The sequence below is a fragment of the Acomys minous genome (genome assembly GCF_964271855.1).
Source record: "Acomys minous genome assembly, chromosome: 7".
In the NCBI taxonomy this organism is placed as follows: Eukaryota; Metazoa; Chordata; class Mammalia; order Rodentia; family Muridae; genus Acomys; species Acomys minous.
In genome coordinates this window covers 47,646,690-47,701,471 of record NC_140488.1, presented here as the reverse complement: position 1 = coordinate 47,701,471, position 54,782 = coordinate 47,646,690, and the positions used below count along the sequence as shown (strand labels likewise).

The 54,782-nt window shown below is 43.5% G+C and overlaps 1 protein-coding gene and 1 pseudogene across 2 annotated transcripts; both read right to left on the bottom strand.

The window, feature by feature from the left end:
• Positions 1 to 218: 218 nt before the first annotated feature.
• Positions 219 to 7,798, bottom strand: ESX1 (ESX homeobox 1; the record flags this gene model as incomplete). Its single annotated transcript, XM_084788580.1, has 7 exons — positions 7,615 to 7,798; positions 7,315 to 7,440; positions 6,752 to 6,877; positions 6,059 to 6,184; positions 5,334 to 5,685; positions 4,181 to 4,226; positions 219 to 1,862 (listed from the first exon to the last, which is right to left on the bottom strand). The coding sequence occupies exons 1-7, from the start codon at positions 7,697 to 7,699 to the stop codon at positions 219 to 221; spliced, it is 2,505 nt and encodes an 834-aa protein (XP_084644706.1). The 5' UTR covers positions 7,700 to 7,798.
• An 8,023-nt stretch (positions 7,799 to 15,821) lies between these two features.
• On the bottom strand, positions 15,822 to 28,758 carry LOC311601162 (translationally-controlled tumor protein-like; annotated as a pseudogene). The gene is made up of 5 exons: positions 28,699 to 28,758; positions 27,767 to 27,808; positions 16,413 to 16,673; positions 16,087 to 16,244; positions 15,822 to 15,929 (listed from the first exon to the last, which is right to left on the bottom strand). The product of its transcript is annotated as a translationally-controlled tumor protein-like (transcript).
• Between the last annotated feature and the right edge of the window lie 26,024 nt (positions 28,759 to 54,782).

Genomic DNA, 54,782 nt, shown 5'->3' with positions numbered 1-54,782 from the left:
AGCAACTTCCATCCATATCCTTAACCCAGTATGACTCTGAAAGCCAATATGCTGCTAATCAAAGCTTTTACTGAAAACAAACTCCTAATTTTAAACAATGAAGACACTAACTTTGTACATAATTTTGTTTAACAGCTGTTTAATAAGTACATCTTAATAATGTCTATGAACAACATAAATCTGATTCAAAAAATGTTTTGGGAAAACTGACATAGATTTCAGTATGAAGGACCTGCAAAATTGCCATGGCTATTAGGGTCATATCTCATAGCTGCATTGCCATTGCCATTGGGGCCATATATAGCTGCATTGCCATTGCCATTAGGGGCATATCTAGCTGCATTGCCATTGCCATTGGGGGCATATCCCATATCTGCATTGCCATCGCCGTTGGCGGCATATCTAACTGCATTGTCATTGCCATTGGGGGCATATCCCATAGCTGCATTGCCATCGCCGTTGGGGTCATATCTAACTGCATTGCCATCGCCGTTGGGGGCATATCCCATAGCTGCATTGTCATTGGGGTCATATCTAACTGCATTGTCATTGCCATTGGGGGCATATCCCACAGCTGCATTGCCATTTAAGGCATATCTAGCTGCATTGTCATTGCCATTGGGGGCATATCCCATAGCTGCATTGCCATTGCCATTGGGGGCATATCCCATAGCTGCATTGTCACTGCCATTGGGGGCATATCCCATAGCTGCATTGTCATTTAAGGCATATCTAGCTGCATTGTCATTGTCATTGGGGGCATATCCCATAGCTGCATTGCCATTGGGGGCATATCCCATAGCTGCATTGCCATTGCCATTTAAGGCATATCTAGCTACATTGTCATTGCCATTGGGGGCATATCCCATAGCTGCATTGTCATTTAAGGCATATCTAGCTGCACTGTCATTGCCATTGGGGGCATATCCCATAGCTGCATTGCCATTGCCATTGGGGGCATATCCCATAGCTGCATTGCCATTGCCATTGGGGGCATATCCCATAGCTGCATTGCCATTGCCATTTAAGGCATATCCCATAGCTGCATTGCCATTGTCATTTAAGGAATATCTAGCTGCATTGACATTGGCATTGGGGGCATATCCCATAGCTGCATTGACATTGGCATTGGGGACATATCCCATAGCTGCATTGCCATTGGGGGCATATCCCATAGCTGCATTGCCATTGCCATTGGGAGCATATTTAGCTGCATTGCCATTGACATTGAGGGCATATCCCATATCTGCATTGCCATTGCCATTGGGGGCATATCTAGCTGCATTGCCATTGCCATTGCCATTGCCATTGGGGGCATATCTAGCTGCATTGTCATTGTCATTGCCATTGGGGGCATATCTAGCTGCATTGTCATTGTCATTGCCATTGGGGGCATATCCCATAGCTGCATTGCCATTGCCATTGGGGGCATATCCCATAGCTGCATTGGGCATTTGACCATCAAGTGGCACAGGTGGCCAGGGAAATAGGGGTGGAAGGGGTAGCTCAGGTAGTACAGGCATTCTGAATTGTGGAGGGGGCATGGGTAGAAGAGGGTGCATGGGTAGAAGAGGGGGCATGGGTAGAAGAGGGTGCATGGGTGGAAGTGGGTGCAGGGGTGGAAGAGGGTGCATGGGTGGAAGATGGTGCATGAGTGGAAGGCGGTGCATTTGAGCATGCATGGGAGGCGGAGGCGGCACCACAGGGTAACATTTCCAAACAACCTCCACAATAGGAATGGGACCACAATGCGGATCCATGAATACACGCACAGGGGGGCCCATGGGGCCTGGATTCATGTTTCTGTTTGCTTCTGCCTGCTGATGTCGTCTCCACTTGGCCCTTCTGTTTTGAAACCAAATCTAAAAAGTAAAAAAAAGATTTGTTTAGGATACTGGATAATGAATGTCATAATAAAAAAACTACATGCCAACAGCAAACTAAGCCTGGTGTAGAACTTGAAATATTGCTGTATTTCTCTCCTCCACCTTTAATATTTTAAAACTAATTTCTGGGCTTTGGATGCAGATGAGCTGTACCAGGTCCTTGCTGGTAATGCAAGGTAAAGAAGTGTTGAACTAGTTATCCAGCTATTCATTTCCCCTCTGTACTAGGAATACTGTCACTCTATGGTGGGGAAAACCAACCCTGTAAAAAAAAAAGTGTTGTCTGGGTCAAACCATATTGAGAACCACTCTGTATTTAAAGGAAACTCTTATCTTCAATCAGAATATGTTGGTCTTTTAGACATATGTTCTCCAAGGATGTTCAAGGGTTCATTTGTCCTCTTGAAAATGAACCAGGTGTTGGTAAGTCAAGGGAGTCCTACCATACAGTCCTAGAAGTTTTGTGACTTGTCAGGCTGTAGCCTGCTGAAGCCCGGGGGTGGGGCATCACTTTACTATTTTAAGACTCAGTCATTTCCTCAAGTTCTTGCTACTTTTACAATTCTGTACTGGAGTCAGTGCTGCGCAGTGTGGCAGGGCACCCCAGGCTCTGCAATCCCACTTCTTAGCAAAAAAATATTCCAATATCAAGCAGGAAGCACCAAATCCACATTTTAAGAAAGTGTTAAACCACAATGTGGAATGGGGGGGGGTGTGTGTGATCACAAAAAAATGGTTGTCCCCAAGTACTTAGCACTTGCTAACTATTTTAAGGTACAATCAAGGTTCAATCTTAATTTTTATTCTTAGCAAACTAGATTACAGTTTCCAATGATTTAATTCTTTTGACATCTCTGAACCAGCAATTTTTACTTGAAGCAAAAAGCCTCTCCCTGTCCAAATCTGCTTCTTTGCCTCATCTCAGGATTGAGAATCTTTATGCAATATAAAGCCTGTTTTGGAGAGAGACAAACGTACCAACATCAGATCTTCCTAACCACAACCAAGAGCAATGGATAGAACATTTTGTTGTGAGGACATATTAAGCCAGTATTACCAATTCTGTTTTTCTAAAATCAAGTCTATTTTATTGTAAAACAGAGAGGAAGAAAGACAGAAAACATGGAAGGGGAAGGAAGGTAGGAAGGAAGAAAGAGAGAGAAAGGAAGTGTGCATTCTGTTTCCTGGGGAAACTCAAGCTGTGGAGGATCAGAGAGTTCAGAACATTTTCTTGCGTTTTGGGTTGCCTACCCTTTAATGGCTAGGTCACCTCTCCTGCCCTGATGTAGCTTAATGAACTGGGGTGGGGTGGGGGGGCTCTACTTTTCTGAGGAATAGGGGAGGAGAGATGGAGTGCCAGGGGACTATGACTTGGATGTAAAGTGAATTAATAGTTAAATTAATAAAAAAGAAAAAAGGGGGAGCATGCAGAAACAAACAACAAAAAGGACGTCTCTTTCCTTATTTGTAATTTTTTGGTACTTCTACAGAAATATGAGAGGCTAAGAAAACAAGTCCTGGAAGCTCGTGTGTGTGTGTGTGTGTGTGTGTGTGTGTGTGTGTGTGTGTGTGTGTGTGTGTGATGTTACTAAGACCTTAAGAAATCCAAATAGCCACATGCTTACTTCAGTGTCATTTCTAGAACCCCGGACCATGTGATCAATTAGATTACCATTAAATATAATAAACATCACAGTAAAATAAAACAAACACACATCATTTGAACTTACTGTTAATAGCTTTTCTGGCAACTTAGAAAATAGAATTTGCTCTTTAAACTTGGACAATTTTTTTCTGAACAGAGAAGTTACTTGAACTTTATTTGTAGTTTCACAAAGTTGAAGCTGTATAGTATGTGCAAAAATGCCTATGCCAGACCACATATTTATAACTTTTCTATCCTTCAAAGGTCAGTGAAACACACACACACACACACACACACACACCAGATATAAAATTCATTTGCCCCCAAACACACCAATGTAAGAAGCTCAGGCCTGGTCGTGGTGCATGCATGTCTGCCTTTAATGCCAGCACTCTCAGGAGGTAGAGGTAAGAGGTAGAAGGATCTCTGAGTTTGAAGCCAGTCTGTTCTACATAAGTGAGACCAGGACAGCCAGTACTACACAGAGAAACCCTGTCTCAGAAACAAAACAAAACAAAACAAAAACCAAAAAACCCAACAACAACAACAAAACCCCAAAAACCCAAACAAACAAACCAGGTCAAAAGTAACCTAAAACGTGTTTTAGAATACTCACCCCCACTTAATTGTTTTTCAAAAATGTACTAACCTGCACTCTGTTTTCAGGCAAATCCAGGCGTCTGGCAAGTTCCATTCTGATGGGAGAAAAAAGAAACTGGTTAGTATATGAAGTTGTGGCTAAAATGAAAGCTATGGATATATATTAATCTAACCCCACACCCCAGTGCAGTTTTCTATAATACAGAGAGACTTGATTTACATAATGGCTTCCTGTTCACAAGTTATTTGTTCAATTTAAAATTAAAAAGGGAGGCGGGGAATAGATATGAAAATGTCTGGTAGCTAGCTAGCTAAATATGACTACCTTTTTTTGTGAAGCAGAAGAGAATTTTTTTCATGAGAGACTGCTCTGTACAAAAAACAAAACGCAGCACCCCTGTTTTGCTGTTGAGAACTCAGGACTTTATGCTTCCTAGGCAAAAGCTGTAACACTGAGCTAATCCCCCAACTCCAAAGTGGCGTTTTGAACCTAAATATTTCTGTTTACTCTAAGATAGTGAGGTAAACTCTCAAAGAAGGAAGTAAAAAACTGCTTAGGCCCAAGTGTGCCCAGTGGAAATTATTCTTTTTTGTTCCCAAGCTGAAGCCTGAGTTCGGGCAAAGTCAGAGTGGGGCTCTCTATCTTCATTGCCTGCACCAACCAATCCTGGTCTCTCATTTCACCCGGGCTAGAATGGGTAGGCTCTTCCCCAACAGCTTTGGAAACACAGCGCAACCCAGAGTTAGGAAATTTCAGCACTTTGCAGGGCGGGGTGAGAGAAGAGCGCCCAACTTAGTGTAGCGCGGAGCCTTATTTGGATGCTTATCTTGCACTCAAACTCAAAAAATTTTAAATGTTCACTAAATGCAAAAAAGCACTATTTTACTATAATATTAAAAAATTCCAAACAACAACAAAAACCTGACCCCAACCACAAAAAACTCATGCTGAGCACACTACCAACATTTTAAGTGACGCGAGCTCCTACTCCTTCACGAGCTCCTCGACAGTCCTGTCCCTCTCCCACGCAGGTCCGTCAGTTCAGGCTGGTGCTTCCCTGCCTTGCCTCAAGCCTCCAGATTTAAGATAGACCCCCGGGACTTGGCGCCCCTTAGCTTCTCCTGACTTTGGAGAGCTACCACCCAGCAAAGTTCCGAGCTTGCCTATGGAACCAGCACTACCTCCGGAAAACTCCGCTTACCGTGCAAACACGTCCGGGTACCGGCTTCTCTGGAAATACTCCTCCAGCTCCTGCCGCTGATTAGGGGTGAAGAAAACGCGGTTGCCGCGGCGCGGCGCCGGCAGCAGGGGTTGCGGCGGGGGCTGCGGCGGGGGCTGCGGCGGGGACTGCAGCGTCGTGAGGATGGCATCCGCCTCCCCGAACTGAGCGCTGGGCTCCTGGGCTACTCCAAACTCTAGGTTTTCGCCCCTCTCCCCGGCTTCTGGTGCTTCCGCAACAGGGGCAGCTGCTTCTCCACTCTCGGGCTGTAAATTCTTGTTTTCCTGGTAGTTGTCTTCTTCTGGAACCGTCGAGGCCTCGCTGAGCTGAGAGTCTGGGGAAAAGAAAAAACACGCTCACGTGTACGCACAGAGAGGGAGAAGGAGGAGGGAGGGAGGGAGGGACAGGGAGGGAGAGAGGAGGAGAAAGGGAGGGAGGGAGGAGAGAGGGAGAGGGAAAAAACCAAAACAACAAACAAACAAAAACCAGTGCCTTGGCGCCCAAGGACCGCGCGGGAAAGGGAAGGTGAGGGGCTCGGTCTAGAGGGGTGGCGCGGTGACTGTCCTAGTCGCGCTTCGTCCCCCCCCCCGCCCCCCGCCGCCACTTCCCTACCCCGCTGCGCACACTATGGAAACATAAAGATGAGCCCGAATTTAAATTGCCCTCTAGAAATTTCCAGTGGTATCTATCCCTGCCTAGGCACTGACTTTCCATCTCCATTTCGTCCTCCTCTTTGCTGGCTCCAAAGTCAGGAGAGTATGTAAGTTCAAAATCTGGGTTTTCCTCGTAGTCGGCTCCCTCCAAAAGCGACGAGCTCAAGATAGGCTGTGGGTCTGGAGAAGGAAGAAAGCAGAAAGTAAAAGCCGGGCGTTGGAGCCCAGGATGTTAGGGTGGGACGAATGGGGCGAGTGGGGGTTGATTTAAAGGGGGGAGGAAGGGGTACAGAGGGGGGGGAGAGAGAGAGAGAGAGAGAGAGAGAGAGAGAGACAGAGAGAGAGAGAGAGAGAGAGACAGAGAGAGAGAAAGAAGAGAAGAGAAGAAGGGAGGGAGGAGGGAGAGAGAGGGGGGGAGGGAGGGGGGAGGGAGGGAGGGGGGAGGGAGGGGGAGGGGGGAGGGAGGGGGAGGGGGAGGGAGGGGGGAGGGAGGGGGAGGGGGAAGGGAGGGGGAGGGGGAGGGAGGAGGAAGGGAGGGAGACCAGCACGTTGGCGGCCAAGAACCGCGCGGGAAAGGGAAAGTGAGGGGCTCCCTCTAGACCGGTGGCTGGGTGACTCGTGCGCTTCCCCCTCCCGCCGCCACTCCTCTCCCGCAGCTGCGCACACGAGGGGGATGTAGAGCTGAGCCCGAATTTAAATTGCCCTCTAGAAATTCCCAGTGGTAGCTATCCCTGCCCAGGCACTGACTTTCCATCTCCATTTCTTCCTCTTCCAAGCTGGCTCCAAAGTCTGGAGGGTAAGTAAATTCAAAATCTGCATTTTCCTGGTAGTCGGCTCCCTCCAAAAGCGACGAGCTCAAGTTAGGCTGTGGGTCTGGAGAAGGAAGAAAGCAGAAAGTAAAAGCCGGGCGTTAGAGCCTAGGACGTTAGGGTGGGACGAATGGGGGTGGGAAGGGGGTACAGAGGGGAGGGAGGGAGAGAGAGAGAGAGAGAGAGAGAGAGAGAGAGAGAGAGAGAGAGAGAGAGAGAGAGAGAGAGAGAGAGAGAGAGAGAGAGAGAGAGAGAGAGAGAGCGAGCGAGCGAGCGAGCGAGCGCGAGCGCGAGAGCGCAGGCGCGAGCGCGAGCGCAGCGCGCTGGCGCCCAAGAATCGCACGGCGAGGGGCTCCGTCTAGACTGGTAGCTCGGCGATTGCACTAGTCCGCGCGCTCCGCCCCCCTCCCTCCCTCCCGCCGCCACCCCTCTCCCGCTGCAGCGAATTTAAATTGCCCTCTATGATTTCGCAGTGGTATCTATCCCTGCCCAGGCACTAACTTTGCATCTCTAATTTTTCCTCCTCCTCCTTGCTGACTCCGACGTTGGGGGAGTAAGGTTCACATTCTGCGTTTTCCTGGTAGTTGGCTCCCTCCAAAAGCGACGAGCTCAAGTTAGGCTGTGGGTCTAGAGAAAAAGCCGAGCCCAGGATTTTAGGGTGGGGCGAATGAGGGGTTGCTTTAAAGGAGCGGCAGAGACCGCGAAAGTTCTAGAGCTTTGCGGCACAAAGTTTACGCGCCGCGCGCAAAAAAAGTTTCTTTCCCGAGTTCGCCATTAATCTGCCCAAACCAAGACACTAACCCTCAGCTGGTTCCTCCTTCTCTGGTTTTTCAAAGTTGTTGAGTTCACTGCAGTAGCTGCAGTCGCATTTGTTGTGAGGTTTCATGGCTGGAGCGCTGTTGTAGAGTTGCAAACTCTTAGGGATTCCTAGTCGTCTGGGAGAAGCGATGGAGGTGGATGGAGGCTTAGAGGTGTTGCCTGCAAAGCCTCCTGGACCGGAGTGGCGCTTCTCCAGGAGTCGCACCGCCTTTTATAGTGCTGGTCCCCGCGCCCCCTCCCGCGTGGGGTAGGGATCCGGCTTGACGTAGTACGCTCGGCTGGACTCCACCTGTCAGAATTAAGGAATGTAGCAATTCGGAGTGGGTGGGACTTGTGTGTGTGGGGGGTGCGCTGCTTGTGTTTGTTAATGCCGGTCGGACTCTGAGCTCACCACGTGGCGAAGGTGGCTTCCATTTGTTGCAAACTAACTGTACCCGGGCTCCTCAGTTGCAGGAGGGGGCTACACAGGGTTTTGAATCCCAATTTAGCGGCTGTGAGCTCCCACCAGCTAGCGAAACCCCAAGCATTTACCCAATGTCTCTAACTCCATTTTAAAGCATGCACTGGCTCCTTGCCATTTTACTCCCCACCCCACAGGAAAAATACGTGGACTCAGGATTGTGAACGGGCACTCTAACAAAAGGGTTAATTCCCCCCCCCCCCCTTTGAGCACTGGATCCATCTTTCTAAGGACTTGCTAGGGCCTTTTGGTTTTATATTCTCTTACCTAGAATCTGTGAATTGGACCAACGAAGTTTAGGCAAGCTCCTGCTTCAGGGCGCTCCCCGCCACCCCCCAGGCAGGGTTTCTTTGTGTAGCCCTGGTTGTCCAGGAACTTGCAATGTAGACCAGGCTGGCCTGGAACTCAGAGATCCACCTGCCCCTGCCTCAAGAGTGCTGGGAATCACCCCCGCCTGCCTTTTCTGGCTTATAAATTGCTTTTTAAATTGGCGCTCACGAAGCTTTCCCAGAGCGCAGCCAGTTGACTTTGCAGAGGAGCTTGCTGCTTATTCCGGGGTGCCAGGGTGCCATTGGTGCAAGTAGGTCAGAGACACCTTGCAAGAAACCCTTTGTGCCTCTGGTAATTTTTGTTTGGTTGTTTTGTTTTTTTCCCCCCGAATTGTAGGGGCACCAGAGTTCTATAAAGGTATCCGAAGATGTCCAAGAACGCTTAAGCTTACGTTTCCTAGGGCCCGCCCTTTGGTTCCTGGCGCTTTGGCGCCTTTGCGGAGCTAGGTTGCTTGTGCGGAGCGCAAACTTGCTCTGCACTGAGGGAAAAAAACCGCGCCCAATTTCGGGGCATTTAAACTCTAAAGGCGGGAGAGTGCTTTGCCCTTCCCGCCCCTTTTCCTGGGACTATACCCCCGCCCTCTTTTTCCGTCTAGACTTTAGCGAGTCAAATTTAAAAGGGCTGTATACTTTTCCAAAAGGTGTTCGCAAGTACCTCGCTGTGTGTTAATATCCTTAATATTAAAATGCTTGTAATTGTGACCTTGTGTTTGGCACCACGCGGTTTATCCTACCGTTAAAGGCACTTTGTTGGCATTCTCTCTCTCTCTCTCTCTCTCTCTCTCTCTCTCTCTCTCTCTCTCTCTCTCTCTCTCTCTCTCTCTCTCCATAGAAGGCAGCCCTTCTTTCACAGGACGCCAGGCAACTGCAGTTTCACTACAAAATCCGTGCACTTTTTACTTTATTATTTATGTCTTAATTCAAATCGTAAATAAGGATATTCCAGGGAGAAATGTGTGTGTGTGTGTGTGCGCGCGCGCGCCAGGGTGTGTGTGTGTGTGTGTGTGGTAGGGTGGGGGTGGGCGGGCGGGGAAGTTGGAGGGAGAGATGTATTTTGGAGGAAGGATCTAAGGCTCTGCTTCTCTTGAGTCTAGGCCCCTTCCCGTTGCACCATAGCTTTACCCACTTCACTTCAAACAGGAGGAGGGGTAGCATCCAGTAGTGCTGGGTTTCTAAGCTACCACTTCCATTTGCTCAGCACCTAGGGGAGAAATTAATATCTCAGGCTCTGAATGCACTGCCCCCACCCCCACCCCCACCCCGACCCCCGTGGGTCACTTTCACTGGCTTTAGTTACCTTTGGTCACCTCCAGCAGGGACATATTTTATTGAAACACTTAAAACAATTCATAGATGGAATTTGTGTGTGTGTGTGTGTGTGTGTGTGTGTGTGTGTGTGTGTTACTCAGGGTATTATTTGTGAGGACACATTACAGAGCTGCTGGCCACACAACCTAGGAAGTAAATTCCTTTCTTGTGGGACATGTCTCTGTATGGTACCTGCCTACTGAACAAGTCTTAGTAGTGCTTTTATCAGGCTAACTGTTCTGAAAGCTCAGTGTTCATGCTAAGTAATCCTTATTATACTAAATAATCCCAGTGAGCACAGACAGTGCTGTTGGCAGTTCTCATACCCCAAACAGAATCCCTAAAATAGATTTTTAAGGTAAAAACCTTTTTTAAAATGACAAATATAGCCATTACATTTTATAGATTATATACACAAATGAAATTTAGCTATAAATTTCCCCTGACATTTAGATAATTGGATCTAAAGAAGCCAATGCACAAGTTTTTTGAGTTGGTGTGGTGTGGTAGTCTGTGATTCTAATATTTGAGAGGCCTCATAACATAAGCATTCTTGGGGGCATTAAATATTTCTTTAAGCATACTCTGCCGCATGTTTAAAAGCGAACAAATAAACAATCAAACGAAAGGCCCGCTGATTTTTGTTTTGTTTTGTATCTGTGCAGCCCGGAATGTCTTGCAGTTTCTATTACAAACTTGAGCTCAACTCAGGGGAAGCTCGCTGAACCTAGATTGTTTTGGTTTTGTTTGTTTTTTTCTAGACAGGGTTTCTCTGTATAACAGCCTGCCTGTCCTGGGCTCGGTTTTGTAGACCAGGCTGGCCTCAAATTCACAGAGATCCAATTGCCTCTGCTTCTCAAGTACTGGGATTACAGGCTTGTGCCACCGCTCCTGGCACCTTGATTTTTTTTTTAAAACTGCCCCTCGCGGCTCACCGCTCGCCTGACTCTGCCGCCTGCCGCCAGCCCGATGCCCGGCCACTGCTTGCCAGCCGCTGCCCGCCCGCCTCCACCGGCCGCCCGCCACTTGCCCGCCCGCAGCTCGCCACCAGCCAGGACGGCCGCGCTCTGTTCGCCGCTCGCCGCCCCCCCCCCCCATGCCCGCCCGCTGTTCGCCGCCCGCCATTCACCGCCCGCCGCCAGGTGCCGCCCGCCGAGCGCCTCCCGCCCGGATGCCCGCCCGCTTTTCGCCTGTTGCGGTTCACCGCCCGCCGCCCGCCCAGCGCCGCCTGCCCGCTTTTCGCCTGTTGCGGTTCACCGCCCGCCGCCCGCCCAGCGCCGCCCGCCCGGATGCCCGCCCGCTTTTCGCGGGTCGCGGTTCACCGCCCGCCGCCACGTGCCACGTGCCGCCCACCCCCCGCCCCGCGCCGCGCGCCCCTCCGCCCCACGCCGCGCGCCCCTCCGCCCCACGCCGCGCGCTGCCTGCCGCCCGGCGCTTGCGCACTGCCCGCCTGCAGCCCTTTCCCGCTCAAAGAGTGCTGGTGGTGAAGCACCTGCGAGCAATACAGCCCCCATTAGTTAAGTGTGGAGCAAGAGGGGTGGGTGTATCTTCACTGAGCCTCAGGCAGCAAGGCAGCGTGGCAAGAAATATTAGCAACTCTCTGGGCTGCCAAACCTCGGCAGGTTTCCTAGCCCAGTTTCTTTCTTGTGGGCTACTGTGTGTTAACATCTAGGTTTATATAGGAATTAAAAGAACTTTGTCTTTTTCTTTTACATTTCAATGGTTCCTTCTGTCCTTACTAATGTTGGATCCTTTCTAAATATTATTATTTTTTAAATTGAGCTGGGGTCTCATTCTGTGGGCCAGGATGACTTGGAATTCACTATGTAGATCCACATCTCAATTTGGGACAATCCTTTTTATCTCAGGCCACTGAGTGCTGGAATTACAGATAGGTCCCACCACACTTGGCAGAAAAATATTTTTGTTGTTAAGAAAGGAACCCAGGCTGTCACCCTGTTCAGGAACTCACACTCAACTCCTAGGGGCCGAAATTGTAGGCAAGAGCCAAACTGAGACTTCCACTTTTCAAATTTGTCTTAAATTAGCTTACAAGAGACTGGTTTTCATTTAGGAATTTTCATATGTGCCTTTGGTTTTTGTTGTCCCCCTTCTCTTCTTTTTAAAAAAAGATGAAAAGTTTTAAAAAATTTATTAATTTATTAAGATTACATCTCAATTGTTATCCCCTCACTTGTATCCTCCTGTTCCTCCCTCCCTCCCTCCCTCTTTCACCCTTTTCCCCTCTCCTAGGTCTGTGACAGAAGGGGGCTCCCTCCCCCACTATATGGTTATAGCCTATCAAGTCTCATCCAGATAGCCTGCCTATTTTTTCTCTGAGTGCCACCAGGCCTCCCCACCAAGGGGAAGTGGTCAAGTATGGGGCACCAGAGTTCATGTCAGAGTCAGTCCCTGCTCTCCACACAATGGAGAATGCGCTGCCCTTTGGCTAGATCAGAAAAGGGGTTCGATGTTTACTGCATGTATTGTCCTTACTTGGTGCAGATCCGCCAGCCATAATGTTCTTTTTGTAGGTTTCTAGGACCCTATGGATCCTTCTATTTCCTCATTCTCCCATGCTTCTCTCACCTAGAGTCCCAATAGGATGTCCTCCCCTCTGTCCCACTTTCCTGGTAAGTGAAGACTTTCATGGGACATATCCCTTGGGCTAGTGTGCAATTATAAGTGAGTATATACCGTTTGTCTTTTTTTGCTTCTGGGTGAACTCACTCATTATGACCATTTCTAGCTCAATCCATTTATCCACAAACTTCGGGAATTCCTCGTTTTTAATAGCTGAGTAGTATTCATAGTGTATATGTACCAGTTTATTTATCCATTCTTCAACTGAGGGACACTTAGGCTGTCTCCAGGTTCTGGCTATTATGAATAAGGCAGCTATGAACATGGTTGAGCATATGTCCTTGTTGTGTGCTGGAGCATCTTCTGGGTATATTCCAAGGAGTGGAATGGCTGGGTCTTGAGGAAGCCCTATTCCCAGTTTTCTGAGAAAGCGCCAGATAGATTTCCAAAGTGGCTGTACTAGTTTGCATTCCCACCAGCAATGAAAGAGTGTTCCTCTCTCCCCACATCCTCGCCAGCATGTGGTGTCGCTTGAGTTTTTTTTTTTATTACACTCTCCCTCTCTTTAAGATCCTTATTTTTTCCTTATGCTATTTCTAGTTTTAGCTGCATGAGAATTTTAAAAACTTGGTTTTAGATATTTAGTACCGAAGGTGGACTCTTAAGGTAAGGTTTTCAAAAGTCCAAAGAATGTAAATACATCTCATTATTTTTAAATACAAAAAGGTGAAAAATTAAATCTTAATTTTATTTTATGCGCATGGGTGTTCTGCCTGCCTGCCTGTATGTATGTATGTATCTACACCACTTACATGCCTCATGTCCACAAAGATCAAAAGATGCCAAGTGAATGCTGGGAATCCAACCCAGGCACTGGGAAGCCTGCTCTTAACCACTGGGGCATTTCTCCTGAACTAAGAAAGCAACTGCCTGTTGAGGTTGCTGAGATGGAGGCTAAGAAATCCTTTTCTATGACATTGTGGAGGGGAAAACCAGTAATTCACACTAGTTTTGTTGTCACTATTCACACTGTAAAAATTACAACTGAAGAGTATGACAAGCACTGTTGGATGGAAGTAGCATTCAGTTTGTATGTGGAAAATGCACTGCATAAGAAAAAGGATGGACACCTAGATTCAGGCATAGATTTCCACTGAAAATTATGGATAAGATACTGGAGAAGCTGATGATGAAGACACAACCATATTCTGGCAGAGGTAAAGAATTTAGCTCAGGACTTGAGAGGTGAAGGTTCTCTGGTCAAAAATCTGCTGTCCAGGCCTGATGACCCAAGTTCTATCCCCATGTCCCAAGGTAGAAGGAAAAAACTGATTCCAAAAAAATTGTTCCGTGACCTCTCTGTATATATGTATGCAATTCATACATATATGATAATAAACACATAAAATAAATATTAAAAAGAATTTAAGGAGAAAATATACCAAAGGGAGACTTTAATTTTAGTGAAATCATACATATAAAACTACATTAATAAAATTTGAAAGAGAAATCACATGCATATAACTTTTGTTTGTATTGCCATAATTATTTTATTATTAACATATTACTGTGTATAATTTGTAAATTAAGCATCGTAGGGTATGTGTGTATATCATAGGTTAATATGTGTATTTAGAAAAACACTATATTTAAAACTATATAATATATAATGTACAATATATCATACAATATATAGTTTTAAATATACACACATGTGTATTCATATATACATAATATTTTAAAATATACAATATATACACATACATTTAAATATATACATATATACACATGTTTATATAGTAAATATGTATATATAAAAATACAAAATATGATACATATATGTGCATATATGTAGTTATAATAATTTGGTACTATATGAAGTTTTAGGCATCCATTGTGTTAGAGATGTTTTTAGAGAAGATATTTTAGAACGTGTCCTCTGAAGGTAAGGTGGGACAAACGGTAAATAGAATCATGCAAACTGTGATTTTATGTGCATAACATCTTACACTTAACATGTGTTCATGTTCTACTGTTTATTCAGTCAATCTTTCATTTCAGTGACTGAATAAAATTCCACACTACAGATAAACTATATTTTGCTCATCTACCCACTGATTGAAGGATATATGTTTTGTTTTCCCCTTTCAGTGATGTGATTTTAAATGGCACTGCTATGAGTATTTATGCAGAAGCTTTGTTTGAAAGTTTTTTGAGATTAATTTGCATAATATACAAGTTCTGAGTTGTCTGATAATTCTATTTGGAAAATTGCTAGATTATTTTGCCTACCAGCTTTAACATTTCACATTCTCATTGGCAGTGATAGGGATTTATCTCAGCAAAAACACCTGCCTGCGGAATCAAACCCAACAATAAAAAATCCAGACCAAGGACTGGCGAGATGGTTTGGAGGCTAAGAGTCTTGGCTCCTCTTGCAGAGGGATCAAGGGACGCCAATTCCCAGCACTCACATGGTGGCTCACAACTTTGCATCTCCAGTTCCTGGGGATCTAGTACGGTCTTCTGGCCCCTTCAGGCACCAGGCACACAGATGGTGCACAGGCGTGCACAAATATTCATAGACCAAAAAAAGAAAACCAAATCAAACCAAACCAAACTGAAAACCGAAGTGTTTGATGTAATGGTATATGCCTATAATCACAACATTTGAGGGGTAGGCAGCAGGGTGGCGACAAATTCAAGTCCAGCTTGGTCTCTGTGTAGCAAAATAAAACAAGCAGCAGCAGCAACAACAATAACAATAACAACAGCAACAACAACAAACCCTAAGCCATTCCAGGCAGCATTGGTAAATAGTTCTTTTAGAATAACAATAGTAATACCCCATTCCTTTAGCAGAACAGTAGTATTTGGCTTTCCCATGGGATTGCCTTGACCAGATGGTTATTCCTGCCTGATAAAGTTTGCCTTCTGACTTAGGACTTGGCCTGGGGAAGCAGAAGAAGTGAAAGTGATGTAAGCTCTAATCCTGGCCACTGTGTCTGATCCCAAAGACATAACTTATTCTCATCACCTGACACTTTGAATTTTCTAAATGCCTTTACCATGGATTTGGCCACTTCTGCTAGCCTAGATGACATATTGTAATGAGTGACCCTCAGGTACCCCCCAAGGAACCCTACCACAGACTCTTTCACAGACTGTATTTGTTTTTATCTCTCATCAAAACTGGGCAGGATGTAGTCAAACCAGTCCTTCAAATCCCAGAGCTTACTCTGGTAAGCTCATTTTTTCAGTAAGATGCCACGTAACTCTTCTTCTTAAAAAAAAAAAAAGTGAATTTAAGATGCCACGGAGCTCTTCTTCTTTAAAAAAAAAAGTGAATTTAAATGCACTTTACTTTTAGATAACCCACACGACATGTTTTTCCTTACAAAAACAATGCCTCCACTCCAAATAAATCACAGTCAAAATGAAAGCTCAAGGTGACATCAGTGCCATTTGTCCTAAGTCCTGGTGGTGTATACCGGTCATGGTGACAGGTGATAGGTCCGATTTGTTAACATTTTTCCATTTTTAAGCCATCCTTAAAGATAATCATGAACAGAGTCACACCATCTTCATGGTAGTTCAGGAGAGCATGTTTTTCACCAAAAAACAAAAACAAAAACAAAAACAAAAAACCAAAACCAAACAGACAAACAAACGAACCCCCAAAACAAAATCCAACCAACCAACCAACCAAACAAACAAACCCAAACCCACAAAAAACAAACAAACAAAAAACTGGTAGTAAAAACAAACAAACACAGAAAAAACTGGTAGTTATTGAAATTAGCAAGGATGTGCTTAATTTGCTCTGCAGCCTCAGTCAGAAAAGGTTTTACTCTTTCTGGTTTCTCTTCTTCAAGTTTGGCCTCTGAATGATTTCGTGTAATCTTTGATGTATTTTTCTAGGCTTCTTTTTTCTTTTTCTTTTAATGTTTTTTCGAGATAGGATCTCTCTATGTTATCCTTGGCTGTCATGGACTCGCTTTGTAGACCAGGTTGGCTTTGAACTCACAGCAATTTACCTGCCTCTGCCTCCCGAGTGAGTGCTGGGATTAAAGGCTTGCTTGCGCCACCATGCCCAGCACTCTTTTGTGTTTCTTGTAAGTGATGGTTCGTGGCAATATCCACAGGGTTTACTACTGTGCTTTCCGTACCTTCCTGCCTTCGCTCTCTCAGCCTTCAGCAGAAGCATTTCCACCAATGATGGACTCCTCCATGTTTCCCTCTGTTCTACCTGCCCATCTTGCCCTCCACCTCCAGGCCCAGCCTGTCTGATCTCCTGGATTTTGTAGATATCAGAGAAAGAGCTCATCATGGCTGATGAGGCTGTGGACAGCTGCACTAGCCTGAAAGCGGACAGAATGAGCCTGGCGCAGCCAGGGAGGCGCTCGCGGGGAGGCAGGAGGGCGGGGGGAGTGGGCGGGAAAACTATTTAGCTCTTCTTCAACTGCGCTCAACTTCAACAAGATCTATAATCCTTCCCAAGGCAAATCCCAGCAGAATCCCGGATAAACGTCGGCGTTCTTGGTGCCTGGTTTTGTTTGTGTCTACGACTTTGACTTTAGTTAGTGCTCTGAGCCTAGTTTGCGTTAATTCTGCTATAGCCACGTAAAATAGGAGCGGAGAGTGGTAGCCAGGGTGTGGGTACTAATTGATACAGTTATCTACGCTCCTGTAAATAACTCTAATACACACACTTATTTTATTTTTAAAAAGAGCTAATTGCCAGGGTCTGGAGAGATGGCTCAGCAGTTAAGAGCATGATTGCTTTTCTGGACAATCTGGGTTTGATTCCCAGACGCTACAGGGTAGCTCGCCGCGCTGTGGAACATTAGTACCAGGGGATCTACTGCCTCCTTTTGGCCTCCAGGGGTACTGCAAGCATCTTCTCTCCACATTTTCTGGTGCGCAGGTAGATACATGCAGGCAAAACACCCATACAACAACAACAACAACAACAACGACAACAACAACAACAACAACAGAACAGAAGTAATTGCCAATCTAGGAGTGATAGTCCATGCTTGTAATCTCCAGGAAGCTGGAACAGGAGCTTTTGATGAGACTTTGAGAACAACCTGGCCTTCAGTGTGTGGCCTTATATCCCAAACAAAACAAACAAACAGCTCATTTTCTGGCAAAAGGACAGTTCACAGTTCACAGCATGGTGTTGTATGAAATTTGACTTAAGACTGCATCCCTTGGGTAAAACATGATGAGCTCCTGTAGGCCATCCAGCCTGCATCAAGGGAAAATAATGCAAGCGTCCTGTCTTGAGCTGGCAGAGTTAAAGCCAAATGTAGTTAAAGAGTTACGATTTGGTGTCTTTAGATTTTTTTTTTCACAACATGCTTCCTGGAGGCTGGTAAAATCTGTTAAATCAAGAGCAACAAAACACTCATTTTAGCTATGTGAAAAAGGGAAATACCTGGTAGTTATTTTCAAATTTGATCCAGGAAGACCCATAGCCATGAGTTAGGGCTTATTGGTTATAAATAAGATAAAATTCAAGTTGGGGGCTTAAAATATACTCTTTAGCATATTCCGAGTCCACACTTGTTCATCTAGATGCGTTGCACAATGCTGCTGACTCTGGGAACTTTTATAGTTTTGGGGAGGGGATGGGATTTAGGTTAAGGCACACTAAAGATGGGACTTTCCTGTGTTATATAGTACGTTCTTACCATGCACGCTATTGAGAGGGGGCAGGCAGGCTTCTACTGCAGAGCTTAACTTTTATTTATTTATTTGGTTTCCTTTCCTTTAAATAAAGCAGTATTTGTATGTGGTTCGACTCCTATTCACACACAGGAAGCACTAAGTGGATTTGGAGTTAAAAGAAAAAGAGAACATGGAGTTGGGAGGGAGAAGCGGCAGGGGAGGAGAGGGGAGAAACTGAAAGATAGAAAATGGCAAAACACCACTCCTGACACTATTAATGCTATTCTGCTATTCTTGTAGATAGGAGCCTTGAGTAACTGTCATCTGAGTGGCTTCACCCAGCAGCTGATGGAAACAGATGCGGGGACCCACAGCCAAACATTAGGCTGAGCTAGAGTGGTTTAGGAGAGGGTGGGGGTGGGGTGAGTATCCTGCAGAAGAGGGAGAGAAAGGAATGAGGGAGCCAGAGAGGTCAAGGACACCACAAGAAGATCTACAGGTCAACTAAGCCAGTCCCATAGGGGCTCACAGAGACTGAACCACCAACCAGAGAGCATCCATGGGGTGGTTCTAGGCCCCCTCACATATGTAACAGATGTACAGCTTGGTCCTTGTGTGGGATCTCTGACAACAGAGGCAGGGGCTGTCTCTGTCTCTGTTGCCTACCTTTGGATCCTTTCCCCCTAAATGGATAGCCTTGTGTACCCTCAATAGAAGATGCATCCTGCCCTACTTGCCAAAGTGGGTTGATATCCATGTGAGAGCTCCCCTTTTCTGAGAACTTAAGGGAGGGAACTTAGGGGGAAGGGACAGGAGGAGAGGGAAGAGACTGGGAGGGGAGGACTGGAGAGGAAGTTTCGATGCACATGTAAGTAAACAAATAAATTAGTTAATGAAAACAATCACATTTTACTCGTGTATGCGGTTTCCCATAAAATAGGAGATAATCTTGGGCTAAGGATGACGCTACGTGGTAGAGTGACGGCCTGGTATTCCTGGGTTCAATCTTTTGTGCTGAAAAAAAAAGGTAGTCTTAAAGGGGAGGTTAATAAAAAGCATCTTCTCTCTACATTTGCAATGTTTTCCCCATCACATTAAAGAACATGCTTTCTCGGCTGGAGAGAAGACTCAGAGGTTAAGAGCACTTGCTGCTCTTGCAGAGGACAAGAGTTTAGCTCACAACTGTTTGTAACTCCAATTCCAGGGCATCTGATGCTATCTTCAGGACCGGAAGAGAACCAGGCATGCACATGCTGCAATACATGCATACAGACAAATATTAGTCCACACAAAATATGAAGAATTTAAAAAATCCCCACATTTCTGACTACAAGGCACAAGGCAGCACAGATTTAAAAATTATATCTCCTATCTATTTTTTAAAACTATTAAGTTAGATGATTGTCGAAGCTATATTTTAAAAATTATTTATTGTTTAAAGCAGAATATAAACATTTCAAATTAGCATTTGTTTACATAATATGACAACAGTACATGTACAAGAAAAAGGGAAGCACCTGAATATATATATATGTCTATATACATAATCATATATATGATTATGAATTTTTCTACAATAACATGTAGTCAAGAAGGAAAAGACTAATTTTTAAACTAACTAGGCAATTTATTTTGGTAAGCATTTTTTTTCTGATTAACGGTACTTAATTCAAATACGTTATCTCCTTAGCTTAATAAGGTCTGAAAGTTTTATAGAATTGAAAGAAAGGAGGAAAGAGGCAAGAGGAAAATAAATGCTTCCTTAGGTGTGAATAAGGTCTCATCATTTTACCTTCTTGGTTCTGTCGGATGGGAGCAGACTTTGGCCCTGGTACCCTAATAAGCCTGAAGCATCTTTCCCTCTCTGAATAATGTGCAATGTTATTTCTTCTCCTTCATTTTCAGGCAGGAGAGACTGGTCCTGAGGAAGTGAAGGGTATGAGTCCACGCCCATGGACAGCCCACTCTCCAGGGATTTACTGACCAGGCTTTCTGTGGCTAGGATTTCTTCCCACTGTTAGAATGCTCGTCTAGGAGTGAGGAAATTTGGAATATGATTTTCATAAGGACTTTCTGCAGGAATTTAAAATTATTTTTCTTCAGTGTGTGTGTGTGTGTGTGTGTGTGTGTGTGTGTGTGTGTGTGTGCACGCGCACGCGCGTGTGCGTAGGCCAAAGAACAATTTCTGGAAGTCAGTTATCTCCTTTCGTTATGTGAGTCCTGGACAAATGCCTTTAACTACTGAACCGTATTTCTGGCCTAAGAATTTTCCTTTTCCTTTTAACCATTGTAAACACTGTAATATCATCATCTAATAAATATTTAATTTCCAATTTATTTAGTAGAGAATCATTATTTAATTATTTATATTTATGGGGCCGAAGTGATGGCTCAGAACTTAAGACCACTGTCAGTTCTTGCAGAGGACCTAGGTTTGAGTCCCAACATCTACATGGTAGCTTGCACTCTTCTGTAACTCCAGTTCTAGCAGGTTCCAACAGCCTCTGCTGACTTCTGCAGGCACCGGACATGCATTTGTTGCATAGACATAGTTATGCCGCGGTAGGTCCTGCCTGCAAGCATAGCAGAGTATCATTAATAGTGTCAGGGGTTGGCTCTCTCCCATGGGGTGGGGCTCAAGTTGGGACACTCACTGGTTTGCCATTCCCCCAGTCTCTGCTCCATCTTTATCTCTGCACATCTTGTAGGCAGAACAAATTTGTGGGAGGGTTGGTATCCCCCTTCCTCTCCACTGGGAGTCCTGCCTGACTACAGAAGGTGGCTACTAGGGCTATATATCTCCTACTGCTGGGAGTCTCAGCTAGGGCCACCCCCATAGACTCTTTGGAGGCTCCCCAGTCCCCTCACCCATTTCCATTCTCTCTCTCAGCCCCGCCCCTCTGGTCTCCCCACATTTGACCTCTCACCCCTGTTCCTCTCCCCACCCCGCTCCCACCCAGTTCCCTCCCTTCCCGCCACTTCCAATGTCCATTTCCTTTTCCCTTCTGAGTGAGCTATTTTAAATCAATGTATAAAAAAGTTTTACTCTTTCTTTAAGACAGGGTTTCTCTGTGCAGCCTTTGCTACCCTGGAACTCACCCTACAGACCAGGCTGGTCTTAAAACTCACAGAGATCCACCTGCCTCTGCCACCTTGCCCCCACTGGTGGCACACACCTGTAATCCCAGCACTCTGGGAGGCAGAGGCAGGTGGATCTCTGTGAGTTCAAGGCCAGCCTGCTGTACAACGTGGGTCCAGGACAGCCAAGTTACAAGTTACATAGAGAAACCCTATCTCAAGCAACCAAAAAGAGAAAAAAAGCATGTGCCACCACAGTCCAGAAAAAAAAAAGTTGTACATAGTTTTGTGATACCTGTGATTTTTGTTTTGTTGTTTGTTGTTTTTGATTTTTTAATTTTAAGGCCAGGCATGGAGGTGCATGCCTTTAATCCCAGCACTCGGGAGACAGAGGCAGGCTGGTTGCTGTGAGTTGGAGGTCAGCCTAGTCTACAAAAGTGACTCCAGGGCAGCCAACACAGAGAGACTCCGTCTCGAAAAACAAACAAACAAAAGTTATTTAATTTCCCCGTCCCTGTCCTCCCTTCAGTCCCTTCCATGTCCCCCCACTGTCTCCTTTATTAATATTATTGCTATACATACATATGCATAAATATATACATACAACCTGCTGAGTCCATTTAGTGTTGCTTCTATGTATATCATTTCAGGGCTGACCACTTGGTAGTACATAACCAATTAGGGGGTCTCATCCCTGGGGAAGACTAATTTTCCCTCTCTCAACAGGCATTCTTTTCTTGTAGTTTTCTAAGTGTGGAGCTCCCTTTACTATATCTAATTCCTAACTGTATTCTAAACATTACCTTATATCTAGAGATAGATGCATCTTTCACTCCTTATTAAAGAGGCTTCTCTTAAAAAAAAAAGACAAAAACAAAACAGAGACCATTACAGAAAACCACAACTGGTCAAATGCAGAGAAGAACTGATTATGGGCTGCTAAGCCTTAACTAACACATCCACAGTGCCACTCCTGCACTTAAGGCTCAGAGAAAATCTGAGAGGAGGGAGTGGAAAGGCTGCTTCAAGACTGACTCTCCTGCAACTGACAGAGAAGCTACACCCATGAGTACCTCAACAATACAGCTACCTAAACAAGACCCAAATAACAACGTGGAAGGGGGAGATAATGTGAGAATTATCTTTTGTTTTGTTTGTTTGTTTTGTTTTGTTTTGTTTTGTTTTGTTTTTCAAGACAGGGTCTCTCTGTGTAGCCTTGGCTGTCCTGGACTCACTTTGTAGACCAGGCTGGCCTTGAACTCACAGCAATCCGCCTGCCTCTGCCTCCTAGAGTGCTGGGATTAAAGGCGTGTGCCACCATGCCTGGTGAGAATTATCTTTTAATTGCCCCTTGTACTAACTCAGATCTATGGCACCACAGTTACAAGTGCCAGTTTTACTCAGGTCAAATGTGTCCCAGGACTCCTTGAAACAGCTTTTTGGGACAGCCTCCAGAACAGAAGCAGTGGGCTTGGTCAGCAGCCTCACTGAAGCTCTCTCATTTTCATCAATAGCTGCAGGAAAAGATCACCTGAGATAGGCCTGTTAGGCGAGGTTTGCTGGGTAACCTTTATATCAGGCTCTGTGCAGAAATGGGGCAGAAACCAAAAGTTGTAGCATCTGCAAAAACCAGCCCTGATCTTGTTTGGCCTGGCAAACGCCTGTACTTGTGACTTTCTGTTCTGCTCAGCAGTTTGCAGAAGGGGATTTGTAAGACTTTGAAAAATGCTGTCATAGAGGACCTGGTTAGGAATGGGGAAGGCCCATCTCATTGGCTTTCTTCTTCTGACTGTGGGGGACTGGAGAGATGGCTCAGAGGTTAAGGGCACTGACTGCTCCTCCAGAGGTCCTGAATTCAATTCCTAGCAACCACATGGTGCCCTCTTCTGGTGTGCAGGTGTACATGCAGGCAGAGTACTGTAAACATAATAAATAAATAAATAAATAAATAAATAAATAAATAAAAACTGACTGTGGATGTGATTCAGACATCCTGAAGTGACATATATAGCTGTACAGTAAGTTACCCTTGGACGCTAACTAGATGACTAGCATATGAAAGCAATAGAGCCATACAGCTACGCTGAGGCAGGCAAAATACGGCACTTTTCTTCCTCAGAAAGCAGAGCTTAGAGACATCTTAGTGGCTGTCATTGTCAGGAGAAGAGGGATCCAGGGCTTAGCCTTTGTTAAGCACAATAATTTGATTATAGAACTTTCTGATTCACTCATTTATTTGTGTGTGTGTGTGGGGGGGGGGGGTGCGCGCGCACGCACACACACCCTAAGGCACATCTGTGGTCAGAGGACAACTTGCAGAAACTGTGTTCTCTCCTTCCACCAAGTGGGTGAGTCCTAGGGACGGAACTCAGCAAATGCCTTTACTCACTGAGCCACCTCACTGTCCGTGCGTCCAAGCAACTGTAAAGTTTCTTATTATTAACATTAATAATAGTTCTTTAAGGTAATATTTGTAAGCACTCTTAGTATCAATTTTCCCATAAACAAGTAAAGACGTTGTAGGAATGGGACAGTTTGGCTCTCTAATTAACAGCTGTTAGAGTTTTCCCTTGCTGCTCTGGCTCTCTGAGCAAAAGGGGAGCCAGCTGGACTACCTTTACCTTATCAGCAGATGTTTTGACTACTCCATGGATGCCTTGAGACAAATATGCAAGCATGTTTAGGCAAGACCATTTGTATCAGACTTCTGGCCAGCACAAGCCTCCATGAATTTTACTTAAGCTTGCAGGATATTTCTACCTTGGTCGGGGAGAAGCACTTGTCCTGATCGCCTAACACAATGACTGCTACTAAGAATCAGGACTGTGGCTGGGTGTGGTGGTGCATGCCTTTAATGCTAGCACTTCGGAGGCAGAGACAGGGCAAGTTCCAGGTCAGCCTGGTCTACAAAATGAGTTCCAGGACAATCAGGGATAGACACACAGAGAAACCCTGTCCCAGAAAACCAAACCAAACCAAAACTGTAATAGGGTCAAACACAAGCTTTAAGTGGCTGTAACTAATGTAAGAGTAAGGGTGGAATTGCTGTGAAATCAGCCTTGATGACTGGGATAGGTGTCTCAAGGCAAGGCTGTAATAGATCTCAAAGAAACTATGGCAATTGGTCTAAACACTTTTTCAGGCTATATACACAGGCTGCTCAGGCTCATTTAGTGAGATGGATGGGAGGAACTGTTCTGTCTCCTCTGATTTACTAGGAAGATAATTAAACAAAAAAATTAATGCTATGAACATTGGTGTTCTGCCTTCATGTTTATCTGTGTGTGGCTGTCAGATCTCCTGGAACTGCTATTACAGACAGCTGTGAACTGCCATCTGCTGGGAATCAAACCCTGGTCCTTTTGAAGAGCAGCTAGTGCTCTTCACCACAGAGCCATTATCTCCAGCCCAGGAGGATAATTTCTTTTTTTTTAAAAAGGGCTTTAGTTGATCTTGCTTCAGTTTCCCTAGTGCTGGATTTACAGGTTTATGCTACAAAGACCGCCTTTAAAAAATAACATATAATTTATTATTATTAGTTCTTTAAGAGTTTTTCCACAACATGTCTTGGCCATAATCATCTCTACTACTTTCAGATCCAATCTCTTTCCTGAGAGATCCAACTCTGTGTCAAAAAAAAAAAAAAAAAAAAAAAAAAAAAAAAAAAAAGCACCCGAGGCACATGCCTTTAAGCCCAGCAGAGACAGGTGGATTGCTGTGAGTTCCAGGCCAGCCTGGTCTACAAAGCAAGTCCAGGACACCTTAGGCTACACAGAGAAACCCTGTCTCGAAAATAACATTTTTAAAAGCCCTCAAGAACAATTTGTGCTGCCCCCACCCAATGCTGGTTTCTGTGGTCTTTCAGTGGGACATGATTGACCTACAAGGGACCACAGTCTCAGACAACCATTTTCTGCATGGTTACTGGTGAAATTGTGTGTACAACTAACTCCCCTCCTGTCTGGGCTTTGGTCTTGCTTGGGCTTATAGCTGCCTTGATATATGCCAAAGATGTTTCTCATACTCTCCCTCTGGCCCATACAATCTTTCTGCCCCATCTCTGAGCCCTGTGGCTGAGCATGCTACAGTCTCTTATCTGCATCTTGGCCAATTGTGGGTCTCTGCATTAATTAACATCCACTGCAAATAAAAGCTTCTCAGATTAGGGTTGAGAGATGCACTGATCTCTGAAGAAATTCTGCTTTAGGCATATGATTTCAAGGACTGTGGAGACAGCTTGGTGGGCAAGAGGGCTTGCTGTGCATGTGTGAGTATGTGAGTTTGAATACCTAGCAACCACACAAAAATCTGGCATGGCCGTATATGTTCCTGTAACTCCAGCACTGTAGAGTGGAGACAAGTGGATCTCATAAGAGATCCAGTCTAGCCAGTCTAGACAAAAATGGTGAGATTCTTGTTCAGTGAGGGCTCAGTGACTCAAGGGGATGAGGCAGAGAGTAGTAGAGCAGGGCATCCAACACACACACACACACACACACACACACACACACACACACACACACATACTATCATACACACAGGCACAAACAAATACAATTTTAGGTGACACATGGCCTCCAAGTCACTATGTATCCCAGGATGTCCAAAAACTCATGGTCCTCTTAGTCTTTAAATTTTTTTTCTGTGATTGTCTCCATTTGCTGCAAAGAGAAGTTACCTTGATGAGGGGTGGGGATAAGGACAGATGCGTCGAGTGTGGTTAGGAATTATGCTTCTTTGGTCCTAGCTACTTCCCCAAGGCCCATGACTTCACTAGCCCTGGGTTTCCAGCACCAGGCCTGGTTTCCCTCTTGTTACGTGGCTCATATTTCCTATTCTTTAGAAGAGTTAAACCACATTTATGTCTTGTCTTGTCTGTCTGCCTGCCTGCCTGCTTGCCTGTCTTTTCTTCTCTCTGTAGGTGACTGTGCTTTGACACAGGTGGAGAAGTCAAGGACAGCTTTCAGGAATTGGTCCTCTTGTTCGATCATTTGTGTCCTGGCATGGAGCTTTGATTGCCAGGCTTGGCGGTGAGACCTTCACCTGCCGAGCCTTATCTTTGCCCTTCAAGAATGTTTTCATTATCCGAATACAACATCATGCTTTACACACTTCTTATTCTTCTGTAAAAAATAAAATTGTGTGTATTTATTTAGAGAGGAGAGAGGAGGAGGAAAAGGAGGGAGAGAGAGAGAGAGACAGACAGACAGACAGACAGACAGAGAGACAGAGGCAGAGACAGAGAGACAGAGACAGAGACAGAGAGAGACAGAGAGAGACAGAGAGGGACAGAGAGAGACAAAGACACACACACACACACACACACAGAGAGAGAGAGAGAGAGAGAGAGAGAGAGAGAGAGAGAGAGAGAGAGAGCATGTCATGGTTCACAGGAGGTTAGAGGACAAAAGTCTCTCTTTCCACTATGTGGGTCTTGGGGATGGAAGGTGGCTTTATACCCAATGAGCCATCCTGCCAGCTCACACTTACTAGCCTTGTTCTTGGAGAAAGGCACATCTGTTGGTATTTCTATACAAAAAGCAGCAGAGCACACTAGACAGTTGTAAGGCTCTGAATCAACTAAAATCGATTTTGAATCCCTATATGAAGAGGAAAGTGTTATCAGCCTCTGTGAAGTGGAGACAATTGTGGCTTTTATAGCACAGACTTGTTGGAAAGGTAAACCAAAGGCCAAATTCTTGGCAGAGGGCTCACATAGAATTTTCTATAATTAGAAGAATTCTTATTTTTATTTTAGAAGCATTTTTGGCACCTCACTTAAATGCTTGCTGCAGATGCTACTATCTTTTTTCTTAAAAAAAAAAAAAAGAAAAAAGATTTATTTATTTATTACTTATACAGTGTTCTGCCTGCATGTACACCTGCCCACCAGAAGAGGGCACCAGATCTCATTATAGACTGTTGTGAGCCACCATGTGGTTGCTGGGAATTGAACTCAGGACCTTTGGAAGAGCAGACAGTGTTCTTAACTTCTGAGCCATCTCTCCAGCCCCGCTACTATCTTTCTACCGTTATGATTAAGAACCGAACACTTATCTTGCTGAAGGACACCTGTACCTGGCCATGTACTGTCACTAGCTTCATCCAGTTACTTGTGCTGGCGTTGAGAAAAGACAGATTTCTTTCTTTCTTTTCTTTTGTTTTGTTTTGTCTATTCACTTTACATCCTGGTCATAGCCTCAAACCCTCCTCTTCTCCCAGTCCCACTCTCCCTCCCCTTCCCCCTCCCCTATTCCTCAGAAAAGGGGAGCCCCTCTCCCCCATCCACCTGGCTCATCAAGTCACATTAGGACTGAGCTCCTCCTCTTTTTCCCTTCTGGCCTGGCAAGGCAGTCCCGCCAGAGGGGAGTGATAAAAATCAGGCAACACAGTCTGTGCCAGAGACATCCCCTGCTCCCATCGCTAGAGGAACCATCTGAGCTCAGGGCCCATGTCTGAGAGTCAGCCTGCAGTTTGGGGAAAGTTAGCAGCCAGACTCACCGGAGACTAATCAAGAGCTCCCTCTGCTGGACAACCAGGGTTCAAGCGTCCGCTTTTTTTTTTTTTTTTTAGTTTTTCTAGACAGAGTTTCTCCGTGTATCCTTGGCTGCTCTGACCTCACTTTGTAGACCAGGCTGGCCTCGAGTTCACAGATACACGCCTGCCTCTGCCCCCTGAGTGCTGGGATTAAAGGCCATACCATCCGCCTTGGTTTTTGCTTTAACGTCCACTGGAGAACCAGCTGCAAGGGTACAACGAAAAGAATCAGCAGTCAGACAAATATAACACACAAGTAGGATCAAATACAAATATAAGTCATGTGCCAATGGATCTTAGGTTATCAAATGTAGAGCTAAAAGGTCAAATACAGCTAGGGTCTTTTGCAGAAGAGAGTGGTGAAATAAGGGAGCAGACAAATGTGATCAAGGATGTTCTGGACGTGGCTGATGTCTGTAGTGGCACAGCAGGGGGCTGGGGCTGGGAGGAGAGAAATACTGCTGGATAACGGGACGATGTCTCTAAAGGGAAACGTGACACAGGGAATAGGAACCCTTGGGTTTAGTCTTGAAAAACAGCTGCTGTTCAAGTAATCAGCCTGGCTTAACTACTAACACCACTGTGATGTATTTGGCAGTATGTGGATATTTCTGTTTGTTACAACACAGAGCTTTTCTTCCTAAATGAATACCCACAGCATATCTTTTTATGGACCTAGGTCTTTCAAGTTAATTAAAGGACAAAATGTATGAGTACCCACAGCATGTTTTTATTATTATTTTTTTATGGACCCAGGCCTTTCAAGTTAGAGGATAAAATGTAGGATGAGTCAAATATTAGTGTAGAAGAAAGTTCATTCACAAAGCTTGTCTTTGTAGAGTAGTTGTTGCTATTTGTCTTCCTGTATTTTAAGGATTGTGGTTTTAATTGAGATTAGATAATAATTTGGCATTACAGAGTTGAGTGCCTGATTGGGGTTGGTCGGTTTGCTGTGGCGCGTTGCTTTGTAACTCCGTCAGACTAACTCCCAACTTATAATTATGAATTTGCTCATTCAAAACACATGATAGCAGCTATCAGGTAGTCAAATGATAGTTGGTATAGGTTCCCTGATGAAAGTCGTGAGGTTCTTACCTTCCAGGTGGTGTGACCTAGAACACGTTCCCTGTGCCCGCAGTTGCAGCTGTTTACCATCATACTTATCTCACGGAAAAAAAAAATTGATTAGTGATTTTGCAATTACACCAGTAGTCAATTCTCTTAAACTAAAGTCTATTATTCTGGGAGAATAGAATTTTGTTTGGTGGAGTCTGATCTTCTGGAAGTACTAATTGTTCTAGGAGTTCTAATCTGTCTTTCCCTTCTGCTTTAAAACACAGAGGCGTGGGGACTGACTCTGACATGAACTCTGGTGCCCCACATTTGACCACCTCCCCTTGGTGGGGAGGCCTGGAGGCACTCAGAGGAAGGGGAAGCAGGCTACCAAGAAGAGACTTGATAGTCTATGACCATATAGTGGGGGAGGAGGTCCCCCTCAGTCACAGACCTAGGAGAGGGGAATGGGGGGGGGAAGGGAGGGAGGGGAAACAGGAAGATACAAGCAAGGGAATAACAATTTAGGTGTAATCTGAATAAATTACTTAAATAAAAAAAAACAAGGCTTCTGGGGAACATCGGAGGTAGACCTCTGGCCTTCACACACATGCACTTTTACATAGTGCATTTTGAGACATGTACACCTGTACACATCATGAACACACAACAAACTCCTAGTGTAGCACCAAGGATAATACATGCAGTAAATATTGAATGCACAGGATATTCTCCACAGTTGTGTGGAGAGCGGGGACTGACTCTGACATGAGCTCTGGTGCCCCATATTTGACCACCTCCCCTTGGTGGGGAGGCCTGATGGCACTCAGAGAAAGAATAAGCAGGCTACCAAGATGAGACTTGATAGCCTATGACCATATAGTGGGGGAGGAGGTCCCCCTTGGTCATAGACCTAGGGGAGGGGAATGGGGGAATAAGGTGAAACAGCGAGGGAGGGAGGAACAGGAGGATACAAGTGATGGGATAACAATTGAGTTGTAATCTGAATACATTATTTAAATAAAAAAAGAGAAGTGTGCTTTGGGGAGATGGAGTAAAGGCAGTTACAAGAGAATAAGCAACCTGCTTTACAATTGTGTTGCTGTTTTTTTCTTTGAGACAGGGTTTCACGGACTGGCCTTGAGTTCACTATGTAGCCCAGGTGGTCCTTGAATTTGCATCAGCCAGCCTTCCAAGTCCTGGGATTCTAGATGTAGACTCACATTCCTGATTCATCTAACATTTTCTTAGGCTGTCACAACCCTGGTGACTTGCCAAGCCACCTGAGGTATATGATCTTTTTTTTTTAATCCATGTACTTCTCAGCCTTTCTAAATTTTAGTGTTTAGCTCTAAAATGCAAATCCCTTCTCTCTTGCTTCCTTCCCTCCTGGGGGAGACCAAGCTCCTGTTAGGCACTTTATGGTGTGATTTCTTGAGAGGGATTAACGCTCTTATCACCACTGTGGTAAGGCACAGTATTCAAATTTCCTTTGAGAGAGGTGACGTTCTGCCAGCACGCTTCTCACCACTATCAGCTTCTTGACATTTCCCCCCCCTGTATTTTCTTTATTCATTATTAGGCAAATGTTTTGTGATTTTTCCAAGCAGCACCTGTGTGCTTGAGGAGGCCAGAAGACTGTATCAAGTGCCCTAGGGTTGGAGTTTCAGAGGATTGTGAGCTGCCCTGTGGGTGCTGGGAATTGAATTCAGATTTGCCTGAAGGGCTGCAAATACTCTTAATCACTGAGTCACCTTTCCAGCCTCTTCACATTCCTATAATTATCACCAACATCAGCCTTACTAGGAATTCCTGTTTGGCCCAAAGAGTTGGAAGAAGGAGACAAAGGTAAAAACAAAACAAAACAAAACAAAAACAAAAAAACAAAACTAAAGATGTTGTGTAGTTGGAAGCATTTCAGTGATAATGCAAGCAGCTCACGGTGAAGCTAGATTTTTGAACACACCCTACCTTTGCTAGGTCTTTTCTCTTTCTCTTTCTCTTTCTTTCTCCTCTTTCTATTTTAAAAATATTTATTTATTATGTATATAGTATTCTGCCTGCACGTGTGCCTGCCCTCTGGAAGAAGGCACCAGACCACATTATAGATGGTTGTGAGCCACCACATGATTACTGGGAATTGAACTCAAGACCTTTGGAAGAACAGCCAGTGCTCTTAACCTCTGAGCCATCTCTCCAGCCCCATCTTTCTCTTTCTCTTTCAGGAGGCTGGGGAGAAACCTGTAGATATCTCAGTGGCACAAAATCCATATATCTTCTTCCTAAAGTGGTGGGAATTTGTGACTTAGAAAAAAGTTATTTTAGCTGGGTGTGGCAGTGCACACCTTTGATCCTAGCACTCAGGGAGGCATAGGTAGGCAGATTTCTGTGAGTTCGAGGCCAGCCTAGTCTACAAAAATGAGTCCAGAATAGCCAGCACTATTACACAGAGAAACTCTGTCTTGAAAAACAAATATATATATATATATATATATATATTTAAATTCATCAGATGTTTGAAAACGATTATCCTGAGATTTCACCCTCACTATTAAATATGTAAAACCTTGGCTAAGAATTCTCATGCAGATAAAACTAGAAATAGAACCATGAAAAATTAAAAAAAAAGAAAAGAGAGAGAGAGAGAGAGAGAGAGAGAGAGAGAGAGAGAGAGAGAGAGGTTAAAGAGAGTGGAATAAAACATAAAAGGGTCCAGGCTAATGTTTTTCTTAAAGAATGTGTCTGAATTTGATGGTTTGATGTATATTCATGATTAGGTTTATGCTATTTGTTGTAGGCAGGAGTATCACAAAAGTGGCATCTTGGTCTTCTGTTGTTAATATCATTGCTATTATGTGCATACATACATACTCATATACATATGCATATGTATACACACACATATTATGATTTTACGGGTGTTTTGCCTGCATGTGCTTCTGTGTACCTTGTGCACGCAGTGCCCACATAAGCCACAAGAGGGCATTGAATCCCCTGGAATTGGCATGATTTGGATGATGCTTTTGAGCAGCCAAGTGGGTCCTGGGAAGAGCAGCAAGTGCTCCTAATAGTGCTCCTAATTGCTAGTGCTCCTAATTGCTAGTGCTCCTAATTGCTAGTGCTCCTAATTGCTGAGACATCTCTACAGCTCGTATACTGAAGAATTTTTGAGATATAGTCTCACACTGTGCCTTTGCCTGGCCTGGAATTCACCAAAGTTCTCCTACCTCAGTCTCCCTAGTCCCAGGATGACAAGCGTTCTCTCTTTCTCAATATACCTAATGCCTCTTGGTTTGGACCACAGGTGTCAAAGTGTAGATTTTTTTCCCCAGAAAACTACAAATGCAAATACTGTCACACTCTCCTTAGGTTCATGGAGTTTTAGTTATGGTATAAGACAAAAGCAAGGAACTGGAGAAACCACCCACTGCCGTTTGATCAGTCTAGGAGTATCTTGTGGAGAGTGGGGGCTTTTAGGAAACTTCAAGTGAAGCAAGGTGAAATTTGGGATGAGGGATGTTTGACTTTGTGAAGTCACCAGGCTCTTTTATTCTAATTAATCTTTTTTTTTCAAATGTGGTGCTGAGGCTCTGACGGTTTGGGTGGAATTGCTGTGGAATTGGATGGAATACCCTAGGGGATGCCTAGGCAGCTCCTTTGCTGACTGTATAATATGGGCAACCGTGGTCGTTCACATGGGAACAAGGTGCTTTAGAAAGACTTGGCTAGAGAAGGAGGAAGAGCCACAGTCACTGTGCTGCCTAATTGAACCGAGTCCTTTCAGGACAGGACAGGACAGTCAGCCTAACAAGTTGGCATGTCCTCCTTCTGAGAGGTAACTCGTGAGGAAGTGCTGGACAACGCACTGACATCTGTATGTGTTAACTTGCAATGGACTTGAAGATCTGAGAGCAGTCATATGCCAGTCACCAATAACAAAGATTTAATCTTTAACTGGTTACCCGGAGAAGTTCTATAGCAGTAGACCTTCTAGAGATGTGGAAAGATGGTTTTTAAAGTGATAGCATTGATCATTGCTTTCTAGATGCTGGTTTTTTTTTTTTTTGCTGCATGTGACACTTTTATTTATTTCACATTCAATTTGGCTGTCCATTTTTAGATAATGTAAGTTATGAATCTATTAAAATTTTAATTCGAGGCTAGTGAGATGGCTCATTGGGTGAAAGTTCTTTTCATGCAGCCAAATGATCTGAATTCGTTCTCTGGAACCCACAGTAGAGGGAGAGAAGTGATTTCCACACACACAGGAACACTGCCCTCCTCCTATAATAATAATGAAAGAATAAAACATTTCATTTCTAGTATATTTTCTCAGCTGTATTTGTGCAAAATGACTGGTGACAATTATCTAAAGATATGCCATGCTTCTGGCTTCTGAATAAAGTGTGATAGCATCCTGAATGGATACTTATTTCCTTATTACCATCTCTGATAGTATATTTATAATCTCAAACATTTTTACTTTTATGACACTGTGCACTATTTAATCAGGGCAAACTGTCACAATGAGGCAATGTAATTTTCCAGTATTTGCACAAAATGCTTTTATGCTTTAAATAGGGAATCTTATGTAATCTAGAAAAGAAAATCGTACAACAATACAAGACCAGATCAAAGTTTTGGCATATTAAAACAAAGAAATTTCCACAGGATGATCAATAAATACTAATGTGATAAGTGATCTGGTTTATGTAGTTAGTAAATTTACTCAGTAATAAATATGTCAGTCAACAATATAGTCCACCCTCTTTGTTTGTCTTTTATTTATTTTTTGAGACAAGGTTTCTCTGTCTAGCCCTGGCTGTTCTAGAACTAGATCTGTAGACTAGACTGCTCTCAAACTTAGGAAGCTGCCAGCTTTTGTCTCCTGAGTGCTGGGACCAAAGGTGTGCCACCATTGCTCGGTGCTCTTCCTTATTTGTACATTCTAAATTCACAAATTAGGGTCATAATATTTGGAAAAGAATAGCATATATACTGAACCCATATGGACATTTTATTGTCATAATTTCCTATACAATACAGTGTCGCGCCCTCCCGCTGGCAGGAACGACGCAGACACCAGGATCCTTCTCAATTGTGCTTTATTGGGAGCACCCTTGAAGCTGAAGCGAAAAGACCCCAAATGCCTGCGAGTACGCCGTTTAAATACTGTCTGCACGTGGCATGTCAAAGTCTCATTGGTTACATTTGGATGCCTCATTAGCATGCCTCATTAGCATGCTCCATTAGCATGCCCACAGTCGAGAGGGCTGTGTTGGAGTGCTTCATTTGCATACCCCTGTTCAGGAGGGGTGCATTGAGAGGGCTTATGTCTGCGCTTGCGCGGGGGCGTTAACAGTTGCCGCCAAGTGGTAACGGTCGCCACCATTATCGGGTGTGGCCATGCCTTACAATACAGTATAACATTTATTTACATAGTTTTAAAAATAATGCATCGTGTATTCTAATTAATATAGTGATGATTTAAAGTGTGGAAGAACATACTAAGTTTATTTATTTATTTTATTTTTTTCATACTAAATGTCTATATGAACACTACACCATTTTGTATAAGGGAGTTTAGAATTAAAGCATTTTGGTATTTACAAGAAAGCCTGGAATTAGTGCTCCATGAACATTTGAGAGTTGACTACAATAAATACGTTTACTTAAATGTACAGAGTACATGTTCTGAGATATGCATCATGCCATGAGCTTTGGTATGATTTGTTGAAGAGACAGGAAAAAGGCAAATGAATGAATACAGTAAAGGGTGTGTTCCAATAGTACAAATATGAGGTGCTGTGACATAATCCAAAATTGGGAAAAAACTCAGATACTTTCCTTATAATTTTATTTTTGTCAGAATATACTAATTATATATAATGATGAGTTTCATTAGGATGTTTACTTCTTGGGGGAGTAAATGAAAGATTTATTTATTTTTATTTTATGTATATGAATGTTTTGCCTGAGTGTACATAAGTGCACCTCATGCTAGGCTGGTACCACCAGAAGCCAGAAGAGGGCACTAGAGAGCACCAGATCCGCTAGAAGTGAAGCGATGGAGCTGACCAATGCTGCAAGTGCAGAAAGTGCTCTTAATTAGTCCGCCATCTGTCCAGCGCCAGAGTGTCTTTTTCAGAGTTTCATGTATTCAAGGCTTCCTCAAACTCACTATGTTGCTAAGGATAACCTTGAACGGATCCTCCTGCCTCCACCACGTCTATTTTATGAAATGCTGCAGATTAAATCTAGAGCCTTGGGCATTCCAGGTAAGCACTTTACCACTTACCTACTTCAGTCCTGGAAAAGTGATTCTAATTCTGAGTTTTATTGACTTATTTTCTTTTCAAAGAAAATCACAAATGTAGCTAGATTTGTCTCCCTGGACTGCCTCAGGAGTTTCCCAGGCCTTCATTACCTTCTCAATCATCCCACAAGTGAGCTTCATTAAACTGCAACTTCCAAGAAGACAACAATTTTTTTTGTCTATTTTGTTTCCTAAAGGATACCAAACAATGTCTGACTCTTAATGAGTAATTAATTAATACATATTGATGAGGGAATAATTTCTTATCTTTGGGCGTTAATGTTATTCTTACAAAACAGTGTTTGTTTCTCAGTTTCTCTCTTAACCTGGCTGTCACTCAAATAATTTAGACTCTTATATTTGCTCAATAATAGGCTTCATAGTTCAATAACTGAGCAGTTATTACTTTGTTCTTAACCCTCTAAACTAATTTGGCTTCCTCCCAGCTTACATCCCAGAGATACTTGCTCTCTTTCCTGATGTCCCCTAGACCTCTCCTGTGCCTAAATCTTCAACATCTTCTTCTAACTCCATCTCTATCCTCTCCCCTGCTCTGTAATTGGCTGTAATCTGCTTTCTTGCCATATTAGAGGACAATTGGGGGAACAGTGTATATACAACATCGAGACAGGAGCTTCTCAGAACAAGGATTACAACCAGATATGGGGGGGTACAGAAATCAGCATTTGAATTACACAATAACTTTATGCTTATAGCTCCCCATTTTAGTCTAATAAAGGCTCTTTCTCTTACAATAACAAGCTATGTGTAATAATAACAATTATGAAAATTACTAGATCAGAGTTACATTTGTATGTTTTGCACCCTTGGATAAAGTATTCTACTATCAATTTCTATCATCCTAAACATTTTAAGTTTAACTGTGAGACTATAACTATATAGTCTTCAACCCCACCAGAGATTTAAGAAGGAGTAAATATTGCCTAAATATGTAGAAAGTACCGGCAAGTAGCTTTTAAAAGCATAAAAATAACAGATATTTGGCTGCCTCAACAGTCTCCCAAAATTTCTCCCTAGTGTTGGAGTATCATTTTCAGCCTTTTGGCTCAGAATATTTGACAGACTTTTCTGTGAAGCAAGATTTATGAAGAAGTTACCTGCTGTAACTAGAAATTAACATTGCATTTTTTGTTTTGTGGTTTTTTGTTTGTTTTTGTTTTTTGAGACAAGGTTTCTCTGTGTAATAGTCCTGGTTTTCCTAGACTCGCATTGTAGATCAGGCTGGCCTCTACCTCACAGTGATCCAATTGCCTCTGCCTCCCTAGTTCTGGGAACAAAGGCGTGCACCACCACACCTGGCTTAACATTGCATTTTTAAGAATTACATAGGTAGCAAAATATAATCTTAAATATGTATTAATATACAAAAATCTATATCAATGTAATATTTTTGACTTATTATTTTTCTTTGGTCTAAAAGTAGATTCAATTATCTATCTTTTTACTTATCTTTCATATAGCCAACCCCTTTAAAACAACAACAAACATCTATCACCCATAGAATGACTGAAAATCATCCACCCCCTCTTGGGGGTTTCTAAAATTGCCAGATTGATTTCCAAAGTGGTTGTACAAATTTTCACTCCCACCAGCAACGCAGGAGTGTTCCCCTTTCTCCACATCCTTGCCAACATGTGGTGCCACCTGAGTTTTTGATATTAGCCATTTCAGATAGGTATAAGATGGAATCTCAGAGTCATTTTGATTTGCATTTCCCTGATGCCTAGGAATGTTGAGCATTTCTTTAAATGTTTCTCAGCCGCTTGATATTCCTCTGTTAAGACTTCTCTGTTTAGCTCTGTACCTCATTTTTATTTGGATTATTTGATTTGGCGGTGTTTAATTTCTTGAGTTCTTTATATATTTAGGACATTAGCCCTCTGTCAGATGTAGGGTTGGTGAAGATCTTTTCCCAGTCTGTAGGCTGTCGCTTTGTTCTCTTGGCAATGTCCTTTGCCTTACAGAAGCTTCTCAGCCTCATGAGGTCTCACTTATTAATTGTTGATCTTAGAGGCCGTTGGTGTTCTGTTCAGGAATTTGTCTGCTGTGCCAATGAGCTCAAGGCTCTTTTCTACTTTTTTTTCTAACAGATTTAGTGTGCCTGGTTTTATTTTGATCCACTTGGACTTGAGTTTTGTGCATGGTGATAAATAAGGGTCTATTTGCATTTTTTTCTACAAGGAGACATCCAGTTAGACCAGCACGATTTGTTGAAGATTTTATCTTTTTTCCATTGTATGATTTTGGCTTCTTTGTAAAAAATCAAGTGTCCATAGGTATGTGGGTTTATTTCTGGGTCTTTGATTCAATTCCATTGATCAACTAGATTACTTCTATGCCAGTACCATGCTGTTTTTAAGTACTGTTGCTCTATAATACAGCTTGAGATCAGGGATGGAGATACCTCCAGAAGATCTTTTTATTGTATGGGATTGTCTAAGCTATTCTGTTTTTTTCCAAATGAAGTTGAAACTTGTTCTTTCAAGGTCTGTAAAGGATTGTGTTGGTAGCCAAAGATTTATTGGCCATGCAAAGCTGAAGTCCTGGATGGAGACATTTTCATGTCTCAGTCAGTCCAGAACTGTTCCCATGTGGAGGGATCAGCAAAATTATATTACTTGTCCTGTTTGGTCTTCTTGATTTCTTTTCTTCTGTCTGAAGTTAAGATCTCAAGAGGTCTTCCCCCTGTCATATCTGATTTCCATCAGTTTAGATGGAATGCATAGCTTTTTATTTCCTGTTGAAGCAAGAGCATATTCTCCCCAATGCAACACATTTCCTTTCCCCCATTTTGCAATTAGGCCCTTTATATGCTGATCTAAATCAGTAGTCCTTTCCAAAACCCAGTGTATCTTAACAGGTGTGTTACTTTCTCATTTAATAATTTTGAAATCAATAAATCATTATTTAATCTATTTTGGCATGATACTATATTCCCCTTCTGTTTTATGACCACCTTTTAAAAATTATTGTTAGATCTTTTTATAATTGTTTGACCTATAGGACTATAAGTTATACCTGTGACAGGTTTCATGTCATAATGTCTAAGAAATTGTTGTATTTCAGTGGATACACACGCTGAAGCACCATCAGCCCTTATTTGCAAAGGCATCTCCAAGCCAGTCACCATCTCTAACAAATGTGTAATCTTAGAATCATGCTCTCCAGAGTTGAAAACCCATTGGAATTCTGAATATGAATCTATGGCACAATGCATATATTTTAGTTTACTAATCTCTGTAAAATGGAGCACACAAGCCACTGTGTGACCCTGTTCCAAGGTAACATCAAACAGGATCTGCATTTCTATTTTAGCATGTAGACCTTCATCCACTAATTGAACCTTAACAATACACACACAATACCCAGCCTGACCATGTTGGCCTATAGCTGAAGGCTTTCTATCCAGCGTCTCAGTGAGCTGCTACTCTGCAATTTCTTCAAGCCTTCGTGAATTTTCCTCTTCTGGAACTACCTCTTTTGGTGTTATTGTAAGTTCCAAATTGGATTTCTCTGAAGGTTCCCCATTTTGGTTCAAAGATTCCTCCAACCTCTGTTCTATGGCCTTTAATTTAGCATCTAATTTCTCAGTCTCTTTTTTTCTCCATGTCTGGCTTATCCTGATGTCTTTCAAAGAGGATATCCAAACCTGTAACTGTCACTGAAAAATTTATTGATATGCTAAAGAGAAACAAACTGAAACGGAATCTAGAAACACTATGTCACTTTGCCTTCTTCCATTTTCAACATAGAAAATAACCTTTAATTTTAAAACCTTTCCCTAAGGATGTTACTTTCTTAGTCCCAGCTCTGCGTCTAGACCTTACCAGTTCAGGTTCTTGAAGCTTCTCAGTCTGTCTCTGGCTCCTGCATCTTGGGAGATGCTTTTTCCCCCCTGCCTCCTTCAAAGAATCCTGACCCCTAGTGTTAGGATTCCGCTTCAGTCTGCCTACCTGTGATGTCACTGCTTACCTGTCACAGAAGGGCGTGGCCCTGCCCTGGGCCATATAAAAGACACCCTCCATGTGGTGCTCTCCCTCCCTCCCTCCCTCCCCCCCCCCCTCTCTCTCTCTCTCTCTCTCTCGTCCCCCTCCCCCATCTTCTCTCCATGTGTGTCTCCAGAGACGGTCTCTGTATTCCCCTATTAAACCTCTTAAGTGGGTCTGTGGCGTGGAGTGATTCCATCCCTCGGTACAGCTTTTAACACCTCCCCTACTCTGGGAAGTTATTGGGTCCTCAAGTGTTTGCTCCTCTGGCCTGTATGAGTCAGGCCAGCAAGAGCCCCTTCTTAAAGGGATTTGGCTTCCTGCCTTGGCTAGGAAAGTCTGGCTTTGAGAAGCTTGCTTGTGCTAAAAGAGCCATTTTTTCTCTTAGCAAGGGTTGTTTCTGGGGTTTGTATCAGCTTCCCCGCCCCCCAAGGCCTTGCTGCTCTACAGGGGGCCTAATCAGGAAGCCCTGAGCTCCTGCCTTAGAAACTGTGGTTGCTCTCTTAATGGATAGGACTAAGAAACTCCTCTGTAGTTTTACTTTCTATGTAAGTTCGGGCCCACGTGGCACACCAGAATGTTAATGTTATTTTTACAAAACTGTGTTGCAAAACCCCAGATATGGAAGGTAGAGAAATCAGCGTTTGAGTTACACAATAACCTTATGCCTACAGTTGGGACACAACACATCAGAAGTTACAGGAATATTTTAAAACGATCAAACTTTTAGGGGCCAGATAGAGAGATGGCTCAAGGGGTACAACAGATTGAATCTCCAGCATCCATGTCAAATGCTGAGCATGATGAATGCATGTCCCTGTAACAGCAGCAATAGGTGCAGTGGATCTCGTCTGTCACTCTAGCCACAAGAGAGTGAGTGCCTGTCCCGTGGTAAGAGGACACAGAGAGACTGAGGAAGACCTTTGCTCTCTGCATGTGTGTGTGCATTTGTGCATGTAGCCATTCACATCACAGTGTTGCTCTCTAAATGCAACTGCTTACTTCTTCATCACTTCTCATCTCACCCTTTTATTTATTTCAATTATGTTTTCTTTGGGAGCATGCACATGCCTGTAGAGTCTATAAGAAAGCATCCATCCTCTGGAGCCGGAGTTAGAGCTGGTTGTCAGCCTCCCAACATGGGTACCTAGACCTGACCTCAGGTGTTTTTTTTTGAAAAGAAATAGGCACTCTTAACCACCGATCCATCTTTCCAGCCTTCGCTCTTTTATTATATACGTCAGTTCTTCTGAAGATGGAGGAGACTAGGAGAAAGGCAGAGAGGGGAAAGGAAGGGCCAAGATGGGGCTATGACCAAAGCACATGAATATATACATAGAAATGCCGCAATGAAACCCATTATTTTGTACAAGGAATAAATGCTAACAAGAAAAAATTAGGATGTTAATGCTAAACACACAAAAAAAGGAGATATGTGAATTGACACCCAAAACTGATCTGAAAGAGTCAGGCAGTCAGAGGTATGTGACGTCATCCCAGGAGAGCAGACTGAGAAAATACAGACTTCTGAAGAAGGACTAGCCTCACTGACTGAAAATAGTGAGTGAGGGTAGAATGATGTTAGTGAAAAGGATAGGAGAAGAGTTAGTACCAGTTTTGCTTGGTGTTTTACTGCATAGTCAGGAGTTAGGATTTTATGCTAAGGGTAGTTGGAAAACCTCAAACCATTCCATCATATGTAAAACAAATGCTGAGTTCCTTACTGTGGCCCATCACCCCTGCACAATCTTCCTCCTCATAAGCGTTTCTGTGTTTTCTGTTTTCTTCCTCTGGTATTCTGCATCTACTCCTGTTCCATGAGCTCATCAAGCTATCTGTGCCTCAGGACCTTTAGATGCGCTCTTCTTTGTTTGGGTATTCTCTCAGATACAATCTTTTCAGGGCTGACTACTCATGATTCAAGGTTCAGTTTAAAATGAAGCTACTCCTTCTCAGGGATCGAAACTCAGATTAGTAGACTTGGTGAGCCTTCTTGCAGGACATCCAGGAAGGTTTTAATTTGAGATCTTTACCTAAATTATATTTAAAAATTTTCCTATTACATGTAAGGTCTGATTGTAAGGCTTAAAGTGGACCTGTTTCATATTCTGGAAGGGGCTGCTGTTCATTTATAATCTCTCTCTCCCTCCCCCTCTAATTTTCTCTTCTTTCTTTTCCTCTTCTCTCCTTCCCCTTTGTTGCCCCCTTTCTCCTCTTTCAGTTCCTTTTTCCTTTACTTCTCCCAAACACTTTGTAAGTTAAATTAGAGGTTTTTTTCTGACATCTTCCCAAAGAAATTGGGGCCATAAACAGAGTGTTTCTTATGTACAGTTCTGGCACCATTCAGCTAGCTAAGAGATAGCTGCACACTACTATTCTTTTTTAAAACTTCTTTTGCTTCTTTGAGACAGCCTCTCAGTATACACTCACAATCCTCTCATCAGAGATTGGCATTAGTTTATACGTAGAGCACCCTGAACACACCTTATCTCATCAGATGCTCAGATCTGAGGTGAGCTCTACCACGCCCTGCAACTACATGCAATTCTGTCAACACTGGGCCTTAGGGTTTCCCAAAGCAACAGAGATGATTCTGGGGAGGTGAGCAGGGACTAGGCCATGAAGGTAAAACGTTTTCATCTGTATTACCCAAAGTCTGCAGGCCTTATTCAAAGTCTGCCAGATGTGATACCCAACTTCTTGCAGTTTATCTCTACTTTATTAAACAGGAAACTTTCAATTATAAGATGTAATTAACAGTATGCCATTACTGTTTTTATTTGAGCAGGAGGCACATGGAAATCCATAGCACTGGTTAATGAACACTTTAACAATTAGGTGCTTTCCCAGTGTGCCACTATATTTTTTCCTTTTTTTTTTTTACTAATTTATTCATATTACATCTCAATTGTTATCCCATCCCTTGTATCCTCCCATTCCTCCCTCCCTCCCGCTTACCCCCTACTTCCCTCTCCTATGACTGTGACTAAGGGGGACCTCCTCCCCCGTATATGCTCATAGGGTATCAAGTCTCTTCTTGGTAGCCTGCTATCCTTCCTCTGAGTGCCACCAGGTCTCCCCATCCAGGGGACGTGGTCAAATACGAGTCACCAGAGTACATGTGAAAGTCAGACCCCACTCTCCACTCAACTGTAGAGAATGTCCTGTCCATTGGCTAGATCTGGGTAAGGGTTCGAAGTTTACTGCACATATTGTCCTTGTCTGGTGCCACAGTTTGAGCAGGACCCCTAGGCCCGGATCTGCCCATCATAATGTTCTTCTTGTAGGTTTCTAAGACCCTCTGGATCCTTCTATTTCCCCATTCTCCCATGCTTCTCTCACCTAGAGTCCAAACAGGATGTCCTCCCCTCTGTCCCACTTTCCTGGTAAGTGAAGGCTTTCATGAGACATCAATCACTTTACATCCTGATCCCAGCCTCCTCCCTCCTCTCCTCCCATCCCCCCTTTTTCTTCCTCCTAGAGAAAGGAAGGCCACCTGATTAGTTCCAATCTACCCTGGGAGAGCAAGTCACTGCAGGACTAAGCACATCCTCTCCCACAAAGCAGCCCAGCTAGGGGAAAGTGACCCAGTGGTAGGTAGCAGATGCAGAGACAGCCCCTACTCCTATTGTTAGGGGACTGACACGATGACCAAGCTGCGCATGTGCTACATATGTGTAGGGGGTCTAGACCCTGTCCATGCAAGCTCTTTGGTGGTTCAGTCTCTGTGAGCCTCTGTGGGCCTAGGTTAGATTAGTCTGTAGGTCTTCCTGTGGCATCCTTGACTCCTCCAGCTCCCTCTATCCTTCCTCCCTCTCTTCCACTAAACTCCCAGAGCTAGACCCATTGCTTGGCTGTAGGTTTCTGCATTTGTCTCTATCACATGCTAGATGAAGCCTCTCAGAAGACAGTCTGTCTGCAAGCATAGCAAGAGTATCATTAATAGTGACAGGGGTCTGCCCTCTGTTGTGGGGTCGGTCTCAAGCTGGGCCAGTCACTGGTTTGTCATTCTCTCAATCTCTGTTCCATCTTTATCCCTACACTTCTTGTAGACAAGACAAATATGGGTTTAAGGTTTTAAGGGTGAGTTGGTGTCTCCCTCCCTCCTTTGGAAGCCCCACCTGGCTACAGGAGGTGGCAACTTCAGGCTCCATACCCACTGCTGCTAGGAGTCTCAGCTTAGGGCCACCCCCTAGATTCTCAGGAGCCTACCCTGTCCCAGAGATGCCCCCCATTTCTGTTCTCTCTCCTAGGTAGTTCTCCTCACCCACCCTCAGTGTGCCACTTTAAATTAGCACAGTTTTATATTGAAATTCCATGACTTATCTTTATGAAAGTATGGTAAGTTTTCCTTTTAGTTTATACTATTTATGAGATTGTTTTAATAGACAGACAATTTTGTCCCCTATCTTTTGTCTCATAGAATAAAGTGGATGCTCCAGGGCTGGAGAGATGGCTCAGTGGTTAAGAGCACTGTCTGCTCTTCCAGAGGTCCTGAGTTCAATTCCCAGCAACCACATGGTGGCTCAAATCCATCTATAATGGGATATTATGGCCTCTTCTGGCCTGAAGGTGTGAGTGTGGGCAGAGCAATGCATACATAATAATAAATAAACAAATCTTTTAAAAAATGGATGCTCCAAGGGCAATCTGTGTTTATCTTGTGGCATCTTACACCTCAAGTTTACTCTCCTCAAATCTAGAAGCACTTTCTAGTCCTCATTGAAATCATCTTTCTTATTCAAGGGCCACCTAGGATCCAGGAGTGTTATGTAACAGAGTCAGTGTGACAGACCTCATACATGCCGGGGCAAGATTTGAACTTCCATTTCCCAAGGGTTATTTATTTATTTATTTATTTTCCCAAGACAGGGTCTCTCTGTGTATCCGTGGCTGTCCTGGACTTGCTTTGTAGACCAGGCTGGCCTCGAACTCACAGGGATCCACCTGCCTCTGCCTCCCGAGTGCTGGGATTAAAGGCGTGCGCCACCAGTGCCTGGCTTCCAAGGGTTATTCTTAATGTTTAGTAGCCATGCAAGTTCTGGGGTTTCTGTAAGGAGCATAAGGTACTACCTTACCAGCCCGCAAGTTTAGAGACTAATAAGATAAATACTCATATAGAATCATTTATAATTCATGCACGAGAGTAGTATAGCCAATTAGTAGTGCTGCTCTAAGAAAAGCTTTTTGTCAACATAAAATATTTGGAGAAGGCAACCTTCAATGTTCATAAATCATAGTAAGCTGATGGAAAAGCAGGACCGGTATTTTGTTATACAAGTATTTTATGAGCTGGTACAAGAACCCCTTGTGCTAAACTATTGGTTTTGGGTGGCCCTTATGCTTGAACCTCTCCCAAACTCAGGATGGTATTGTGTATTTGGACTCAGAGATATTTCAAATCCAAGTTCTCAACTTGCCCTCCCCTCCGTGTTCCAGGCCATGTATTGGCACTTTCTGCCTTTAAATTTCATGTAACCATATTTTTGCCTGGAATATCCTGGGTGAAGCAGCCACATCAGTCCTTTATGGTCAGAAGTGGACAGTTTGTGATCATCTTCAGCTCGCCAATGTTTTGGTACAAGTTTCTTTATGAGTCAGGAGGCCACCAGGTGAGAGCATGGACATGCTTACCAACTCCATGTGGGCAGGCATCAAGAGCTACTGCTGAGCCGCAAGAAGCTTTTGCTTGGCTGCCATCTTTCATGTTCCAAACCTAGCTGCCACTCCTGTGGGTGGGCTAGCGTGGGGGCTCTTTTGACTATGACAGAAGAGTGACTGTATGTATCCCAGAGTTTGGAGGAGACAAATGGCCTGTCATGTATTTGTTCTCATTTTTATTCAATTTATATGCCTCCTCCTCTCTGCTCAGCTAGGATGCTTGGGAAGACATTTCGTTTTGACTGGCAAGTGCTTGCTGTTTCTGGCTTCGAATAGACATAAATAGACTCTAATAGGAACAGTTAACATTTCTTCCTCTTCCGGAGCGCTAGCTTTCTTACACAGGTTTAAAAAACGCACACAAAAGTCCCAACTTCATTATGCTTCAGTCGCAGGCAGGAATTTATAGCAAGAGCCCAGATGTTTGCAGCTTATGCCAGGATATTTTGATTCTAATGTAACAGAGCTCATATTTTCAAATAGGAAAACAATATTCAGAGGAGTTGACTTCAGAGTTTTTGGGTTTCCAGGCCAAGGGATGGGCTTCTGAATCTATTTGGGGACATTCTTCCCTCAAACCTTTTCCTCTTCACCTTCAGACTGCTTGGTTCCTTTCCTGGAACTGGGTCTCTGTTGCAAAACTCTCATTTTGTGCACAGACTGTTCCAAATCATCTTTTTTTTGAGGACAAAGAAATCTCTAAGATTTTGTGCCTTAACTCTTGCTTTCAATACTCTTTCTTTCTGTTAATTGGGTTTCATACATTCAAATAATTGTAAGTGTAACAATCCTTTCTTGGGCATAGGGCAGACCCTGTGCCAAATGCATTCTGTCTATTATCTCTTGATTCCCTGGGCACCCTCTCAGAAAAGGACTGTTATTGCTTCTGTTTTAGATATGGGATATTTGGAAGCTTACAAGTGAACTGGCTTCTAGAGATTGCACAGTGGTAAAATTGGTCTTCAGTTCTTGGTTGTTTGATTTTGACTCAGTAGTTTGTGTGTATGTGTTTGTGTGTGTGTGTGTGTGTGTGTGTGTGTGTGTGTTCCCAGTCATGCACATGCATGTGCACTTGTTTATATGCAGTGTATACACATGAGCAGAAGTCTGTAGACATCAGAGGTGGACATCAGGAAACCTTCCTCAATTGCCTCTTATCTATCTATCTATCTATCTATCTATCTATCTATCTATCTATCTACTATCTATGTATGAATTACAGGGTCTTTGATGGAACCTGGAGTTCATGGTATTACCTCTAGCAACTGCTCAGCAATTCCCTGGGATCTTCCATTCAGTCCCCCAGTGTTGAGGCTAAAGGCACATGTCACAATGCCCTACTCTTGATGTTGGTGCTGGGTGCACTGAACTAAATTCCGCATAGTCCTTATCAAGCATTTCATTCAGTGAAAGAACTTCCATCCAGTGAGTCAGCAGCTTTAATCCTGCTGTTGTATTCAAGTGACTCCCTATGATTCCCTGCTGAGTGGTAGTTTCTTTGAGGGCATGTAAGGGTAAAAAAAGACATGACTCTTGTTCCCAAAGAATGTGAGCTGGAGATGGAGAAAGTATGGAGCCTGCACCTCACCTCTGCCTTCCTTTCCAGGTTCTTGAGGGCAATCAAAGGAAAAGAAAGCTCTTTGTTTAAGGTGCTGGGAGAGGGGCTGGAGAGATGGCTCAGTGGTTAAGAGCACTGGCTGCTCTTCTGTAGGACCCGGGTTCAATTCCCAGCACCTTCATGGCAGCTAACAACTGTCTGTAACTCCAGTTCCAAGGAATCTGACACCTTCACACTAATGCACATAAAAAATAAAATAAAAACAAAAAATGTAGTAACTCGGTTATTCTTAAAAAAAAATAAATAAAACAAAACAAAACCGGGTGTAGTGGCTCATATCTTTAATCCCAGCACTCGGGAGGCAGAGGCAGGTGGATCACTGTGAGTTTGAGGCCAGCCTGGTCTACAAAGTGAGTGCAGGACAGCCAAGGCTAACACAGAGAGACTCTGTCTTGAAAAACAAAACAAAACAAAACAAAAAACTTAGCCAGGGGTGGTGGCGCACACCTTTAATCCCAGCACTTGGGAGGCAGAAGCAGGCAGATTGCTGTGAGTTCCAGGCCAGCCTGGTCTACAAAGTGAGTCCAGGACAGCCAAGGCTACACAGAGAAACCCTGCCTCCAAAAAAAAAAAAAAAAAAAAAGGTACTGGGAGAGGTGGATGCTAATTACTGAGACCATGCCAGCAAGTTCCTCATCTCGAGCCAGTTACCTGCATGTCTGGAAGGGCATGCATTGGAGGGTTAAAACTCACAAAATCCGGGCTGAAGAGCTGGCTTAGCACTTTAGAACTCTTGCTGCTCTTATGAGGGACCCAGGTTCGTTTACTAGCACCCACACACCAATAATGTCACTTCTAGACGACCTGGCATCCTCTTCTGGCCTCCACAGGCACTGAGCATACATGTGCCGGTGAATGGTCATACATAATAGGTAAATGTTCACATGCACAACATGTAAATAAATATAGTAAATAAATATAGTAAATAAATATAGTTTTTTGTCAAATGTGGAATTTTTTTGTCACATTTTGGTATTTTCTTCCTTCAGTTTTACTGGGAAGATACTGATATTCATAGCAAGCACCCATGCTGTGAGCCATTCACAGTGCTCTACAGTTATTAGCTCATTTAATTGGACTGGAAGGATTGTGCGTGGCATCTCCATGCTAGATTTCTCATTCGTTGCCCCTTTCCTCATCAGTGGCTAAGAGGACCAGGCTGATCCCCATTGACTGCTCTTCCTACATCAGCCCCCAGAATTGGGATTATAGGAATGCTTTGAGACACCCAGCTTGGAAGGCTTCTTTTTTAATTAATTAATTAATTAATTAATCTGATCACAGTTTCCCCGTCTCTCATCTCCTCCCAATCCCTCCCCCCACCTTTCCTCTTTCTCCTCCCTATCTACTCTTCCTCCTTCCTTTTTCTTCTGAAAAGAGTAGGCTTCCCATGGATATCAACCTGCCTTGGCATATCAAGTTGCAGTAGGACTAGGATGGTGCATCTCCTGTTGAGGTTAGACAACGCAGCCCAGTTAGGAGTACGGGTCCCAAAGGCAAGCATCAGAGTCAGAGGCAGCCTCTGCTCCTGCTGTCAGGAGTCTCACATGAAGACTAGGCTTCACATCTGTTACAGACATGCAGAGGGCTGAAGGCTTCCTTTTGTTATTATTAATTAGGCTTGCTGTTTTGATTTTAGTCTTTCTTATTCTCTTATGATCTACAGAGTCCAAGTTAATCTTCAAGACTTAGCTCTCGTCTATTATTGATCATATGGAAAGAGTATTGTTAACGTCCGGGTGAGGAGGCTGTACATTGGGATCCCCAATGTGCTGTAAATAATTTTCCTCTGCTTACTTACAAACGACTCCTGAATTTCTCCTGCCCCTTTAAAACCCAAATGAGGCTTAGAACTACATCTACGCAAAGGAGGCTGGGAAAATGGTAGTTTCTGTCTGCATGTTAGCCCATGCCAATAGCTTTGTAAATGGGAGAGAACAAGAAAAGAGACTTGCTTTGGACGAGGCTCAGCTTTATCTCAAGAAAAGGCCAGATCCTGAACACCTAGAACCACCAAACTCAATGTCAACTGTCAGCTCTCTGCAAGTCATACTTATTTCCACATAATGGCTCAGTTTTAGGTCCAGTTCCCCAGACTCTTTAAATGGAGGGGGAGGGGGTAAAACTGTCCCCAACACTTGAAGTACAATTTTACTAAGGAGATTTATATTTTTCATTGATACAGAATATAAATACTGTAAGTGTCCTCCACTCTGTTAGCCAATTTTTTTAGAGCTATAGTTAATGGGCTAACTTTCTGTCTTGCCACTTTATCAAGTTGATGGAACTGTTTAATGAAACCCATGGAGATTGAGCAATTTAGTCTAACGGTCAGGTGCAACCCTTGATGTAAGTAATTTCCAGCAATACTGTATACATCAAGTGTCCAACCTGCCACTGGTTATCAATATCCATTATGCTTTTGGTTGGCTTGAACCATTAATAATATGTCAGATTAAGCAATTAGGCTGTCTCTACTTGCCAGAGGAAATTGTTTTTCCCTAACTGATGATATTGGTTTTGTGGCTGTGCAGATAAGTACTTGGTCAAAATGCTTGGCACATTCATAGCTGGGGAGTCACTCTTTTCCATAGATAGGAAGCAAGACCTGAAATTCGAGGGGCTGTGAAGAGCCTGCAGACAGTCCCTATAGAAAGCATCCTTTCTCTTTTTTTTCTTAAAGTAGGACTAGCTTAATTACTGAAGGTGCTCTCTAGTAGGGAACTTCATTTGTTGTGTCACTTAGCTGGGAGCACATATCTCCGTGGAATCTAGCTAAACAAGACTACTCAAGTTTTCATTGGCATTAGAAGATTCCTTAGAAAGCAAATTGTGAGGATTTTTTTTGGGAGCTTTCAAGTTTTTCACACTTTGAAAAAGCAAGATGAAAAAGAAAGGAAGGGAAGAGTTCAGTGGAAACACATTGTAAACCCTAGTTCCTATTGTTTTTAAAGACCCTCTGAGATTTTTTTGGGGTGCTTTATGAATTACCACTAGCATTTCACACATAGGAGTACTTGTCACTTTCTATCACTTCAGATTTATAGAGTTTACTCACATTGCCTTATGTGTCTTTCTACCCCTCTTTCCCTGTTTGCACACAAGGATCAATTGGAAAAATCTCATGTAGGAACCACTTCCAAGGGAGCTTTCAATAGTAACCCTGCCCTTTGTGATTATGCATTTAGTCAAAGTTGTCCTATTCTTCTGTCATTGTTTTCATTTACTAATCTATTGATTTTTATGCTGCTTTAAAAGTTCATTTCCCTTCCCACTGCAAACATAGAACACACACAACACAAACTACATTTAAGCCAAAGAGACGAAATTAACAACAAATCACCCATAACCTTACTGCCTAAAGATAATCCTTTGGTGTATATCGTTTATTCACTCATTTATCAAGAACACATGGAACAATGATTTATTGTCCCTTGGGTAAGGTTTGGGGGTATAAGAGTAAACAAAATATTCTCCATAAAGCTGGTGGGGATGTGGAGAAAGGGCAACACTCCTCCATTGCTTGTGGGAATGCAAACTTGTACAACCACTTTGGAGATCTATCTGGTGCTTTCTCAGAAAACTGGGAATAGGGCTTCCTCAAGACCCAGCTATTCCACTCCTTGGAATATACCCATAAGATGCTCCAGCACACAACAAGGACATTTGCTCAACCATGTTCATAGCAGCCTTATTCATAATAGCCAGAACATGGAAACAGCCTAAGTGTCCCTCAGTAGAAGAATGGATAAAGAAACTGTGGTACATTTACACTATGGAATATTACTCAACCATTAAAAACAAGGAAATCTCGAAATTTTTGGTCAAATGGATGGGACTAGAGATGATCATACTGAGTGAGTTAACCCAGAAGCAGAAAGACTCACATGGTATATACTCACTGATAATTGGGCACTAGCCCAAAAGGCATGTCCCATGAATGACGTCACTTACCAGGAGATTGGGACAGATGTGAGGACATCCCACTGGGACTCTAGGTAAGAGAAATATAGGAGAATAGGGAAATAGAAGGACCCAGAGGGTCCTAGAAACCCACAAGAAGAACATCTTGATGGGTGGATCAGGGCCCGGGGGGGGGGGGGGAGGGTCTGCTCAAATTATTGCACTAACCAAGGACAATACAAGTAGTAAACATCGAACCCCTACTCTGATCTAGCCGATGTTCAGGACATTTTCCAGTTATGTGGAGAGCAGGGACTGACTCTGACATGAACTCTGGTGCCCTATATTTGACTACCTCCCCTTGGTGGGGAGGTCTGATGGCACTCAAAGAAAGAATAAGCAGACTACCAAGATGAGACTTGATAGCCTATGACCATATAGTGGGGGAGGAGGTCCCTCTCGGTCATAGACCTAGGGGAGGGGAATAGGGTGAAAGCGGGAGGGAGGGAGGAATGGGAGGGTACAAATGATAGGATAACAATTGTGTTGTAATCTGAATAAATTAATAAAATGAAAAAGCTTACAATCTAGTGAGTTTTTTTCCATGAACACAAAGTTAAGCAGTGTCAAATTGTTTTAAATGCTGTGAAGCAAAGATACACTTCACTACAAGAAAGAGAACCAGGGCCAGAGAGATGGCTCAGAGATTAAGAGCACTGTTTGTTCTTCCAGAGGTCCTGAGTTCAATTCCCAGCACCCACATGGTGCCCACAACCATCTGTAATGAGATCTGGTGCCCTCTTCTGATGTGCAGGCGTCCATGCAGGCACAACACTGTATACTTAAAAAAAAAAAAAAAGACAGGGGGCTGATCTGTGTCTAGATGTAAGAAAGGAAGACAATTCTGACAGAGCACTGGCTAAAGATTCCTCTGCTTTTCTTAGATAGAAATCATGGGTAGGCAAGGAGAGGCTCTTTCTTTTAGTGCTTGGCTGCAGCAAGTCGGGGCGGTGGGATGGGCAGAAGCAACAGCAAATGACATCCACAAGTGTTCCTGGACATTGAAACTCAGCCTTCCAAGTGTCACAGTCTGCACGCAGACCTTCGGTGGGGTGACCTTTGGTTTCTGTTAGAAGCCAGTGTTAGAGCTCTAACCATGGGACCTGAGGCCCTTGGGTCTGAAGACTCGATATGTTTCGGAAACTCTTCTGGTAAGCCAAGCCTTTAGTTTGCCCCTTGCTGGCTTCACACAGCCTGTACGTCTTTAAGCCTCAGTTCTTCGTCCTCTCCTGCCTCCCCTTCCAATGCCTTTCGTTTTTGTTTTGCTCTGGTTGCTTTTGAACTAACTGCATAGCTACTGTCTTTGGCTGTTAACCAGTTGGCTGCCTTGCTGTTTTTACACTGTGGCCCGATGACTGCTCAGCTATGGCTGCCTCTGGTCTCATGCCTTTGCTGTTCTGATGCCTTTGCTGCTCTCTGCTACTGCTGCTTCCATGTTGCTAGCTCAGCTTGCACTACTAAAAGTAGAAAGGAAATGCCTGCTCTAGAGAAGCTACTGTGGGGCCTGATGCTGCAACACCTGGAGCGACAGCCTAGCAGAGTATTTTCCAGCAAACCTACCCATTAGTTAAAAGTGTGTGAACTTAAGAAGCTTGTCTACATAGTTCTAGAAGGGTGTTTGTTTGGACCAATTAGCCATTTATTCCCACCAATCTCAATCTTGCCAGTTAGCATCAATCACAGTCCTGGAGGTTTGTGTTTTGGACCAATCACAGCCTTGTTTCCTAGTATTAGTCACAATAGCCCCTCTTCCAGATCATGAGAGAGATTGAGAGAGAGAGAGAGAGAGAGAGAGAGAGAGAGAGAGAGAGAGAGAGAGAGAGAGAGAGAGAGAGAGAGAGGAGAGAGAGAGAGAGAACGATCCTACTCTGCCTGAGGAGAAAAATGTTGTACAGCCATCTAAGGTTTGTTTAGCCTTGCAGTAGCAAAAATAATCTGCTCTGAATAGTTTCAAACAGCCTTGGCTGAGACTGTGTCTTCAGGAGCTGGGGAAATCAGCTGTGATCATCTTATAGTTTTCTCAAAGCATCCCTGGAGTGTTGCAGAGGTCTGGTGCTGGCATAATGGTGGTCCAGCTGGCTAAGGCAGCCAGGGCAGCAAAGGGAGAGTCCAACAGCTGCTCATTAGGCAGTTAAGTTTCCTTTTCCCTCTTGCCTTTGTTCATATACAGGAAAGTGAGCTTTAGAAACCCTGCTTGAGGAGTAAAGATAAGGAACTTCTTATAAAAGCTAATAGTGATTTTAACAGTGCTAATAGTGCACACCACCTGCCCAGTGCCCCAGGGAGATGGGGGCTCCCTTTAACTGTCTCAGTCATTTGGGCTGCCATATTACATATGATTAGGAAGTGTTCAGATCAACCTTGGAAAGGAGAGATTGGGAAAAGGAGGGCGAGGAGGGCAGACTTTTTTTTTTCTAAGTAGAAGTGACAGAATGTGACTGGAGGGGATTTGGGATGATTGAGGACAGGGGTGGCAAACTATGATCAGAGCATTTCTAGTCTCTGTAAATAAAACCGTATCTGATGACACAATGCGGATTCATTTACCGATGATCTCCGGTTGCTTTGGTGCTAGAATTGCAGAGCTGAGAAATCGCCACACTGAGCTGTTCCAACAAGGACCATATGGCCTTATTGGAAGGCCTAAAATATTTATTCTCTGTTCTTTCACAGAAAACGCTTGCTGAAACTTTTTTCTGAGACCTCAGAGAAAGTGAAGGTGATAAGAAAAGTTTGTCCTTTGGGTTTTGAGACAAAGTCTCCTGTAGTTCAGATTCCCCTGGAAATAGGTATCTAATTAAGGATGACCTTGAACCTTATACGTGCTAGTCAAGTAGGCACCTTGCTTACATCTCCAGCCCTTAGTCTTGACTTTTATTTCACACTTCATCTTGGGTAACTTCCTATTATTTAATCATATATTTTCTAGCAGTATGCAGATGGATTTACTGCAACTGAGAATTTTACATTTTTTTGAAATTAAGTATACTCAGCTGAGACTATCCTTGTGCATACTGTTCCTAGTCCCCTGATATCATGCAAAACTGTTGTTTCATTGAGTATATATGTTTTAGAGGCGTTTGCTTCTTTTGTACCTACAGTCTTCCAAAAAGCAGCATTTACTAACATTAGCAAAGTATGAGTAGTGTGCCCCGATTCCCACATTCCTATGAGCCATTTCAATATATTTGGTAATTTTATACAGAAAAGTAATGATTTATTGTTGTTTTAATTTTCACTTGTGATTGGAGAGCATAGCTTTTCTATCAGACATGCATTTCTTCTTTTGTAGCTGCTTATTCATATCATTTGCTTTCTTTTTGTCAGGCTATTTATCTTTGATTATTTATTTTTTATTCATTGATTATATATTGAGATTATTTGTTTGCAATCACATTCTGAATATTTTTTCCAAGCTTGTCTTTTAGCTTTATTCGTGGTATTTTGACATAACTTGTAAATATATAGTTAAAAATAGTTATTCCTTGGTTTTCTGAGCTTGGGCTATGCTTGGGAAGAATAACAGTGCTGAGATTATATAACAATGACAGTATATTTCATACACTTCAAAATATATTCTATAATATTTTAATCTTTAGTTTATCTGTTATTTATTTTGGTGTAACTCCAGATATAAATTAAATGGCCTGATTTTCAGAAGGGAAAAACTCATTGACGAGAGGAAGAAAAACTTCTCAGAAAAGCAAGGAACTTCTGATTCAAAACCTCAAACACCGGATGTGAAAAATGATTCTTGGGGGTGAGGTATAGGCATTCGAGTTCTTTTCAAACAAATCAAGTTAATTTGTTCTAGAATACATACATACATACATATGTGTGTGTGTGTGTGTGTGTGTGTGTGTGTGTGTGTGTACGTTATTTGTGTGTGTGTGTATATATGTGTTTGTGTGTGTGTATTTTAAAATAAATTAGTCACCCATTCTGACATTGATGTCCCCAAATCACTTACACTTCAAGATTCTTACCATCCTACTATCTTTTTTTTTGTGGTTGTTGGTGTTGTTTCCACTTTATTGCTCAAGCACAGGACTTGAGGTGTGCCTGGACCTTCAGCATGCATTAAAGGGGGGATGGGAACAGGGACCACCTGGATGAGGAGGAAGCTGACAAGAAGGGGGATACTGGAAGGGGCTGTCTTAGAGGTGAACGCTGTTTGACACCGGAGGACATCATCAAGGATACCATCTCAGGAGAGCCAACAGAGGGGTAATGGACACAGCAGTGGTTTCCCCATCTCCCTAGCACTTGCATGGAGACTGCAGGCTTGGAAAATGACCAGATAGGGAAGGGATGAAGAAAATGGCTGCCTAGGAGTCTTCTTCTCCACCCTGGCTTCACATCAGACCCAATCCCTATCACATACCCCTTTCTACCACTTGAAAAATGGAGCTAACAGAGGGAGCAAAATAAATTAACATTCCGATGTATGTGTGGAAGGATATACACTTGTGTGTAATGGGGGAAGGAAAGGGGTTGACAACATCTAAAAATACCCTGCCCCATTTCATCCCAACCTGCTCTTCTCCCCCCTCCCGCCCAA